The following is a 72,089-nucleotide window of genomic DNA, read 5'->3' as shown; positions in this document are numbered from 1 at the left end:
CCACTGTGCCCTGCCTTTGGCCTAATTTTTAATCACTTTTTTCACACTCAAGTTGTGTGAGTTTCTTATATATTGTGAATATTAACTGCTTATCAGATGTATGGTTTGCACATATTTCCTTCAAATACATAGGTTCTCTCTTCACTCTGCCGATTGCTCTGCTGTGTAGAAGTTTTTTAACTGGATGCAATTCATTTGCCTATTAGCCACCATGCCCAGCCTTGATTTCTTTTTTAAATAATTGTTAGTGTATAGGGATACTATTGATTTTTTAATGGTGATGTTGCTACTATAACTTTACTGAATTCCTTTATAATTTCTAATCATTTTTTGATGGAGCTTTTAGGGTTTTCTATATGTATAAGATCATGTCATCTGCAAACAGGAACAGTTTAACTTCTTCCCTTTCTATTTGATTGGCTTTTATTTGTTTTCTTTTTTTTTTTTTTTTTTTTTTTTTTGAGATGGAGTCTCACTCTGTCACCCAGGCTGGAGTGCAGCAGGGCGCAGTCTCAGCTTACTGCAACCTCCGCCTCCTGGGGTCAAGCAATTCTTCTGCCTCAGCCTCCGAAGTAGCTGGGATTATGGCACACACTGCTATACCCAGCTAATTTTTGCATTTTTAGTAGAGATGGGGTTTTGTCATGTTGGCCAGGCTGGTCTCAAACTCCTGACCTTAAGTGATCCACCCATCTCAGCCTCCCAAAGTGTTGGGATTACAGGCGTGAGTCACTGCACCCAGCCGATTTTCTTTCTTTTCTTGCCTAATTGCTCTGCCTAAGGCTTCTAGTACTATATTGATTAGACGTGGTAAGAGTGGGAATCCTTGTCTTGTTCCTGATCTTTCAACTTTCCACCATTGATTATGATGTTAGTTAAGTGCTTGTGTTATATCACCTTTATTATATTGAGGTACATTTCTCTATACCAAATCTCTTGAGAGTTTATATTAGGAAACACTTTTGAATTTTGTCAGATGCTTTTTCTACATCTATTGTGATGATCATGTGGATTTTACTATTCATTCTGTTAATGTGCTATATCACATTTATAGATTTGTATATGTTGAACTATACTCGCATTCCTGGGATAAATCCCACTTGATCATGGTGAATGATCCTTTTTATATGCTGCTGAGTTCATTTTGCTAGTATTTTGCTGAGGAGGATTGTTGCTTTTATGTCCATCAAAGGCATTGGCTGCTAATTTTTCTTGTCTTCCAGTGTCCTTGTTGGGTTTGGTCATGCTGGTCTTATAAAATGAGGTTGGAGATAGTCCCTTCTCTTGAATTTTCTGAAAGAGTTTGAGAAGCATTGTATTAGGTTTTTGAATGTTTGGTAGAATTCAGCAGTGAGGGCATCAGGTCCTGGTCTTTCATGGGAGAGATTTGCTTATTCAACCTCCTTACCTGTTGTGGGTGTGTTCAGATTTTGTATTTCATCATGATTCAGTCTTGGTAGATTGTATATTACCAGGAATTAGTTCAATTCTTCTACATTATTCAATTTTTTTGGCATATAAATTTTCATAGTAGTCACTTTTGACCCTCTGTTTTACTGTAGTATGGATTGTAATGTCTCTTATTTCCAATTTTTTAGTTTGAATATTCTCTCATTCTTTCATTGTTAGTCTAGTTAAATGTTTGTGAATTGTTTATATTTTAAAAAAACAAACTCTTAGTTGCATTGATGTTTTTCGATTGTTGTTCTTATCTTTTATTTATTTCTGCTTTTACCTTAATTATTAACTTTGTTCTACTACTTTAGGCTTAGTTTATTCTTTTGTTAGTTCCTTTTGGTGTGATGTTAGGTTGTTTGGGGGCTTTCTCTTTTAAGGTAGATGTTTACTGCTTTAAACTTCCCTATTAGAATTGCTTTTGCCTCATTTCATAAGTATTGCCAAGACATAGTGAAAGGATCTTCACAATCAGGGAGGTGACATTTGCTTCAGTCGCTCTGTTTTTCCAATATTAGGCTTAGTGTCAGTTTCTTTCTGTGCTGTAACAAACCATCAGATTTAGTAGTTTAAAACTTCATCAGAAGTCAAGTAGATCTCATAAGTCTAAAACTGATATGTAAAGGCTATGTTCCTTTTTGGAGACTTTAGGAGCCTTTCTGTTTCCTTCCTTTCCTGGCTTCTAGAGGCTGGCATTCCTTGGGTCCCCCAACTCTGCGTCATCAAAGCCAGCACAGACAACTCATTCTCACATCACCTCTCTTTGTCTCTGCCCCTGTCATTGCCTATTTCTCTTCTTCTGACCCCCCTCATCTACTTCTAATGACTCTGTGACTACAGTGTGCTCACTGGCACAATTCAGGATACTCTCCCTGTCTTAAGGGTAGCTGATTAGCAACTTAAGTTCATCTACAACTGAAACTTCCCTTGCCATGCAACACCACATATGCCCGCATTCATGAATTAGGGTATGGACATTTTTGAGATACACCTATTTTGCTTTCCACAAGCCTATCCATTCAAACATTTGTTAATAACTACAGGGTACCAGCACCTTCATAACTCTGATTTCTTTTACCTTGAGTAATTTTTTTTAAATTTATTTTTAATTTAATTTTTTGGAGCTGAAGTGTCACTGTTGCCCAGACTGCAGTGCAGTGGCACCATCTTGGCTCACTGCACCCTCTACCTCTTAGGTTCAAGTCATTTCCTGCCTCAGCCTCCTGGGTAGCTGGAACTTCAGGTGCATGCCACCGTGTCCGGCTAATTTTTGTATTTTTAGTAGAGATGGGTTTTCACCATATTGGTCAGGCTGGTCTCAATCTCATGACCTCAGGCGATCCATCCACCTTGGCCTCCCAAAGTGCTGGGATTACAGGCATAAGCCACTGTGCCCAGCCCAAGTAATAATTTTTTTACATTTAGGACTTCCTTAAGTTATATTTCTTTTATTTATTTATTTTTTTGTTTCTTTGTTTTTGTTTTTTATTTTTTTTCCCAGATCCCTGTTTTTTATATTTCTTATAATGCAATTTATGCAGGCCTGCTATAAAAAAATTAGTTCCCATAAGAGCTCATAAAGAAGAAACTCAAAATTACTCCCAATTGTACCATCCAGAGATACTTACTGTTAACATTTTCTATCTATGTGTCCTGTCTCCCACTCCCGACTAAACATGTGTGTGTTTGTTTCTGGAGCATTAAATCCTGCTAATTGATCATGTAAATGAGTTAAAGACTCTTTATTTTTATTTATTTATTTATTTATTTATTTTACCCAAAACTCCTGAGAATATACCAAGTAAGAGTTAAAGACTCTTTAAGTCATAGTGTGTAAAAGAAATACCACCCAGCCATGGGTCACATTACATTTGTGCACACGTGGAGAGGAGAGAGGCATGCCAGTTATCTTTCTCCTGCTTTGAAAAACCTTGTGTGTTTACATCTTACAGGATTAGAGATATGCCATTTCAAACTAATGACTGCAAATGAACAAGAAAGAGAGGCTTTCAGAATTAGATTTTCTATGATTTTAATGTTTCTTTGACAGAAAATGATAATCAGTGATGTCTGATGCCTTACAAATATATACTATACAAGTAACATTTCCATGATTACATGTATAAATAACAAACCCAAGATATGAAATCCAAATATATGAAATAGGACTAAGATGGCAATAATTTGAAATAATTACATAAATCTTCCATATCACATAGAACACATGATTCATTCTCTTGCTAATATTCTCAGTTTGGTATCTCTTTTTAGATTAGAGTCTTTAAACTTGATTTCTGATGCAGAATCATGCCTCTATTTCCCTGGTTGCTGGTAGAGAGGGAACGTTTTCTTATGTGTCTTAGAATCATTTTTGGTAATTTTGCTGATTAAAATAAATTCATGCTTAACATCAGGCATGGAAAGCTATTTTTAGCTGGCATTCATGATATTGATAGCTGACTGAGAAGCACATATTTTAGCATAAGAAAAAAACAACAGCCTTGTGTTTCTTTTCTAAAAATGGATTAATCGGCACGTAATGTCATTGATCTTTAATAATAACAGCTAACACATAAAGCAATTGCTATGTATCATTATCTTTTATGTAGATTATCTTACTTGATAATTGAGATAGCCACTTCTTGTAGTATTTATATTCCAGTTTCACCAGTGGAATCTGAATTCCACTCTGAGGTTAGTAACTGTCAGAGTTTAGATTCACACCCTGAAAGTTGTACCACAGAGTCTGTGTTCTTAATTTCACCAAAGTACCTCTGCTCAAATTATATGTACCTTTTTAAACCTACCTTCTTCACTTGGTAATTCATCATAAATGCTTTCTCAATTATATGGAACAGTATCATTAGTAAATGTATTTTATGTCATGATATAGCAGATCATTATTTATTTAATCTGTCCTCTACTCTGAGTTTTTTTTTTTTTTTTGGAGACAGAGTCTTGCTCTGTCACCCAGGCTGGAGTGCAGTGGCATAATCTCAGCCTACTGCAGCCTCCGCCTCCTGGGTTTGAGCGATTCTACTGCCTTAGCCTCCCAAGTAGCTGGGACTACAGGCGCCTGCCACCATGCCTGGATGATTTTTTTGTATTTTTAGTAGAGACGGAGTTGCACCATGTTGGCCAGGCTGGTGTCGAACTCCTGACCTCAGATGATCTGTCTGCCTTGGCCTCTCAAAGTGCTGGGATTACAGGCATGACCCACCATGCCCAGCCTATCTTTTTGATTTTTTTTTTTGAGACAGTCTCACTTTGTTGCCAGGTGCCAGGCTGGAGTGCAGTGGCATGAGCTTGGCTCACTGCAACCTCCGCCTCCCGGGTTCAAGCAATTCTGCTTCAGCCTCCCAAGTAGCTGGAACTACAGGCACACACCACCACCCCTAGCTAATTTTTGTATTTTTTAGTAGAGATGGGGTTTCACCATGTTGACCAGGATGGTCTCAATCTCTTGACCTGGTGATCTGCCCACCTTGGCCTCCCAAAGTGCTTGGGTTACACGTGTGAGCCACCATGCCTGGCCTCTTTTTGATTTTTTAAAAAGTATTCTCTGGAGATGTAGAATAATATCAATTGATTGCATTGACGACAGTGTTCTAGTTGTGGTATTACACTGTGGTTCAACCATCATTGGTGTAAATTAGGTGAAAGGTAAACAGGATCTCTCTCACTGTATTGTTTCTTACAGCTACATATGAATCTTCATCTCCATTCTAAAGAAAATTCACAGAGAAAAAAAATTCCCTGAATATTCTTGCACAAACATTTGTGTATGACTATAGCTGTATACTTTGGATAAATTTTGAAAACCAGGATTTTGAGTCAAAATCAGACTTAAGTATCTGCAGTACACCAAACTCTGTGATATTAGCACTAAGAATGAGAAAATAACTAAAAGGACACAGCTGCTACCTGTACATTGTTTATAACCCAACAAGAAGAGCAAACTGAATAGAAGCAGCTCAGGGTAGCCTGTGATCAAGGACTGTCGAGAATTCCAGGTGATGTCCCCTGAGAGGTGCTAGGAAGGAACATCATTCTGACAGCACCCACTGTGTTACGTCATTCTTGCATTGTTATAAAGAAATACCTGAAGGTGTTTGTTTATTGGCTCGTGGTTCTGAAGGCTGAAAAGGAAGCATGGCATCGACATCTGACATCCACTTGGCTTCTAGGGAGGTCTTGAGCTTTTACTCCACTTTACTTGGAAGGTGAAGGGGGAGCAGGCACATCACATGGCAGAAGGAGGGGTAAGGTTGGGACGCAGTGGTGGTTGGGGTTATGGACAGCACCAAGCCATGAGGGATCCACCTCCGTGACCCAAACACTTCCAACCAGGCCTCACCTCCAGCATTAGGGAGGACAATTCAACTTGAGATTTAGATGGGGCAAATATCCAAGCCATATATCCTATTAACACTGAGTTATACCAAAGAATTCTGATTTCACAGGCTCCATGTGTAGACAAATGGAATTTGTTTTATAACTTGTATTTTTCTAATAATGTTTGATGCAAAGGAAAGACCAGCAGGGTAAGGTGAATTAACACTTGCTTGCTGGGCCATCATGGCTTGAAGGACAAGATCAGAAGTAAAATTCACAATCCTGTCAGGGCATAAAAGGAAGCAGCCTCAAGACAACTGTCAGTATTTACAGGGCCTCACTTGGCATTTCAGTCATTTTTGCCAGTCAGTGCTCCCACACACTTAGAAATATATGTCTGTGTGTGCGTGTGCATTGGCATCAGCAGGGGTAACCGGGGCCTCACATGTGAATAGAGGATGCATTTGCATGGGTTTCATGTGCCGGCTCTGTCCTCATAATTGTGACAGGTGTGCGAGTATCCTGGGGGCAATGGGGCCCATGCAGGGTGACCATCCATATAGAGGGAGGATACCTACGCAGTCTACAACCCCAGTTAATACACTGTAGACCCCAGGAATTTCTCAAACACTCTGATCCCAGTGCCCTCTTATTTCTGCTTGTTATAGAAATGGCCTGAGGGCAGATGTGCCTTATGAGGTATTTTCTAATGTAGGCTGTGCACCTGGAAAGACCCTAGCTTCTCATTCTTAGCCTCCTTTTTCCCCTAAACCAACATCCTTCTGAAAATGCATCCCTTGAGAGGAAGAATCATTTACCCATCTTAAAATTAAGGTTCAGGTGAGTTACCTTTTATTCATTAAATGATTAGCGTTTATGAGACAGGACTGTTTACTTTCCTTGCCCCAAAATATTCTCACTATAACAACTTATCCCATTCTTTCCAAGGAGGTATGAGAGGGTTCATACAGGTACATCCCTCAATGTACTCCCCATTGCCCAAGTCTTCTCTTCTGAATGTTATACATGTACCTGTTTGGCAAATTGTGTAGCTCTTTCTGTGTGCTCTGCTCTTCTAAGAATCTGATGGTATAGAAAAATATCTCCTGGAGGCTGGGCATGGTAGCTCACACCTGTAATCCCAGCACTTTGGGAGGCCAAGGTAGACAGATCACCTGAGGTCAGGAGTTCAAGACCAGCCTGACCAACTTGGAGAAACCCTGTCTCTACTAAAAATACAAAATTAGCCAGGTGTGGTGGTGCATGACTGTAATCCCAGCTACTCAGGAGGCTGAGGCAGGAGAATCACTTGAAACCAAGAGGCAGAGGTTGCGGTGAACTGAGATTGCACCATTGCACTCCAGCCTGGGCAACAAGAACAAAACTCCGTCACAAAAAAGAAAAATACCTCCTGGAGCTTAACATTAGTGCTTTATATTACAGTGTGGTTTGGTGAGGAAAGGATTCATTTTTAAGTGGAACCCAATACCACCTGTCTTTAGTCTTTTCCCTAGGCCTGATTTTCATATCACAGCAAGAAAGTATATGGCTTGATGATGTGACAAGGTTGTCAGCTTTGTGAGGCTTTCAAGAGTGGAGTTTGAGCAAACTTCTGTGTCATCAAAGGTGTAAATGTTTTCCAAGTAATCAATAAATTGAAATCTGTTCTGTTTACTATGTTTTCTTTGAAGCTGACAGCTTTAGGGTTTGTTTTTCCACTTTGCTTCATGTGCACTGTGAGAAGCAATGTGGTTTGATTTTAAATGAAGTTCTGGATCTATGACAGAGGTTGGCAAATTTTTTCGTAAAAGGTTCAGTAAATATTGTGATTTATAGGCTACATACAGTTTGGTATTTTTCTTCTTTTTATTAATTTATTTATTTGGATTGTTGGTTTTATTTATTAAAATGACATCCTTTATTTTGTTGACCAGGCTGGAGTTGAACTCCTGAACTCAAGTGATCTGCCCTCCTTGCCCTCCCAAAGTGCTGGGATTACTGGCATGAGCCACTGAGCCCGGCCTCAAAATCTTAATAATATCAAAATTATATTTAGATATCAAACTCTTAAACTGTTCCTAAATAAATGGAATTGACATAGAAATGTGTCACCATTATTCATAATAAAAATAAGCTGCTTAAAAATTTTTTTATTTCATCAAATTGCAGATAGCATCGAGTGCAAGACTGACCATTAGCAGGGCATGGTGGCTTGCAGGGAAGAGATCCCATAATCCCCGAGGCAGGAGCCAGAAACCTCAGCCTATTTCCATATAAATAATGAAGAAGAAAGTAACTAGAAATATACACATAGTAGTTACTATTTATTCATAGGTGATCTTAGTTATTCGTAGGTGATCCTAATTCTTTCACTAATGCCTCTCAGGTTGGAAGTGTGAACCTGGGGTGACCTTGTGAAAGAAATGACCCTAAGGCAAGATGCTTTAAGCTCTCTGTCACTCCCAGGTGATTAATTCCTAGAAACACACAACCTACCAAGACTGAATCATGAAGAAACAGAAAAATCCAAACACATCAGTAATGAATGAAAAGACAATAAAGAATACAAAATCTTTGATCAAAGAACAGCCCAGGACTTGATGACAGCTTCATTGCTGTATTCTACCAAATATTCACAAAATACCACTTCTGAAACTCTTCCAAAAAGTTATAGAGGAAGGAATACTTCCAAGTTACTGCAGTATCACTCACAATACCCAAGTGTTAACCAGTAGAGGAATGGATAAAGAAAATGTGGTATGTATCACAATGAAATACTACTCAGCCTTAAAAAAGAAAATCCAGTCATTTGTGATAACATGGGTGAAACTAAAGGATATTATATTAAGTGAAATAAGCCAGGCATAGAAAGTTAAACTTGCATTATCTCAACTATTTGTGGAGTGTCAAAAAGCTGAAGTAATAGAAGCAAAGAGTGGAATGCTGGTTACCAGCGGCTGGGACAGGAGTGGGAACAGGGACATGAACAGCTATAAAGGTTTAGTTGGAATGGAGGAATAAATTCTCTATATCTGTTTTACAACCTGGTGACTAGAATGAATAACAATGTATATTTGAAAGTAGACTGTTGGGCCATCATTAACTAATTGGGAACGATAGCATCATGGAAGCACAGAATGACAACAGCATTCAGTGTTTGCTACCTTGTAATAAAGTAATGATGCTGTTCACTTGTTAACAAATATTTACTGAACACCCACGATGTGACACACACCATTTTAGGTTCTGGGGCTATACCAGTGGAAAAAGCAAAGCTTCCTGCGCTCATGGAGTTTATGTTCCAGTGGAGGGAGATAGACAGTAAGTAGAAAAGACAACCAAATACATCAGTTTTTTAGTACTTTAGGTCATAAGTAAAAAGGAAAAAGAAAGAAAAAAGTATATAGGAGAAAAGGAATTGGGAGTGCCATGAAGTGGGAGTGGGGCTTGTAGTATTAAATATTAATATGTTTGTGAAGGATATTATACTCAAAATTTCTTGCCAATATATCTTCTGTAATATTAACATTTATTCCAAGTCATGCAAAGCATCAAAGAATTAGAGTATGTATTATATATATTGATACTATATACATATGCATTACTGTCACATAAAAATTCAATAGACATGTGAATTTTTATTATTCAGAGAGGATGGAGAGAAACTGGACAATCTAAAATTGTAAAGTTTCTATCAAGTAGCGGTTTTAATAAACATTTTCAGTAAGATCTATGGGAATCCATGCCGGATCACAGCATTATTGAGGAAACTGATCTAAGATAACAAATGTGAGATCTAGGAAGTGTAGATCGGAAAGTGAGGTTGTAACCTCCTGCCTCTGGTCTGGTCGAGTCTCACTAGGGCCAAGGCAACCTGCAGTGCTTTCCCTCCTAGGTTCCCCTCATTGAGGGTGATGACAAGAGACATCTGGGGGCTGTGCACTCAGAGTCTTGGTGTGGAATGTCACTCTTGCAATCTTTGAGGCAGGATAAGTATTTTTACGTATTTTAAGGGTGCAGGAGGAAGGAGGGAACAAGACCAGGAAATACTCACTTCCTTCCACCCTCAACAGGACGCAGTGGGGGTGAAGCTTGCAGATTTTTTTTTTTTTTTTTAAGATGGGGTTTCACCATGTTGGTCAGGCTGGTCTTGAACTCCCAACCTCAGGTGATCCGCCCACCTTAGATTCCAAAGTGCTTGGATTACAGGCATGAGCCACCACGCCCAGCCACTTGCAGAATTTTTATTGCCCCTTCTCCCTTCTTATGTTTGGGAAGTTTTATGTGGTGTAATAAACCCTAGGCGAGTTACTGGAAGATGTTGATTCTAGTTCTGATTGTGTCACTCACTGGCTTTGAGTGACATATCGTTTTTATTTTCTAGGCCTGATTTCTCACATTAAAAAAGTAGAATTTAGATGAGTGATCTCGAAGTTTGAAGGTAATTCCAACTCTCACAGTTTTTGAGTTTGTGGCTCTTGAAAACCCTGGTCCTGATGCTCCCTGTACAGGCAGCCAGGAGAGAAGCCAACCAGGCTGCACCAGCAGAACATTTGCCACTCTGCACCGGGTGTGTGAAGCTCCAGCAGAGGCCAGAGGGAGGGCTTGGGCTCCTGGGCTAGGTGTGGGGCGGGGCTGGCACAGTCACAGTGTCCACAGCGCCCCGCACAGGGAGGGCCAGGAGTGCCAAGTCACTGGACATGAATTCAGCACCCAGGTCAAGCCCCCACCTCCCGCTTGAAGCCCCCCTCCCAACTGCTTGGGGGCTTGGGACAGAAGACACCCACATAGACAGATGTAAGAGGGGCCGAGGGCTTGACCAGAGTTCTCTTAAGCCTCCTCATGCTCTCAGAGCAGGGAACGGTGGGGGAAAATGTTTACACTCGGTCCACGATCTGTGCTTCCAGTCCCTCACCCTATGTGGCCCAAAAGCTGCCTGGATTTTACATTTCCTTTTTTTCTGCCTTCTTCCTCCACCCCCACTGACGTCTCTCCCCTCCCTTTGATTGGACTTGAGCTTCTGGGGCCTGGGCCCCGGGTGGCTACCAACAGCTGCTCCCTGTTTCCATGTCCTCTCTCCAGCTTTGCTGTTTCTCTGCTACCTAATCTCAGTGACTGTGAAAGGACATTTTGTCTGAGCCATGGCTGGCCACTGGCCGGCCCCCTGACCTGCCCCTTTCTGTTGTTTAGATGGCCATCTCCTGCCTGGTCTGTGTACTGTTAGGTTTTTGGTGGGAGGCTGTGATAAGTTCCAATGAGCTGCCACTTCCCTGGATTTGTCAAGGTGTTGATGGCAACGAGGCCATTTCTGGCAGAGACCAGGCCCCCAACTCAGCCCCAGTCACCCTGTTTTACACATGTGGGTCGAGCACTGGGTGCTCAGAGGGTAAGGCCCTGGCACTCACCTCCCTGCCGCATTCATCATGACCCCTGAAGCTTCCTTTGCCTTGCTTTCTAGTGCATCCCTGGTGCAGGGGCAACCCTGAGAGTTCCCCATGGGCTTGACAGCCAAGGAGCTGCCCTGTCTCCCGAGGCCAATGCCAGCATGTGCATGGTTCACAGAAGAGGACCCTGGGCTCAGAATCTTGAGAATTGCCTGCTCCTAACATTTCTGCCAGTCAGGGGGTTCCTCTCAGTAAGTTCCCAAATCCTTACTTATTTAAAAAAAGACTAGCCCCTCTCTAAAGAGTGTTCCATTTTAACACACCCTGATTCTGCATCCGTGGGTTTGTGAGAGAGAGCTAGCTGGCGGTGAAAGCCTGGAGGAATGAGGGAAGTGGCACCTCACTAGCATTTATCACTTTTTTCCTTCTCTTTTTTTAAAATAAAACCAGACTCTGTTCTGAAAATAAAAAACTTGAGACTTGTGACAAGCTTCCTGTGTGGTTTGTTTTAAGATCTTTTCTGTCTTGGTTTCCTTATTAAGTTTTTAAATGTCACTGTGACATTCACCATTATTTTATAGGTTTGTGTTAACATTATGGGAACACCTTGGCCCTTTCCTTCTAGGCAGTGGCATGTGGCTCATGGGGCCAATGAGGCTGTGGCCTGGAGCAGGTGAGTATATGACAGGCTTTGTCGGCACAGCCAGCTCAGCTTTAACGGAGTCGGCCTGAGAGCCATTTTTCCCATCACCCTGGGCTCTCTCTCCCACTTTTCTTTTTCTTTCCTTCTTTCTTTCTTTCTTTCTTTCTTTTCTTTCTTTTTCTTTCTTTCTTTCTTTCCTTCTTTCTTTTTCTTTCTTTCTGAGCTAGGGTCTCTGTCACCCAGGCTGGAGTGCAGTGGCGCCATCATAGTTCACTGCAGCCTCTAACTTCTGGGCTCAAGCAATCCTCCTGCCTCAGCCTCCCAAGTAGCTGGGACTACAGGTGTGTGCCACCATGCCCGGCTCCCCATTTCTTTCTAAGAGTAGCTTTCTAAAGGGGAACATCTTGAGAAACTGATTTTTAAATACTGTGCCTTCCTCTGTCACTCCTGCCCCATCCAGAAGCACAGATTCTTATGTATGAATAAGAAGAACAAGGCCATGGGTTTTTTTTTGGTTTTATTTTAACATGAAGGATAGTATTAAGTCTAAAGAAAAACATCCGGTCTGCATCAAAATAAACACATAGTGTTTTTCTTTCTTTTTTTTCTTTTTTTTTAAAGTTGGGGTTTCACCATGATGGCCAGGCTGGTCTTGAACTCCTGACCTCAGGTGATCCACCCACCTCAGCCTCCCAAAGTGTTAGGATTACAGGTGTGAGCCACTGTGCCCAGCCCACATAGTGGTTTTCTTAGTACACAGGCAGCCAGTATTATACAGCCCTCTCTGTTTTGTGACCCTAGCTTGCTGCTTCTGGCTGTGCCAAAGGCGTTGCAGGGGGTTGACTCAGGAGAGCCTGGGAGGCAAGATCCGAAAGTAGATGCACATGGGAGCCTGAGCTGTGGCTTTGCCCATCATCTGGCCTCCTGGAATTTCATTATTTATAAAACAGGAGCAACCACAGAAGACACATGAGAAATGGTCCTTTCCCCTATGACATGTATAACTGCAACAAGGAACAGAATGTACGTACAAAATCATTACAGAACAACATAGGAACATGTCTTCATTTCTCTCTGGAGCGGGTGTAAAATAAGGTGATTGCTTTGACCAAGCATGTTATGAATATTTAGAAACATCTTCTAGGGAAGCAAGCCAGCCCTGACCGATTTTGGTTTGCCAGGTGTATCAGAAGTCGATTTGTGACAGGTGGAGAAGGGACGCAGAGTGATTTGTTCACGTGTAGGGAAGGCCTACCCCACACCTGGGCCCTGCTGAGTCAGGCTTTGCAGTGGCCCTAAGGAATAATAAGAGAACACAGTCCATGGTTGACTGTGGGGCCCTCTGCACATCAGCCCCGTCCCTCCTCACAGCCACCTTCAGGGCTGCTTTCTATTTTCCTGAGGCCCTGAGAGAGGAGGTAGCTTGCACAATGTGGCACTGCAGTCAGGAGGAGCCAGTGCGCACTCCCACATCTGTGCCGCTCCAGGCAGCCTGCAGTGATCAGTGGCTGCTTGGGTCCAGCTTCCTTTCCATGAAAGCTCAGCCATTCTAGCAAAAAAATGGGCTAGTTTCACCTTCTGTGAAGATTCCATGGAACTGGTGCCAGAGGCAGCCAGTGGAACACCCATGCCAGGGAGCAGGCAAGCGCAGGGGCCAGTCACCTGCACCCCTCCTTTCCATTTCCTCTCCTCCTGCTACCCATCGCTGTATACCTTCTTCCTGTCTCATCAGAGAGGAAGGATCCAGTGAGCAAACCTATCCTACAGTCAATGACCTAAGGGGTTATTCCTCCCAGGAAGGACTCCAGGGGGAGGTGGGCTGGGCCAGGCTCCCTGGCACCCTTGATACCACGAGACAGGTGACTGTGTATTCCTCTCACAGGCAAGGCTGGCTCACCCGGGTGAGTGCCCACCTTCATCAACCTAAATGCACAGGGCGAGAGTGTCGACCCAGTGCTAGGATCTGGGAGAGGCAATGGGGCATGGAGAGCCGTGCAGAGGCGGAGGGCAAGATGGACCAGGAGGCCATTTCGGAGTGAGGGAGGCTCAGCAGGGAATGCGTCGGGGCACAGAATTAACCTTAACAGCTCACACCACGGGTTGAAGGGTAGTTGCTTTTCTTCATAGTCTTTTACAAAATATAACCCATGGAATCCATATTGTGGCCGTTTTTCCACAATGCACATTGCTCACTTAGGCAGACACTTCCTGAGCTCCTTAGAGATGCCCAGTATGGGAACACTTATTACTTTTAGAGTCTGAAAAAGCAAACACAGGAGGGAGAGAGCAATACCTAACAGCAGGGAAAGAGGCTCAATGGTGCCTCAGGGGCACAAACTGCTCTGCCCCAGAAGCAGGCTGGTGCCTCTCAGGGACACTGCAGGCCTCCTGGGACCCCATGAAGTGAGAACTCCTGCCCTGCCCACTTTACAGATGGGCAAGCCACCTGGGGCGAATGAGCAGCTGGCCAGTCCTCAACCCTGCTGCCTCTTCTGTGTGAGGACTGTGTGTCTGACACACCTGACTTGTGGGATGAGGGCCTGGATGCTGAGTGGCAGCCTCCATCTCACTCTGCCCTCAAGTGCCCCTGGCCTTGCTGGAGTCCCAGCTGTGGCAGGGCACTAAAGCAGAAGAGGGCCCTGCACATCCCTCGTTTATTCAGGAAGGAGAGCACCAACCGCAGAGCCCAAAGGCTATAGAATTAAAACTGCCCACTGCATTGTAAGCTTCTTCTTCTTTCTTATGCCCTATTTAATTTTCAAAGATAAACAAACAGTAAAGGCCAGGCATGGTGGGCTCATGCCTGTAATCCCAGCACTTTGGGAGGCCGAGGTGGGCAGAGGGCTTGAGCCCAGGAGTTCATGACTAGTCTGAAAAACATGGTGGAACCCCATTTCTACAAAAAATATGCACGCACAAATTAGCCGGGCATGGTGGTACGTGCCTGTAGTTCCAGCTACTGGGCAGGCTGAGGTGGATGGATTGCTTGAGCCTGGGACAGAGAGAGATCCTGACTTTAAAACAAACAAAAAACCAAGACACAAAGCAAGAAGGAAGTGACTCCACTGCACCCTTGCATTCAGAGACCCAGCTCAGATGTTTCAGGGACGGAACACAACCCTCTTTAGACCCTCAATACCTTCAAGAATCTTCCTACACAGAAAAGAGAAACTGGTTTTGAATCCAGGTAATTATTCATTTAAAGAAAAAAAAAAACAAAACCAGGATCAAGATAGTAGGCAGGAAAAGTCACAAAACTCTGTGCGGGAACTGGGAGCTTGCTTGGTGGCCATGTGCACAATTGCCCTGGACAGTCACGGTTACATGCTCCACTGCAGGTTTTGGGCACATGCAGACTGCTGAAGAGGTGGGAGGGGCACAGCATTGAGGGCATCTGTTCTTAGACATTTCTGGGTGAAGCAGAATTTATTAGCCATGGTTCAGAATAATACAAAAATAAAGGCATGGCTTTATACACACTCTTGAAGCTCTTGACATTCGGCTGACAGCGGACACCATACTCAGAGTTATGGAATTCCTAGCATTTAGGATAAGCAAGGACAGGTGTGAGACTGGGCCCAGGAAATGGGGAGGGAATGTGAGGAGAAATGGATTGACACTAAAGAAGAAATGGAGGTGGCTGGGCGTGGTGGCTCATGCCTATAATCCAAGCACTTTGGAGGCCAAGGTGGGTGGATCACCTGAGGTCGGGAGTTCAAGACCAGCTTGACCAACATGGTGAAACCCCATTGTAAAAAAAAAGAAGAAGAAATGGAGGTGCCTTGGAGAATTTATGACTCCTTTCCATGTCACATCCAGAAGAGGCAAGTCTACAGAGATCAAAGTAGCCAAGGGGTGCCTAGGGATGGGGAGGGTGGGGTGGGGCCTAAGGGGGCTGGATTTCTTTTGGGGGTAATAAACTGTTCTAAGATTGTGCTGATGGTTGCTGAACTGTAACTACGCTAAACGCATTGAATTGTGCAGGGTCAATTGTGGGTTGTATGGTGTGTGGACTGTATTCCAATAAAGCTGTTAAGAGAACAAAGGAAGTTCCCCCGGAGACAGCGGGCACTTCCCATTGGGGACATTTATTGGCATGGGCTCAAAGGCCAGCAGAGCTAGAATTCAAGGCTTGTGAGGAACGGGACAAGATAGGAACATGTGCTCTATCCAGGGAATAGTGCACCGTGGTAGCCTGTACTCTGGAGGTTGAACAGATATTTACTGGAAGCTAGGGAAAGGTCACAGAAAGCCTGGTAGCTGTCCAGGCCCAATGAAGCCCCTCTCCAGGACTACTGGAGGAGAGACAGAGGCCAAAAGGCCAGTGACTGGTAGGCCTCAGCTCCTGTTCTCCCTTGCCCGGTCCTTTGCTGCTGTTGGGTGAAGTATGGGCCATGCACTGTTTGGGACACAGACCTTGGTGGCCCTGCTACCACTAGGCAAACTCCAACTGCAAGAAAAAACTCTACAACTAGGAACTTCTTGACCTACAATATGTGATTCAAAACAACTGTTAGAAACTCTTACCAGATTAACAATTTACGCATTCTTTTATTAATAACCTTTCAGTTACATATATGCGTGTACACACACAGACACATACTGTCCTATTTGCTCTGCTGTCACATTTCCAAATCCTTTCCTCACTGGAGCTTGGAAATACAGTGAAGCGATCAGGTGTAGGAATAAAGGGCACCCTATTCCAGCATCTGACAGCACCTCAATGTGTTCTTCAGGACCCTGGAGCCAGAAGCCACCAGCCTACCCCTAGGAGGTAGTTCAGGAACAGATTCTTCAAACACGGGCTTCAGAGCATCTCTTCAAATGCTGCTTTTGGACCTCAGACCTTGAAGTCACAGCAGCACCCCTTCCTCTACCCACACAAGGTCTGCCCAGGTCTTCACTGCTCCCCCTACCCCTCATTTCCTTGCCCTTGCACCCCACAGCTTCCCAAGCTCAGGGGAGCTCCAGCCCAGCTGCTCCAAAGAATCCTGCACACTAACAGCTCCCCACTGAAGGCCAACAGCTCGCCACTGATGGCCAGCCAGGATGCGGGTGCAGGTTCAAACTCACCTTCCTACAGGATTACTTTCGTTTCACCTCCACATTTCTCTCTGCCTATAAATGAGCTCAGGTGACATCCAGCTGTGTTTGGCCCTCAGCTTCTCGTCATGCAGACAGATAGCTCATCAGACAAAAGGGGCCCCAGGCCTTGGGGCTGATGCCCCCACCCTGATCTCTCTGGCTGCGCCCTTCCTCCCAGTCCAGGCTCCACCAGCAGCTCCCTGACATGAGCACTCCACTCCCTCCCAGCACTCGTCCACAGGCTGCTTCCTTCCCCCATCCACAATCCTTCAGCTTAGGCATCTCCGGGACCTCCCCCTCGCCTGGTGCCTTTCCTGTACATGCTCACAGGCCTGGGCAGGCTTCAACTCAACCTTTCTATTTTTTATTATTTTTTTGAGACAAGGTCTCACTCTGTTGCCCAGGCTGGAGGACAATGGTACCATTATAGCTTACTGCAGCCTCCACCTCCTGGGCTCAAGTAAGTGATCATCTTACCTCATCCTCCCAAGTAGCTAGGACTACAGGCATGTGCCACCATGATTGGCTAATTAAAAAAAAATAGGTAGAGATGAGTTCTCATTATGTTGCCCAGGCTGGTCTTGAGCTCCTGAGCTCAAGCAATCCACCTGCTTAGGCCTCCCAAAGTGCTGGGATTACAAGCATGAGCCACCGCACCTGGCCCATTCAGCTTTTACATCGCATGTGACCATCCTTTTTTTTTTTTTGAGACAGAGTCTCCCTCTGTCGCCCAGGCTAGAGTGTAGTGGCACAATCTCGGCTCACTGCAACCTCCGCCTCCCAGGTTCAAGCAATTCTGCCTCAGCCTTCTAAGTAGCTGGAACTACAGGCATGTGTAACCATGCCCAACTAATTTTTGTATGTTGGCCAGGCTGGTCTCAACTCCTGACCTCAAGTGATCAGCCCACCTTGGCCTCCCAAAGTGCTGGGATTACAGGCCTGAGTCACTGTGCCTGGCCCATTCTGTTTGTTAATGTGTCCTTAGCACTAAATGTTAAGCTCCTTGGTGGCTGGGGCCATGCCACATGTAACTTATCTTGGTATCTCAAATGCCTGGCACATATTAGGTGCACAATAAATGCTTGATGAATGAATGATGGTGAATCAAGGACACTCTGCCATTAGCTCCTTGGAGTAGGCTGTGTGGATTCCCCTGGGGATGGAAAATAACCAGACGGCTGCATAAAGAATTCAGGGGGATGCCTGGGATGAAAATCCAGACACCTACATTTTAAAGCCTACACTTCACACATGAACAAATACACATACAGATATGTACACACAGACGAACACGTGTGCACCCACGTGCACACACACTCCTTCAAGGCTGGGATCTGGGTGGTCCCTGGGGAGCTGCCCTCAGGCCCGGGGCCTCTCTGACTCTGACCCCACCGTGTCCCAGTCCGAGTTCTCCTGCAGCTGGCGGAAGAGCAGCTGCCGTTGGAGGCTCCTCAGGCTCTCCATGTCCTCGGGAGAGAGTGGCGAGGCGGGCTTCCCTGGGTCCTGCTCTTCTTCCCCCTCCATTTCCGTGAGTCTGTCGGGGGGCTGCGGGGAGCTCCTGGAGATGTAGCCCTCATCAGACTGTACCGACTGCCGCTGCTCCTCCTCGCAGGGTGTGTGCGGGTCTTTGAGGACCACGGCGGGTCTGCCGCAGCCCCCCTGGGCCTGGCAGCTCAGACTCTGCTGGAAGACCAAGAGCATCAAGCCTTCCAGCTGCTCCCTCAAGTCCTCTGGAAGGAGGTCAGGAGACGCCATGGGGGTCCACAGGGAGGAAGAGGAAGCTATTTCACCCAGTGCCCAGGCCACCCAGCAGCAGGCACGCCTCGTCCTCCCCGGCCAGCAGAACCGTCAGCCAGGGGCCCGGGCTCCACTGCGGCCGCCGGGGTGCCCTCCTCTGTGAGGAGCACCAGGGTGTGGAGGGGCTGCGTCGCTGGCTGACCCCGGGACTGCACGTGAGGCTCCAGCTTCGCCACTGCTGCTCCTCCTTCCTCCCCGACCAGGGGGTCTACTGCCAGGCAGGCCTGGGACCCAGGTTCACGGACCAGGGGCACCCACTTCACAATGCCAGTTCCTGAAGGCAGCAGCGGCTCCTCGAATATGTCTTCGTCCAGGGATGGGGCATCCTGGTCATCGGCCGGGCAGAGGCTCTCGCGCTCGAATCAGTCGGGGCAGTCAGGGCAGTGGGCCTGCCAGTCCCAGAACCTGTCCAGGGTGGCACAGAGCTGCCTTCCGCCCGGGCTGCGCAGGTAGTTGTCCCCCGACAGCTCCCCAACGCGGTGCATGCGGCCCGGCTGGAACATCTCCAGGTCCTGGATGCAGAAGTACACCTCCTCGAACCTGTCCATGAGCGCGTACCGCGGCGCCGCACCGAACAGGTCGGGGACGTCGCCCTAGCTGCTGACCTCGCGGAAGTAGCAGACCACGTAGGTGCCGAAGCAGGCTGGCCTCTTCAAGTCCAGGGGGATCATGTTCATGGCTGCTGTGAACAGGTCCCCCGCGGGCTTCCTGTGGTCGCGGCGCAGCCGCACAGGCGCCCCCTGGCCCAGGAGCGCCTGGCACTTGGCGCGTGTGCTGTGGGAGCACAGGATGATGATCTTGGAGTTGCTCTCCACCATCTCCTGCTTCTGGCGGCCCACCCAGGTCATGACTCCCACCTCCGAGATGGCCTGCTCTTCCAGCAGGTCCAGGGTCACTTCCGTGCTGCAGGCAGTGAGCAGGAAGTAGGCGAATTTCAGGACCACGTCCACGTAGAGGGGGTGGTCGGCTGAGTAGATGATCCAAACCTTCCTGGGCTTCAGCTATGGCGGCGTCAGGTTAGCAGCAGGCAGGCCATCTAAGGAAACAAGACCACACGTGCTGACCCTCACCCCAGGGCCCAGGCCCTCTGTGCCTGCCAGCCCTGAAGGGGCCTGGACCAGGACACAGCCTGCCTCTCTCCCTAGCCTGAGAAAGCAACTGAGGCCTGCTGGAAAAATGCAGGTTTGGTATTCCACCTTTGGCTGCCTAAAGAAAATCAGTCTGCTGCCTTATGGGAAAAAGAACCTCTCACGTTCCTATTTGGTCTTTAGCCTGCGCTTTTATTAAAAAAAGAAAAAGAGCGGCCAGCCCGGTTGGTCTGCTTCCTACAGGGAGGACCTCTTTTCACAAAATACCGTGCACTTACCTTTCCTCGTCTGATTCAATAAATGGCACCCAGGCCTTGTTATTAGGGGCCCTTCAGAGTGGGGTCCTGGAAGGGGGGGTCCTAAGGTAGGGTCTCCTGAAGGGGCTTGGGAGTTAGAAGACAGGAGGCAACCCACCCACTTATCCCAGGAGAACCCTCCACTGCTTTAAAAACAAGCAAACACGCAAACCAGGAAATACTGACCGGCATGTTTGGTGTCATTACTGTGTTTTTCACTTGCAGGCCCTGGAAATGAAAAGAAAGACACTGGAGTGGTTCTTTGGGAAGAGAAATAGAAACCTGCTCACAGAACATGTGCCTTACCCTGACAAAGGGTGAAGGGTAAGGGGGCAGCCCTGAGCTGGGAGGCCGTGCTAGGTGCCCGCACAGCCGTGAATCCTGGGTCTGCCACTACAAGCACATGACCGGAGCAGTTACTGGTGCCTCTGAAATGCAGCTTCTTCCTCTGAGCAGTGGGTCTGTGTTTGCTCTGTGTAATGGGTATTAAATGAGCGTGTGTATGTAAAGTCCTGGCACGTTGCACATAATCAGTTGGGGTCATAGTTGTTATTTTATAGCACTGACCCAGCTGGGACCCCCAGAACAGTGCTGGAGGGTCCACCCTGGCTCCTCACTATGGTCTTGGTCTGCCCCGTGTCCCTGAAATTTGGCCACCCCAAACTGACTCCACCTGAGGGAAAGCTCTTCCCCAGAAGCATCCTGCAGAAGGCACGCATCTTACACTTCTTTCCAGAAGCAGCCCCACTGGGCTGCTTGAAACATTTCTTCCTGGTGTTTTTGGGGTGAGGAAGGGGAACCCACATACTTAAGCAATTGTTCCCCTTAGAGATGTGATGAAAAAACTGCTCTGTGGGAGTTAACTCCTTGGTGACAGCTGGGATGATCAAGACCCACAGATGACTGAGCAAGTGACTCAGAACCTTAATCTCAATCCTCACCCTTTCAGCTCTTCCCTAGACCCATCAAAGACAGTGAAATAACCAGTGAGGCTTCTCCTTGTCTTCACCCCGGGATGTGGCACATTTTGGGAAACAGAAACAGCAGAAACTAAATGAAAAGCACCCCCCACACCTTTAGAGAGCCGCACAGCCAACAGAGCACCAGCCGAGAAGCTATCAGATGTTATCAGAACCCCCAAAGGCCCTCTCATGCCAGCAGAGGGCTGCAGGTAGGAGAGACTGGTATGTACTAATGCCCCCCAGCAAGCACCTTCCTAAGCTACTCATTTAACCTTTATCACAGCCCGGACAGGGAAGCATTATCAGCACATTTTATAGAAAAGTGACTCCATGGTGTGTTAAGTAACTGGCCCAAGACTACAAGGCTAATGAGGTGGGGCTGGGGTCCACCCCGATGGCTCAGGGCGGCTGGGGACTTCTCTATCACTCAACGCTGGCCCTCGCTATTCTCCCTGACCCCAGATGTACACATTTGGGGGCTGCAGGATGGGGTGGTTCAGGCTGCTCTGCCTGCCTAGCTGGTAATTCCTGACACAAAAAAAACTTCATTCCAGTTCCTTCCAACCTGTTGAGTTTAAAAATATTTCATTTAATAACAACAAATATAATGGTAGCTAACAGACACTGTGCAAACAGCACATGCCAGGTTCTGTGCTAAGAATTCATGTGCCTTATTTCACTCAGCAGCACAGTGACATGGTTATCACTGTGATTTCCATTTTCCAAGTGAGAACCTGAGGCTCAGAGAATAAAGCAATTTGCCCTGCTAGTGAGTGGCAGTGCTAGGCATGGCCAGAGTCCCAGCCCTTACGGGGTAGCCTCCAGGTCATGCAGGTGATAAGCAGGATGACAGAGCCCACTAGCAGGATGGAGACACCTGTGATTAACCAGTACACCCACAGGGGCATGTAGTCTGTGATGAGTAGAACAGCGTGAGTGCTGCCCAGGCCTGCCCTGCTGGCCCTGAGAGCCCTAGCCCCAGGCTGTGTCCTCTCTGGCGGCCCCTCCCCACCACCCAGGCTGACAAACCATGGTCTCACCCACCCTCCAGGCTGACAAACTGTGGGCTCACACCCCACCCCACTCCTTCAGGCTTGTCTGCCTGGCTCAGGCAGGGACTTCTCATGTGGGCCCTGGGGAATGGCCCCTGAGGGGTTCAGCGCTGCAGAGATCGAAGCTTACCCACAATTGGTTCTGCAATGCGAACAAAGGGAAAGAGTATTCTTAACCCTTCCCAGTCATCACAAAAACCACCACTGACATCCCTTAAGGCCCTTCATGACCTTGGCCCTGCACCAGGCACTTTAGATCCAGGCTGAACTTAATGAAACCACCTACAAGAGACAAGGACTTGAGCTGCTGGTCTAAGGAGAGATGCCTTGCCTCCTCCTTGGGAGTCTGGGTCTCCTTCCAGGCTGGCCCCATGTCTCAGCCTTCTTGTGAGCCTGTGGCCACAGCCTCCCATGTGTTAGGGCATGCGACTTCTGAACAGTGTCCCTGGTGTGTGATCTTGGACAAGTTATTCAATATCGCTGTGTCTTAGTTTCCTCATCCATGAACATGGGGTTTGGGGTGGGGGAATCCTCTACTTCACAGTATGATGACTCACAACGAGTGAGCATCAAACATGGACAGCACATTGGAGCAGTGCGCTCTGTGCATGGTGCAGAACTAGGCCTATAGGATAAAAACCACCCTGTTTTCCAGTCAAGAAAGTTGAGGGTCAGAAAGCTTAAGGATTTTGCCTGAGGATACATCACTAATGAAAGGCAGCCAGGAGTCCAACCCCAGGGAGTGACACTCTGAAGCCCACTCCACACTTCAGGCCTGAAGAACTCCAAATTAAACTTAACTCTCCCCGCAAACCACCTCCAAGAACCAGGTCAGGCCTCAGCCCAGGCTGGTGGCCGTCAGCCACCTGCACTCCCAGTGTGGCCCTGGACAGTGGCATGTCTCCTACCTGGAGTGTCTGGTGTTTCTGGGCAGGAAACAGTCACGGAGTGTCTGAAGCAGTCATTGAGGAAGCTACTGAAGAAGGGCTGGATCTGTGGGCAGAGAGGGCAAGTTAAGGGCTCCAGGACCATAGAGTGCCCACGGCATCCAGCCAGCAGAGGCAATGTGAGAGTAGGGGACTGTGGCTGGCTATTCCACGATCTCTAGGTGGCCATTGTCTCCAGGCTATTCCATGACCTCTAGGGGCCCTCTGACTCCCCTCCAGCAACAGTGGGGAGTCAGAGGGCCTCTGCCCAGATGAGGCTGATAGAATCAGAAAGGAGAAAGGCAGGGGCAGTGTCTCAATGGGCAAGGAATTCTCACTGCCAGCAGTGCTTACAGCCAGAGAGAGCACAAGCCTTCCCTGTACACCAGCAGCAACAACAGACTATGCATGCTCCCCTCTCCTTCCACACAACATTCTAAACCATTGCACGTTCCCCTCTCCATCCACACCATGCTCTCCACCTGTGCACACTCCTCACTCCCATCCACACCACTCTCCACCTGTACACACTCCTCACTCCCATCCACACCACTCTCCACCTGTGCACACTCCTCACTCCCATCCACACCACTCTCCACCTGTGCACACTCCTCACTCCTACCACACCACACTCTCCACCTGTGCACACTCCTCACTCCTACACACCACTCTCTACCTGTGCACACTCCTCACTCCCATCCACACCACACACCCCACCTGTGCACACTCCTCACTCCCACACACCACTCTCCACCTGTGCACACTCCTCACTCCCACACCACTCTCCACCTGTGCACACTCCTCACTCCCATCCACATCACACTCTCCACCTGTGCACACTCTGCACTACCACACACCACTCTCCACCTGTGCACACTCCTCACTCTCATCCACACCACTCTCCACCTGTGCACACTCCTCACTCCAATCTACATCACACTCCCCACCTGTGCACATTTCTCACTCCCATCCACAGCACACTCTCCACCTGTGCACACTCCTCACTCCCATCCACACCACACTCTCCACCTGTGCACACTCCTCACTTCCATCCACCCCATACTCTCTGTCCATTTTGCTCCCTGCACCTGTCTACACTACACTCGCCTGCACTCAGTGGTGACAGCATCATCTAAGGCTGCATAGAGTCACTGTGACATTGGATCGCTGATGGAAGTCCTCTGGTCTAGGCTGAGGAGAGAGGCAGGGATGGGTAAGGCTAGTTGGGTAAGGAGCTGCTTAGCTCTGCCACGGAGAAGCTGTCCAGGTCACCCCTTGGGAAAGCCAGGGGACAAATGCTTTTCAGGTTTGTGTTCCAGAAAAAACTCCATTTTTGCATGGAAGCTGGTTTGCTGTAAATTCGTTAGTATATTTCTTAACTGGTAAGTCTCTCTTTGCTTTGGCTACTGGGAATTGGGACTACAAATCTGTGTTCATTCACACCAGTTGTACAGAGCCACACAGCACACTTTTCTTGCCCAGCCTCCCAGGTAGCTGGGATTACAGGCATGTGCCAGTGCACCTGGCTTACTTTTGTACTATCAGTACAGATGGGGTTTCAGCATATTGGCCAGGCTGATCTTGAACTCCTGACCTCAAGTGATCCGCCTGCCTTGGCCTCCCAAAGTGCTGGGATTATAGGCATGAACCACCATGTCTGGCCTATTTTATTTCATTAACTTTTTTTTTTTTTTACTCTGTTGCCTGGGGTGGAGTACAGAAGCACAATCTGAGCTCACTGAAACCTCTGCCTCCCAGGTTCAAGCAACTCTTCTGCTTCAGCCTCCTGAGTAGCTGGGATTACAGGCATGTATCTCCACACCCAGCTAATTTTGGTATTTTTAGTCATGATGAGGTTTCACCAACTTGGCCAGGCTGGTCTTGAACTCCTGACCTTGTGATCCACCCACCTTGGCCTCCCAAAGTGCTGGGATTATAGGCATGAGCCACCGCACCCAGCCTCCTTTTTGTTTTTAAGAGCTGGTGTCTTGCTCTGTCCCCCCGATTGGTGTAGTGGTGCCATCAAGGCTCACTGCAGCTCCAACTCCAACTTCAAGCCTGCTGTGGCCTCCCAAAGTATTGGGATTACAGGTGTGGGGCACTTATTTCCTTTAGTTCCACTTTATCTCTGTTTCCACATTTCTTTTTTTAAATCCTCAAATCCTTTTTGTAATAAACACAGCAAAACAAAAAGAGAACAAGGGAGCCTATGGAGGAGGGAAGAATGAAAAGGACTGAGTCATGGGCAGGATGGAGTCAACTGCCTTTCTATCAACCATCAGATCACCAGGGATGAAAAAGGCAAGGCACCATGATCACTTTGGAGTAAGCACAGCATGAGCTCCAAGCTCTGGCAACACAATTCTGTCAGACTAGCAGAGAAGAGACTTGGGGCTTGGAGGGGTGGTTCTGAGCTATGCTAGAAAGGTCAAAAATAGCAGAGTTACCGCAGGCATGTGGTATATGTGCTCAAAGCAACTGTGGAAAGCTGGTCAACAGGATCTGGTAATGGGTAGATTCATTCCACAGGGTGAAGCTCATGTGCAGATGGTGGGCCTCCAGGTTCTCCACAGTGATGTCGGGGTCCCACAGGCTGCCTGCCAAGGTTATACACACAGGCTGGGAGTGAGGAGGGGCGTGGGAGTGGGTGTGTGCATGTACGTGTGCAGGTCTCCTGGGCGGCCCATTACCTGCGCTCACGTACGGCGTGGTTCCTTTCATCCTGGTGTCCTTGCAGCCTACCGATGCAGAGAAAAGGGAACTCATGAAGCCTCCACCTTAGGAAACCTGTTCTTCCAGACTCCTGACACCAGAACAGCTATCTTTTCTCCCCTGGGAGCCTGTCCATTGGTGGTCCCTTCAGAGTGAGCTCCGGGGTTGCACCCACCTTGACATGGGTGCCAGCCTGCTTGCCTGATCATCTTCTTTCAGGGAACCCTCCCAATTCAAGTGCATTCCTCCTGAGCTTGCTGTGGGTGACCAAGCAATCCTGGTCCCCTCCAGTTCTTGTCCCGGGCTGCCTGTCTTTGCCCAGGCTGAGAAGACACTTGACAGGTGTGAATCAGCATGGAGGGGCAGGGACTGAGTCAGTCACTTCAGGAACAGGAGAGAGAACTGAGGAGACTGACTCCTTCAACAAATACCGATGGGCCCCAACCATGCACCAGGCCATGTTCTTGGCACTGCAGGTAAGTGGTAAACAGGACAAAGCCCTGCCCCCTGGAGACTTCAAGTCAGTAGGAAAGACCAATAAAAGCAAACACACAGCCGGGCACAGTGGCTCACGCCTGTAATCCCAGCACTTTGGGAGGCCAAGGCGGGTGGATCATGAGGTCAAGAGATCGAGACCATCCTGGTCAACATGGTGAAACCCCATCTCTACTAAAAATACAAAAACTTAGCTGGGCATGGTGGCGCGTGCCTGTAATCCCAGCTACTCAGGAGGCTGAGGCAGGAGAATTGCCCAAACCAAGGAGGCGGATGTTGTGGTGAGCTGAGATCGTGCCATTGCACTCCAGTCTGGGTAACAAGAGCGAAACTCCATCTCAAAAAAAAAAAAAAAAAAAAAGCAAACACACAGCATGCAACACCATGCCAGGGAGTGATGAGCCTCATACAGCAACACACAGCAGGGTAACCCGAGAGTGTGTGTGCACGCATGTGTGCAGGGTGTCCCCAGGATGAAGAAGGTCAACACCATCCTTAACAAGCATTTCCAGACCACCTGCTAGATGCAAGGAAGTTTGTGAGACTCTGGAGTTGATACAAGTGGGCAGAAGACCCAGACTTTGTTATCAAGTGGCTTCCTGACACAACTGGCTATGAACAGTGAGAATTATAGGGAGGCTGAGGCAGAAGAATCGCTTGAGCCCAGGAGTTCCAGGCTGCAGTGAGCTAGGATACAACACTGCACTATAGCCTGGGTGACAAAGTGAGACTGCCTCTATTAAAATCAAAAAGAGAAAGGCAGGTAACAGCTGAGCCTCTGGGGAGGATGGGGAAGTAGAAGGTGCATGTACATCAAAGGATGCCTGAGAAGAAAAGCCTGGCAGTAACCGCAGGCAGGGTGGATGGTGTGGGAAGGAGAGCACCATGCCTGGGATGACTGTTGTGTGATGCAGGCAGAATGCAAAGTGGGAGGAGGAGAGCAAGCCATGGAGGCTGGCACCAGGCTGTGGGCAGAGGCTGCAACTTCTCCACCAGTGGTCTGAGGCTTTGCCTTTATGCTATTTTCTGGGCAGGATGGGTGCTTCTCTAGGTAGAGAGAGGGACTCCGGTTCTCACAAAACTGGTGGGATCTTGGGCCAATGTCCACTGCTGTGCCAGAAGAGAATGGCTCTGCCTCAGGGAATGGAGGCTACAGCACATGCCAAAGAACTCCCAGTCCTGGCCTCTGTTCATGGGTCCCAGGTGCTGGCAATGCCAGCCACTGCCTTGCTGAGTGAGGGGGCTGGCATCTGTGCCACTTGCTGCTTCCTTCTCATAGAGCCCAGGGGAGAGGGAATGCCTTGAGAGGATACTCTTACCAGGCATGAGGAAATTCTTGGACTAGTGGTTTGGGTCTCCATCAGGGATGGGCTTGGGCAGATGGTCAACGGTCACCTCATACTCCACGAAGTGGCTGCAGGTAAAATGCCACTGAAGAGAAGGCAGGAAGGGAAGGTGGATGGGTTACACACACCTCTCTATGCCCAAAGTTCCCCGTTCCCACCCACTCCCAAACATTCAGCCAAAAATAAGAATAAAGCAACAACCACAGCAAAACCCAAAGTCAGGGAAATCAGTATCTTTGTCCTGTTTGCTCTGGTCTTTTCTGCCTGTTAAGAAAAAGAGTAGCAACACGGATCTGGCCTCCTGAGCAGACAGTGAATATGGGAAAGCAGTCCTGCCCCCCCACCAGCCTTCTCAAATTCTAGAACAATGGGTGTGAGTCGGCTGGGCCAGAGGACTTGGGGCTGTGGCGATCTGGCACACAGGCAGGTAAAAACTTTGTCACATGATTCTTCCTCCTTAAATGGAAAAGCCAGAGATCTCTTGAGAATGTTCTGGGGTAAAAAAGTGCAGAGGACAAGCTAGAGAGGCCCACTCACCCTGGGCCAGCAGGCATCGCAGTTGCAGAGATATTTGAATTTGTGCCGAGTTATTTTCTGGGTGGTAGAGATTACAGATATCAACTCCAACCCCCATTCTAGTTACCCCGGAGGAGAGGCCAGGGGTCCTTCACTTCTAAGTGGATAGAGAAACCTGATTCTCACCATCACACAGCAGCCAAGTTTGGGGGTCCTAATTTAACATTGGAGAGGCGTTCTGTGTTTGCCTCTGTGTCTGTGGGAGATCTAACTTGTTTTAAGTGGCTGTTTGCAGATTTAAACCAGTAGTCTTTAGACTAAGTCTTGTATCATAATTACTTGAGGGGCAGTTAGGCAACAGTTGCTGGACCCCACCCTAAGAATTTATGGCCTGGGAAGTCTGGGGTGGGGCCGTAGAACACATATTCCTTTTCTTCTTCTTTTGTTTGATACAGAGTCTCACTCTGTCACCAGGCTGGAGTGCAGTGACGCAATCTCGGCTCACTGCAACCTGTCTCCTGGATTCAAGCAATTCTCCTGCCTCAGCCTCCTGAGTAGCTGGGACTACAGGTGGGTGCCACCATGCCCAGCTGATTTTTGTATTTTTAGTAGAGGCAGGGTTTCACCATGTTGGCCAGGATGGTCTCCATCTCTTAACCTCATGATCCACCTGCCTTGGCCTCCCCAAGTGCTGGGATTACAGGCGTGAGCCACCATGCCCAGCCAGAACACACATTTCTAACAAGTTCCCAGGTGAGGTTGAGGCTGCTGATCTAGGGAGCACACTTTGGGACCCACTGTTTTAAACAAACATAAACAAGAATCAATATTTCATGCTGTGGCTGTGTGCAGCAGTGTGAGACTGAGCTGTGGAGTGCTCATTTGCCCACCTGCAGCAGCTCTTTGGTCTGGGCAGCTTTTTCTTCCTCAGGGTAAGCCCCAGCTTAATCCAAGTTACACAGAAAAGATATCATACAAAGTTACACAAAGATGCCAGGAGGCAGGGCTGTGGAAGTTGTCTTCCAATTCACCTTTCTTTCAGAATGAATAGCTCAGTAAAGTGGGAAGAAAGACCAGGGGTATGTCAGGAAAGCTTTCAAAATACACTCTGTCCCTCACTAGTGCTCATGATGGCCACACCACTTCTCTTTTGACTTCTGCCCATCTGAGGCTGCCGTTTGGAATTCCTCAGACTTTCTCAGTGCCTCTGAGTCTTCACTGCTCTAAATCAGGGTCTGAATTTGGGGACAAGTCTGTACTGGTGTCATCAGCAGACCATGATCCACTCAGGAGCTGTTTTCTTACCCGCTTATGGTGATGCCTCAGTTTGGACAGAAACTCGAACCTGATGCACAAATGTTCATTGGTGTTTAGCTGCAGGACAGATAACTCTGTGCTCTTGAGGTACAGGATGCTGGCTGGAGGTCAGAGGTGGAGAGGAGGCAAACAGATACAGGTCAGCCACGACAAGTGCTGGGTGTGTCACCTCCGTCTGCTGTGGTTGTTCACTCTTGAAAGAAAATCTGCCCTGTCTAACCCAGCTCTCCACTTCCTGTCCCTTTCAGCTCACTGTGTACTTCCTTGCAGACAGTTATTTCCAGCTGGGCAAGGAAAAATGACACTTTACACAAGGCTAGAAGCAAAGGCTTTGCAAATTTGTGGTGAGGGCTTTGACAGCCTGGCATGGGTGTCAAACACAGCCGCACCATCATCCTCACGAGGCTGTGGCAGTCAGCAGGAGCACTGATACCGGGGACTTCCAAAGAGAACTCCCCCAGGCCCTGGTCACAAATCTGGGGCTAGTGCTTATTCGCCCCAGTCACCCCAGTTCTGTAACATAAACTCTCCATTCCTGAATAGGCTCCGGGAATGTTTTAAAAGTGGTCCCTAAATTAAAGGAACAAACAGGCTGGCAAATGTATTGCCATTTTCTACTTCATTTTTGGTACTGCAGTCACAAAATTAACCACTTGCTTTTTTATCCCCAGGGTGCTAAAAATGTTAGGCGGAAGGACGTCCTTTCGTGAGGAATGGAGTGATGGGAAGGCATCACTGCGGGTTAATATCCAAAACACTGAACAAGCATTAACGCTTGAAATGATGGATCCTTACGACACTAAATTTGAGCCCTCATGTCTGAGCATAGGACTGGGAGCCCAATCCTGAGCTGACTGGGAGAGCTGACAGGTGGGTCTGTGGACTCACTTGGAGGCAGGGAGACTCCCCCAGCATCCTGCTGGCAGGCCCACTCACCATCTGTCTGCAGCGTCCATTCAATGTGAGCCGCAGGGAACAGGTCTCCTTGCTGGGTGCAGGCAAAGCAGAGCTCAATCTGCAGCTCTTTCAGGGAGGAGGGGTCAGGTTTTGAGGGTGGATCCAGCTGTCATCCAGGCAGGTACCTGGCAGCCAGGGAAGAGCAGCACTCAGAGACTTACAGCGGAGATGGATGCCCCAGCAGTGGGTACAGGCAGCTAAACAGCAAAGAGCTCAGGGGCCTGTGACCCTTGGCTGCATCCTCAGCTTCACTGCCCTGCTCCCTCTTTTCTAACGTGTACTAGGGTCACTACAAATCTCTCAAGTCTAAAGGGAATTTTAGGAGGGAAGACAAAGTGCGCAATTTGATTTTGAGATGAAGCTGTGATTGGGCATGAGGGCACAGGTGGGATGGGGCTGTAGTAAGAGCTGCTTTATTTTTATATGTCAGGGGTCCGTAATTGGCTCAGACACTTGAATATGTGCCTCCTCTTTGAATTAAAACAAAACAAAATCTACACCACAGATGTCTCTCACTTTACAGTGACAAGCCGTGGCAAATCAAATTACATTATAGATACAGTAGGACAGCACCCCAGGTAATATTTTCACAATCCGAATGACCGTTCTGTTTCTCCTTTCCTGACTTTTGCATAATGAATGCTCTTGATAGGAAGTGCAGGTGCATGCATTCATGATTCTCCGGGATCCCTCCTGCTGATGGCTGTAGCTCACAGCCTGAACCTGGAGTGGCATGGCAGGGCTTCTGCCAGAAATTGGCACCAGGCCGTCACTTGATTAACAAGGCAATGAGAAGAACAGAAATAGATGACTTACTATTCTTAACCGTGCAGTTTAGCCCCTGTGGAAAGAAGAGGGTGGTTATTACAGCTGGGAAAGGGCTTGAATTCACATGCTGGGGGGCCAGATGCCCTCCCCTGGCTAGGAATGCCATGACACAGCCCACCTTTCTCACTTTTTGGGGAATATGATGAGGAGTGAGTCCAGTGGATGGCAAAGGGAACTGGCATTTTATGAGGAACTGCTACAAAGTGGGATCTTGACAACTTTAAAAGACATTGAGAGAGTTTTCTTGGGGTATGCTGAGAAAAGGGCCCCTATATCTCATCTTCTGAAGTTTCCAAGCTTCCTGGAAGACACTGCTGCAAGAGATATGGAAGGGATAAGGGGCAGTATTTAGTTTCTGTGACAGATCTGTCAGGGAACATTCACTAAGTTCCTACAAAGTCTCTAGGAAACATGTGCCAGGACTTGTTCTGGGTGATTGTGTTGAGGTATTATCCTCGGCCCATTTTGTAGATGAGGAAGCTGAGGCACTCATATCACATTAAATTGCCTCCCACCTGGGCAGTATGTGTTAACTTTCCAACCCTGAAGAGATCCTGATGGCCAAATTTAGAAGCCCGAGTGACAAATGCTACCAGGGAAATGTAACCATTAGGCTTATGTGCTGCTGGCTGACCTACTTTGCAACACACACACACACACACACACTCAGACACACATACACAGACACACAACTGGAACCTGGGGTGGAGTCCCCTCCCCAAGCCTCAATTTCTTCAACTATAAAATCAGAATAATCATAACACCAACTCTGTAGCATTGTTGAGCACCACGTGACAGAAACAGAAATGCACACCTTGGGAGTGGGGGTGGGCTGGGGCTGAGGGTGTGCCTGTGGGGAGTCGCTCACTTCTCCCTTTGAGTAGGTCTGCATGATAAACCTTTCAAACAATGGGAATGTAGTCATGGACTACACAATGGAATGAGTCTGTGTACTGCATCAGTGCCAGACAGGCAGCTCCCTAGAAGCACCGGAGAATCACTATGCCCAGAACCATCTCACTACCTGTGAAACAGGCAAACTGTGCCCCATGTCTGGCACAAAAGGGCTGCTCTGTGACTAAGGGCCTCCTCCTCCAGAGTCTGGCATAGAGTAAGAGCTTAATAAATGGAAGCTACTCTTAGGGTCGAGGCCCCCACTCATTCAGACCTGGCGGTGTAGCCACGGCAGGCCCCATGAAATGCTCAGGCTCAGGTGTCTCCAGTTCTCTAACTGCCAAAACAGACCAAATGCATCCCGGGGTGGAAAGTCAGATGCTGAGGTGGACCGGAAATCTCAAGGCCAACAGTGACTGGTGTGAGTAGGGTGCTGGGGCTGGTACCCTCCTCTCTCTGGAGAGGGAGCAGAGAAGACCCCGTGCCACCAGGGTTCATTCACAGTGTGGATGCAGGATGACATCCACACATGCCCAGGATTGGCTCTGAACAAGCTACTGCACCTGGATCCTCCCTCTCTGGGACCCCAGTTCCTAAGTGCTCCCGACCCTGTTCAGCTCCTGTGATTAATTCTCCCCACAGGTCCTGAGCTAGCACCATGGGCCCACCAGGCACTCCTCACATGTTCCCAGCAAAATCCATCTGACTGCCTAGGCCGGCACTAATAAATACCACTCTTTCCTGAATGGTGAGGAGATTAACTCCCCTGAAGTCTCTCATTTCTCCTCTCTTACAATTCCTAGGATGTGGAGCATAAGAAAGTAGTTCTTTCACCTTGAGATGGGGAGCTTTTCTAGAGAAGGCAAACAGATATACCATTTAGAGTAACCTCCTACCAGCCACTGGGAATTACTTCAAAAACACTGCAGGGGCTCGGTGCAGGGGTTCATGCCTGTAATCCCAGCACTATGGGAAGCCAAGGCAGGTGGATCACGAGGTCAAGAGATTGAGACCATCCTGGCCAACATGGTGAAAACCCATGCCTACTAAAAATACAAAAATTAGCTGGGTGTGGTGGTTCATGCCTGTGGTTCCAGCTGCCTGGGAGGCTGAGGCAGGAGAATCGCTTGAACCCAGGAAGCAGACATTGCAGTGAGCCGAGATCGCACCATTAAACTCCAGCCTGGTGACTGGGACTTTGTCTCAAACAAAACAAAACAAAACAAAACAAAACAAAGAACCCAGAAACACTGCAGGGTGATGCCCATGATGAAAAGCTCTTGTCTTCATAAAGACCAAGAGGGGAGTGGAAGGGTTTGAGAACACAGTCAGCTGATTCCCAGTGCCACAGGCAGGTGTCCTCCTCTCATTCCTGAGATAGAGGGAAATAGTTTGGCATGCCCCATGGAATACTGGGTTTGGTCTTGGTTTCTGATAGTTGTGGTTGCATGTAAGTCTTTTCCTTCAGTTACTATTATGTTTATAGTTTTCATTCAAAACAGCCCTGAACCTTATCATAGATCTCTCCTCTCCAGCACGGATTAACAAACTAGGTTAATGCACCATGAGGTCACTCTTTCGATACTCTGCTAGATTACATTTGATAATATTTTATTTAGAATTGCATGGTTTTATATTCATAAATGAGATTGAGTCATAGTTTTTCTGTGTAAGATTTATCAAGTTTTAGAATTAAGTTTATGCAAGCTTTAAAAAAATGGATAGCTTTCCCTCTTTTTCTATGGTACTGAATGGTCATCAAGAGAGAATGGCTGAATAAGGTGAGATCTAGTTTAAATCTAAATGTCTATCAAACTAGAAATGGTTGAAGAGATGACTGCTATCTACCATGGAATATTATGCAAATATTAAAGAGAATGAGAATTAGTTGCATAGACCCATCTGTTGGCCTGCAGATGGCCAGAATGTGTTGATGAGTGAGGAAAATAAGTTGCAAACAACTTTTTATAGTATGATTCCATTTTCTTTCTTTTTCTTTTTTTCTTTTCCTTTTTTTTTTTTTTTGAGACAGAGTCTTGTCACTAGGCACCAGGCTAGAGTGCAGTGGCGTGATCTTGGCTCACTGCAACGTCCGCCTCCCAGGTTCAAGCAATTCTCCTGCCTCAGCCTCCTGAGTAGCTGGGACTACAGGTGTGCACCACACACAGCCAGTATGATTCAATTTTCTATGGAAATAAGTTATGAAAAAGACCTCCCTGAATATATATATGAGTATGACTGAATGAGAATAGAAAGGTGAACAGGTATATATCAGGTGTTAATACAATTTGCTGGGGGCAAAGGGGACAGAAGCAAAGGGGATGGCATGAGAGACGATAAGGGGATAAAGATTTAAGCAAAACTGAAAAATATACATGTAAGTGAAACACAGAACAAAAATTCTGTTAGAGTTAATAGTGCATTGACCATGTACATATATTTTCTCCCTCTCTCCAAACAATATAACATTTATGAAAAGAAATTTTTTTGTGTGTGTAAATTCTTAAGGATCAAAAGCAAAACTCAGTGGAGAAGAGATATAAACAAATTTTTTAAAGCCCTTTCGAACTTTGGCCCAGCAGCACAGCTCCTGTAAAGAAGGGTGCTGGGGCTGGGCACGGTGGCTCATGCCTGTAATCCCAGCACTTTGGGAGGCTGAGGGGGTGTGGATCACGAGGTTAGGAGATTGAGACCATCCTGGCTACATGGTGAAACTTAGTCTCTACTAAAAATACAAAAAATTATTAGCCAGGTGTAGTGCCATGCACCTGTAGTCCCAACTGCTTGGGAGGCTGAGGTAGGAGAATCGCTTGAACCCGGGAAGTGAAGGTTGCAGTGAGCCGAGATTGCACCACTGCACTCCAGCCTGGGTGACAGAGTGAGACTCTGTCTCAAAAAAAAAAAGGGGGGGGGGTTGTTAGCCAGATGCAGTGGCTCATGCCTGTAATCCCAGCACTTTGGGAGGCTGAAGTGGGTGGATCATTTCAAGTCAGAAGTTCAAGAGCAGCCTGTCCAAGAGATGGTGAAACCCTGTCTCTACTAAAAATACAAAAATTAGCTGGGCCTGGTGGCATGTGCTGTAGTCCCAGCTATTTGGAAGGCTGAGGTGGGAGAATTGCTTGAACCCGGTAGGCAGAGGCTGCAGAGAGCTGAGATTGTGCCACCGTACTCTATCCTGGGTGACAGAGCAAGACTCTGTCTAAAAAAGAAAAAAAGGGATATTCTGCCACCTGCCACCAATAAGGTGGTGACACCAGAATATGACATCTGCATTCACAGGCACACCCATGGAGTGGACTTCAAGCAGCATGCCCCTTCAGCCTTGGGCACTCAAAGAGACCCAGAACTTTGCCATGAAGGAGATGGGGACTCCAGACATGCTAACACTAGGCTCAACAAAGCTGTCTGGGCCAAAGGAATAAGGAACATTCCATACCATATCCATGTGCAACTGTCCAGAAAGCATAATGAGGATGAAGATTCACCAAACAAACTGTGTATTTTCATTACCTGTGTGCCTACTGCCACTTTCAGAAACTGGCAGTCAGTCATTGTGGATGAGAAAAAACTGTTGATTGTCAAATAAAATTATAAAACCACAAAAATGAACAAATGAATGAATGAATAAATAATGTCCAAGTGGCAGTAGCATGGGCAGCTGGCTCGTTCTGAGTGGAGGAACTTCTGTCTGAATGCTACAAAAGGGAGTTACAGATAAGAGGCCAGGGGCCCCTCAGGACCTTACAACCCTCAGGGATTGGGGCAAGGAGAATTAAGTGAAGGTCTACACATGGAGTGTTGTAAACCTTATGCTCTCTTTCCCTGCCCTGATCTCAGAATCCTGGCATCCAGGCCCAAACAAAAGATCTCCAGATTTCAGCATTTAGAGGTCACCCAATAGGCCAGCTTCACCATCAGCCTGACCTCCTATAAAGTCCAATGTTCAATAAACTTTAACTACACAGAACATTTAATTAGTTTTTAGGACTTCATTCTTAAAATATCCTCAGACAGGCTGGGCACAGTGACTCATGCCTGTAATCCCAGCACTTTGGGAGGTCAAGGTGGGCATCACGAGTTCAGGAGATCAAGACCATCCTGGCTAACACAGTGAAACCCCGTCTCTACTAAAAATACAAAAGATTAGCAGGGAGTGGTGGCACGTGCCTGTAGTTCCAGCTACTTGGAAGGCTGATTCAGGAGAATTGCTTGAATCCAGGAGGTGAAAGTTGCAGTAAGCTGAGATAGCACCACTGCACTCCAGCCTGGGAGACCGAGTGAGGCTCTGTCATTAAAAAAAAAAAAAAATTCTCAGATAGCCAAGGATGTTTGGGATGGGATTTCGGTATGAAAAAACAGATCAAAACAAACAATTAAAAAATGCTCCTGGAAAAAACGGAAACAGCAGTGCTGTTAACACGGTTAAAACAAACAAGCAGTCCCTTCATGAGAATCCCCCGGTTGCTTGCTGTCTGAGCGGTGCCTCCTCATCACTGCCACCTCCTCCTCACCACCACTGCCATGCTCAGAGGTCTGTTTGTTGGGGACGTGGCTCCCAACTTTGAGGCCAATATCACCGTCAGCTGCATCTGTTTCCATGATCGTTCTGGGAGACTCACGGGACGTTCTCTTTCCCACCCTCAGGACTTTACCCCAGTGTGCACCACAGAGCTTGGCAGAGCTGCAAAGCTGGCACCAGAATTTGCCAAGAGGAGTGTCAAGCTGATTCCCCTTTCAATAGACCGTGTTGAGAAAGGCCTTGCCTGGAGCAAGGTCACAAATGCTTACAATGGTGAAGAGCCCACAGAGAAGTCACGTTTTCCCATCATTGATATAAGAATTGGGACCTTGCCATCCTGTTGGGCATGCTGGATCCAGCAGAGAAGGATGAAAAGGGCATGCCTGTGACAACTCATGTGGTGGTGTTTGTTTTCGGTCCTGATATGAAGCTGAAACTCTCTATCCTCTACCCAGCTACTACTGGCAGGAACTTTGATGAGATTCTCCAGCTGACAGCAGAAAAGAGGGTTGGCACCCCAGTTGACTGGAATGATAGGAATAGCGTGATGGTCCTTCCAACCATCCCTGAAGAGGAAGCCAAAAGACTTCTCACAAAAGGAGTCTTCACCAAAGAGCTCACATCTGGCAAGAAATACATCTGCTTCACACCCCAGCCTTAAGTCTCTTGGAGAAGTTGGTGTTGAGAGCCAGAGAATGTCAGCTGCCAATCATGTTTTCCTGCAGCAGTTCCATAAAAACATCCTGATGTCATCACAACCAAGGTTTTTAGGTTGCTATACTACTTGCTTATTAAATGAAAATGTCACTAAAAGTTTCTTGGGATTCTTTACTCTCTGCTTTCACCAGCACTCAATTCTGTTCATACATCAGCACTCTCTACTGATTCTCTTTGAAATATGTTCTGTATTTAAAACTCAACTCTTGTCAGATCTCTGCAGGGCTTGTGACCAATGAGGTCATATTGGTTGATGGTTGAAAAAGCTTGCTTCACTCCATCAGAGAATGACTATCAAATTTTTAAAATTGTCCTATCACATCCTCTCTTCTGTCACCCATTTTGAAGAGCTGCAGAACTCAAGGTGCAACTTCCTCTATAAATATCCAAGTATGAAACCCAGGAACTTAGAGTAACCCAGATGCTCTTTAGTATTCTGTGTTTTGATCACAGCTGGGAAAAAAGCTTTTTAATTCTGTACCTGAAGTAGGTAACTGAAATGAAGAGCAGGGGAAGACACCTTTAAATATTTTGCTATAAAAAAATTGTGAAAAGTTTCTATCAAAATGGAGAGACTGCAGAAAAGTCTTCCCTTGGCTTCCAAGGAGGTGTAGCAAGTGTGAGCAATACTAGTGCCATGTGCTTTTCACACAGGGTTTGCATGTATCAGTCTGTTTTCTGATGATGTGTACATGGAAGAGTACACCATGTGAAGAGAAGAGAGAATGACTGAAAATGTTTTATTAGAGAACTCTTCTTGCAGTGGGTTGCTATTTTCTGGATTCTACTTTTTAGCAACAAATAAAATCCTTTGTTAAAACTGGAAAACAAACAAACAAAAAAACCAAACAAGTAAAATGATTATAGCCCCAAAGAGATATGACACTGCATCTGTAAGATGGGGCAGGACACTGTGGACAAACAAGCAGGCAGAGAATGAAAACTGAACCTTGAAACTCAATAGAAGTTCTACTGAATAAAAATTCAATAGAAGGGTTCGTCTATGAAATTGAGGACACTTCTCTGAAAGTAGAGCCAATAGAAATAGGAGAAAATATGTGATTATTAGAAACTCAATTTGGGAAACTAAATGATTGACTAGATTTCTAGAAGGAGATTAACAAAAAAACAGAAGGAAGAAATTATTTTTTAAAAAGGGAAAGAAAGAAAGAAAACATTCTGGAAGTGAAGGACACATATTCCCTGAGAATGTAGAGAAACTCCCTTGCCCTCACATCACCACAAGATTCAACACAGAAGACTTCCGTGACTACATGTTGGTGGGGGTGGTTTCTTCCCACCACCAAGCTAGCAATCAATTCTGCAGCAGGCACCAGCTGGGTGTTCTCCAATTTAATTCTGACACTATTTAGAGATAGCATCAGATCTCAAAGGTTGAATGCTCAGTCCCCAAGACTACCCACCCTCTAGACACCAGTCTTAAGTCCAGGCCTCCAGAACATCTAAGACCAACTGGCTTCAATTTGAGGTTCTCATGCTTTTCTCTTTCAGTTCAATTAATTTGCTAGAGCTGCTCAGAGAACTCAGGGAAAAATATTTACCAGTTTATTTTAAGGATATCACAAATAATACAGAAGAAAAAATGCAGAGGATGAGGTATAGAAGGAGTACACAGCTTCCATGCCCTCCCCAGGTGCATACTCCTCCCCAGGTGCACCCTCCTCCCCACATGCACCCTCCTTCCCACGTGCACACTCCTCCCCACATGCACACTCCCCCCCACGTGCACCCTCCTTCCCACATGCACACTCCTCCCCACGTGCACCCTCCTCCTGGAACCTCCATATGTTCCACTACCTGGAAGCTCTCTGAACCAGGTTCTTTTGAGTTTTTATGGAGGCTTCACATGAGCATGACTGATTAAGTCACTGGCTATTGGTGATCAACTTAACCTTCAGTCCCCTCTCCCCTTCCCAGATGTGAGGAGGAAAGGAGTGGGGCTGAACATCCCAGCCCTCTAATCCTACCTTGGTCCTTCCTGTGACCAGCCCCCATCCTGAAGCTGCCTAGAGGCTGCCAGCCATCAGTGAGTCATTAGTATATAAAAGTTACCATTTTGGAGATTCTAAGGATTTGAGGAGTTCTATGCCAGAAAAAGGGGTTGAAGACCAAATACATATTTCACAGTATCACATTAAAAAGGTTACTAAATGGCCTGCACAAAAACAGTAACGAAGACCCCAAATTCTGAAACTGTTGTAATATCAGCAATAAAAAGAAGACACAAACCCTGTGTGAAAGGCACATGGCACTAGTATTGTTCACACCTGCTACACCTCCTTGGAAGCCAAGGGATATTTAAAGGTCTCTTCCCCTCCTCTTCACTTCAGTTATCTACTAAAAAGGTACAGAATCAAAAATGAGCAGGCAGAGCAGACCAAGGCTCCAAATTTTGAAACTGTTGTAATATCAGGAATAAAAAAAAGTTCCTAAAAGTTTCCAGAGAGAAAGAAATAAGTGTCATAAAAACAGATAAGAAACATAACATTGACTTTCTTAGCATCTGTACCGTTTTCCAGAAGGCAATGCTTTGAAAATTCTGAGGGAAAATTATCCTTAACACAGACATTTCATACCCAGCCAAATTATCAAAAAAAGGTATGAGGGTAGAATAAAAATATTTGACACGAAAAGACTTAACATGTATGTTCCTGATATATATGTAGATATATATATGTAGATCAGGAACATACATGATATATATATGTGTGTGTGTGTCTATATCCATCCTCATACATATTCTTAGAAAATTACAGGAGGATATGCTCCAGCAAAGTGAGGGAGTAACCCATGAGGAAGAAGACACAAGATCTAAGACATGAGAGATTTGACCATGACAGGATGTCTGTTCTGGTCTAGACATAGGTCTAGAGAGTACAAACCTGGTTGGAGCTGGAGAACAGAGGGCTCTAGGAGGATGTTCTCTGGGGAAAGGGAGGATAGAATTGATGGAATACCTGATGATTTGGCAGGGCAAATGATAATGACAAGTGTGATAGAAAACAACTAAGACTAACTACACAAAAAATTATACAAGTGAAAAATTAAAACAATTATTATCTCTGGGGCAGGAGGGGAGGGGTTTGCATCAGAAAAAATATATAATCAAAGTACATTGCCGGCTGGGTGTGGTGGCTCATGCCTGTAATCCCAGCACTTTGGGAGGCCAAGATGGGTGGATCATGAGGTCAGGAGTTTGAGAACAGTCTGGTCAACATAGTGAAATCCCGTCTCTACCTAAAATGCAAAAAATTAGCCAAGTGTGGTGGTGGGCACCTGTAATCCCACTTGGGAGGCAATTGTGTGAAAGGCAGGAGAATTGCATGAATCCAGGAGGTGGAGGTTTTAGTGAGCTGAGATCACGCCACTGCACTTCAGCCTGGGTGACAGAGCAAGTCCGTCTCAAAAAAAAAAAGAGCCAGGGTGTGGTTTGCCACATTCTCTTTTCCCTCTTCCAGGAGCAGAGAGAGCATGGAGTGAAGAGAGCAAGGAGCAGTCTCAGCCGACCCAGGTGGGATGCATAACATGGCAGAGAAATCCACCCTATGCTGCTGAGAGACACTGTGCCATGGGTTCAAATGTCACCTAACTGACAGCCTGGGCTGACTGATGCCTGTGTGTGACTGGAGGTAGAGGTTGCAGTGAGCTGAGATCACCCCATTGCACTCCAGCCTGGGCAACAGTGAGAGACTCCATCTCAAAAAACAAAAAAGTACACTTACTTGCCTCGGCAGTGGGGATCACCTACTTGTTATAATAATATAATGCTGACTATCAATTTAACTAACATCATGATTTACCTATAATAAAAGAAGTGGTGGCAGAAAGACAATGTAATTTTCATTTATTGGAATATATAATATCTGAAATTAACAAATCGTGAATTAACAGTATCAGTGTGTTTAGAAATATGGAGGTAAATGTCAGAAGAATTAAAGGAATCATATTTGGGGAGCAGATTTGGGGTGGCGCAGGGATCTGCTGTTTTTTTTTAAACATCTTAGTACCATTTTAAAAGGAGGATCACCATACATAATTTGATAAAAATTAATTCAAAAATAGAAGGTTGCCAAACAAATGAAAGGATTGAAAAGTAAGACAAATGAATGAAAACGTTAATTTGTTTAGGGGAAGAAAGAGTAGACATTTTTTCCTTATACTTTAGTTTCAATATAAAATTATACAACATTTTAAATAAAGCAAAAAAAAGTGTTTGGAGTCTTCTTTGGCTATCACTAAGACATATCTTGACTAACAAATTCCTTTCCAACAGTCGTCCCTAATTTCAAATCCCCCATTCTTTTTTTTTTTTTTCAGACAGGATTTCACTCTGTTGTGCAGTGGCATGCTTAGGACTCAGTGCAGTGTTAATCTCTTGGGCTCAAGAGATCCTCTCACCTCAGCCTCCCCAGTAGCTGGGACTAGAGGCATGCACCACCACACCTGGCTGTTTTGTAATTTTTTGTAGAGAAAGGGTTTTTCCATGTTGCCCAGGTTAGTTTTGAACTCCTGGGCTTAAGTGATTTGCCTCCCTCAGCCTCCCAAAGTGCTAGGATTACAGGCTTGGAGCCACTGCCCATTCTTTAAAAACAGCAGGATCAGGGCTGGGCATGGTGGCTCACACCTGTAATCCCATCACTTTGGGAGGCTGAGGTGGGTGGATCACGAGATCAAGAGATGGAGACCATCCTGGCCAACGTGGTGAAACCCTGTCTCTACTAAAGAACACTATCTGTGAGCTACCTGCTTGTGAATGGCATTACGTGAGGCATCCTGCAGAAAGTGGAGGGGGATTGTCATGACTGATGATGCAGGTGACAACAACTGATGTTTACTGAACTCCTCTTTTGTGCAGGCATCATGGTAAGCACTTTTTGCACATATCTCATTTGATCTTGACAACAATCCTATGAGCTAAGCACCCTTATCCCAACTGTACTGCTGAAAAAATGAAGAACCAGTGAGGTTGGGTAAGTGGCCCAAGGTCTCACAGAGCTGGCACTTGCACAACAAAGTTTTGCTCCAGAATTCAAGATCTTAATCACTTCTGTCTTGTCTCTTTAAATAAAAAAAAGACAAGGGTGCAGTGGCTCATGCCTGTAATCCCAGCATTTTGGGAGGCCGAGGTGGGCAGATCAGGAGTTCAAGACCAGCCTGGCCAACATGGTGAAACCCCATCTCTACAAAAATAAAAAATTAAAAAATTGGCCTGGCGCAGTGGCTCATGCTTGTAATGCCAGCACTTTGGGAGGTCGAGGTGGGTGGATCATTTGAGGTGAGAAATTCACAATCAGCCTGGCCAACATGGTGAAACCCTGTCTCTACTAAAAATACAAAAATTAGCTGGGCATGGTGGTGCATGCCTGTAATCCCAGCTACTTGAGAGGCTGAGGCAGGAGCATTCCTTGAGCCTGGGAAGTAGAGGTTGCAGTGAGCTAAGGTCACACCACTGCACTCCAATGTGGGCAAAAGAGTGAGACCCTGTCTCAAAAAAAATAAATGAATAAAATAAATTGGCTGGGCATCTTGGCTCACACCTGTAATCCCAGCACTTAGGGAGGTTGAGGCAGGCATATCACCTGAGGTCAGGAGTTCCAGATCAGCCAGGCCAACATGGTGAAATCCCATTTCTACTAAAAATAACAAAAATCAGCTTGGTGTCATGGTGCATGCCTGTAGTCCCAGCTCCTTAGGAGGCTGAGGCAGGAGAATCGCTTGAACCTGGGAGGTTGCAGTGAGCCGAGATCACGCCACTGCACTCCAGCCTGGGCAACAGTGACTCTCCATCTCAAAAGAAAGAAAGAAAAAAGCCCATAAATTAGCTGGTTGTGGTGTTGGGTACCTGTAGTCCCAGTGATTCTGGTGCCCGAGACACAAGAATTGCTTGAACTTGGTAGGTGGAGTTTGCAGTGAGCCAAGATCATGCCACAGCAGTCCAGCCTGGGCAACGGAGTGAAGCTCTGTCTCAATCAATCAATCAATCAATCAATAAGAGACACCTCCAATAGGTCACTATTCTCTACCCAGAAAGTGAAGGTTAAGAGGAAGAAATGAAAGATTCTATTCAATTCAGTGCATTCAGTGAACACTACTGAGTGCCTGAGACAGAAAGTCGGCTTTGAACTTACAAGCATAGCCTGCTCTCATTCTCAGCTTAGCACTCACTAGCTGTGCGACATTGGGCCAATGACCCAGCCTCTAAAAAGCAGGTTCATCCTGCCAAACTTGTAAGCTGTTGTGAGCATGGGATGAAGGTTGAGTGAGAGTCCACCATGCCAGGAAGGAAGGAGGGCTTGGGAAAGGCCTGGAGGCATCAAAAAATTTGGGCTGTTCTCAAATGCAAGAGGCCTAGTGTCTGCAGAAAGGAGGCAGAGGCAGTGGATGAGGGAAGCAGGGCCTGGTGGCAAAGAGCTGTGATTGCCAGATGAGGAAATCTGGTTTTATTCTGTAGCAACAGGGAGAACTGCCCCACGGCATTCATGTTCGTTACTCCTGAATTTCATTTCCTCTTGAAGAGTTCCTTTTAAAATACATGGTGGCTCACACGTGTAATCCCAGCACTTTGGGAACCCAAGTTGAGAGAGGACAGGCTCCAGCTCGAGTGGAAGACAGAAGCATGGCCTTAGATAGGGGCATGGACTGTCCATCCATTTTAACAGGAGGGAGCTCTGATTCTGTGTGTACAGACATGGGATTAGGCAAGTTAGGCTGGACATGAAGAGAAGAAGTTGCTTCACTAGACTTCCAGGCACTCATGGACACCTCTGCCTAGAAATTTCATTGCTCATGGGGAGCACTTCTCTCCCTGACCTCTGGCTTTACTCCTCTTATACAGGCATCTATATCCTCCCAGTCACCAAGGATCCAAACCACAGCTCTCCCTGGCTTCTCTCCCCACTGCCCCTTCACTCAGCGGCAGCATCCTACAGCTGTGTCCCTTCTCTCTATCCCCTGTTCTTCATCCCCATGGGACGATGTCCCTTAGATCCTCACCGTCTCTTATTTGGATTGCTGCAATACCTTCCAACATTGCCCTGGCTTTCTGTCCCTCCTGGCCACCGCTCTTTCCTTTCTACCACTGATGAGCCTCTCTGAAGTCTTTTTCTGATTGCTTCACTCCCTGGCTCAAAAACCTCCTTGCCTTGACTTTCTGCAATCCTCTCACTTTCTCTGACTCAATATTCATGCTTTAGCCTCCTTTTCTGTATCTTTTTCATCCTTTCTCATGCTCGCTCAAAGCCTATTTTTTTTTTCTTGCTTCTCCTATAAATCTCTTCTGATTATTTCTTCCACAGTGATCACATTCATCTCATCATTCAACCAACCCCCTGGCTTTTTCTCAGTGTCTCCTGCATATCAAACAGGGCAGGGTAAGATGAGGGATGTATGGGAAGCAAGTGCCAGGATCAGAGGCCACATCAGAATTCTCTGAGCTCAGTCCCTTCTTTCCTCTTCTCAGTCCCCAATCCATGTCATCCCCAAATGCTGCTCATTTTTCCTCTTATTTTCTCCAACCAATTGCTGTTTCTCTACTCCATCTAGCATCTTTATGTTCTCAATATCTCATAGGCTGTGATGGCATGCACCTGTAGTCCCAGCTACTTGGGAGACTGAGTCAGGATAATTGCTTGAACCCAGGAGGCAGAGGTTGCAGTGAGCCATGATTGCACCACTGCACTCCAGCCTGGATGATAGAGCAAAACTCACTCCCCCCAGCCCCCCAAAAAAAATCTCTCAGGCAACACATTGAAAAGCCCCCAGATTGGTCTTTCTGCCTCTAATTCTGGTTCCTCCAGTATAGTCAGAGAGATTTTTCTGGAATACACATATGACCTGGACACTTCCCAAGTAAATCCTCCAGTGGCAACGTGTTACCTAGAGATAGAGTTGAGGCTCCTTAGCAGCATATCCAAGGTCTCCATGAGTTGGTCATACTCTTCCATTAGCCTAGTTGCCCACCACATCCTACCTGGCACTCCAGGTTCAGTGACATTGACATGTCAATAATGGCCTGTGCACACCTTGCTCTTCCTCATTTCCCAAGGCTGTTCCTCAGGCTGAGTACTCCTCCCCACTGAGCCATTATCTGTGCATCCTTCAAAACTCAGCATAGGCTTTCTCTTTGGGGAAGGCATCTCTGACCCTTCCCTGGAGGGTTGTGTGACTTCATGATGGTGTCTTATTTACCTAGGCTTCCTCAGCGTCCCCCACAGAGCTGGTACATGGAGGGCTATGCATATGAGTACAGCTTGAGTAAGATGGTCCCAGGGCACAGGCTGTACCCAGGAGAGGTGAGGGCACTCAAATTGAGAATTAAGAATATAGATTTGTGGTTGGGTGCAGTGGCTCACACCTGTAATCCCAGTACTTTTGGAGGCCAAGGTGTGTGGATCACTTGAGATCAGGAGTTCAAGACCAGCCCTGGCCAACATGGTGAAACTGTGTTTCTACTAAAAATACAAAAATTAGCCAGGCATGATGGCAAGCACCTGTAATTCCAGCTGAGGCAGGAGAATCACTTGAACCTGGAAGGCAGAGGTTGGAGTGAGCTGGGATGGCGCCACTACACTCCAGCCTGGGTGACAAGAACAAGAGTCTGTCTTCAAAAAAAAAAAAGAACACAGACTTAAGTCAGATCTGTATTTGAATCCTGCCTCTGCCACACTTACTTGTTGGGTGACATTGTGGAAAATGCTTATCATCCTGTGTCTGTTTTTTACGTGTAAAAAGGGATGAGTTAATACAGACTCGGGATGAGGATTAGATGAGATGATACAGGTGAAGTGCTCAGCACAGGGCTAAACACAGTGTAAGTGTTCTATACATGTCAATATTTTACTAAATTAAAAGAATTTCCTATTCAGTCTGTGTGCTAAATATTGGTCTAACACTGGTCTATATTCCTAATACAGTTTATTTTCCTCAGTTTAAACAAAAAAGGAAATCTCTGCCTGATCATTTCCAAATAATTTATCAATTTTGAAAGAATTCAGAATAGAATATCTGAGCCAGGTGCAGAGACTCACGTCTATAATCCCAGCTACTCGGAGGCTGAGGTGGGAGGATTACTTGAACCCAGGAGTTCAAGACCAGCCTGAGGAACATAGCAAAACCCCATCTCTAAAAAATAGAATAATAATACTTTTTAAAAAGAAGAAAATGCCCAGCTCCTTCCTGCCCTAGGCCCTTTGCATTTACTGATCCTCCCTGATGAGGGGGCTCCCCCACAACCCCCAGGCACCACCATGAGTGTATCACATGCCAGCTGCTTCCCCTCACTTGGGCCTTAGTGCTTGACCACTTGCTCCAAGAGTCTTCCCTGGCCACCATATGGAGAGCAATCCTCCCTCCAATCCTCTCTGCCTTATTCTCTTCATAGCACTTATGCTTTTGAATTTATCGCTTTACTTTTAAATTTCTGTTTCCCTCTGTTACAATGTGAACTTTGTAGCAGACCAGGCCCTTTGATTATGTTCTTATTGCTTCATCCCAAGCACAGAGTGGACAGAATGGTACTCGATTAGTACCAGTTGAATTAATTTTTCTCAGTTGCTGAAGAGGAACAGCAGTAAACTGTTACAAATGGAATTAAATGTTCCTAGTCTCTCAAGAACCCAGGCACTAAAATACTTCCCAGTTTGCCAGTTGTCTGGATTGTTTCTTCCAAAAATCTCAGCAAGTTTTAAAAACAACCAAATATAGTGTATACACACACACCCACACACATGCACACACACACATACACACACACTATCCAATGTATTTCTTAATTCATCTTTTAGCTGGTATTATGAAAATACAATAGCTAGATGTCCATGTCTTAGTTAATTTTCTTTAGACATGAAGAACTTTATGAAGTACTATAGAGCTTAAGAAATTTGTTCCTTGGAGAATATAATCTTTTTTTTTCTGCCATCTTGCTAAAATTGATCACAGATGGTACAAAGGTCACTTGCAGAGCAGGCTGTCCCTAAAGTCCCCAAATGGCAAATTAATGAGACTTTACAAAATAACAATACGAAAGAAAATCTACAATTAATCAGAAGTGATTATTTTTTTCTGGTGTAAATTGGGACTTTAAAATTTATATCTATGTTAGCAAAGATGTGGGGCAATAAACACTCCAGTTCACTGTTGGAAGCAATATGCATTGGTATGATCTTTTGGGAAAGTAATTTGGTAGTATCTATTAAAGTTTTAAATATGCATGTTCTAAGTCAGCCATTGTACTTGTACAAGTGTATCCTTCAGAATATTGGCCATTTGTAAAAAGAATGATATTACTGAGCACTATTTGCAATAGAAAAATTAGCAATAACTTCTACGTTCACCACTAGGGGTAGGGCTAATAAATACTGGTGTCTTCAAACAAATACAGACTGGGAAGCTGTAAAAGAAATGAGGTTGCTCCTCTATCATGTTAGAGAGATGCCCTTGATCTACACTACAGTTAAAAATAGCAAAAATAGCACATAGCACTATTCAAATTGTATTGATATTTTTTATTTTGTTAAAACAGGTTCTTGGTCTGCCACCCAGGCTGCAGTACAGTGACACAAACATAGCTCACTGCAGCCTCGAACTCCTGGGCTCAAATGATCCTCCCACCTTAGATTCCCAAGTAGCTGGGACTACAGGTGCTACCAACCAACATAGTGAGACCCTGTCTCTACAAAAAATACATTTTTTGTAGAGACAGGATCTCACTATATTGCCCAAACTAGTATTGAACTTCTGGCCTGAAGGGATTCTCCCACCTTGGCTTCCCAAAGTGCTGGGATTACAGATGTGAGACACTGCATCCAGCCTATTTTTTTTTTAATGTGTTTATTCATACATAAACTTACAGTCTATTTTCAACACAATAGCCAAAGTTATCTTTTGAAACCACATCAGTTACTCTTCTGCTCAAAGTCCTCCAGATTCCAGGCCAGGGTCCTCACTGGTTTCAAGTTCCCTCTGCTGCTGCTCTGCCTTTGCTCTCCCTCCCTTCCTCTCTCAGCTCTCATCCTTCTGGCCTTCCTTCCAGTACCTTGGGGTTTTCCTATTTGTTGTTCTCTTTGCCTAAAATTCTCTTCCCCCAGATATCTCCACAGCTTGCTTCCTCCTGTCCTTTGCATCTCTGCCCAAAAGACCCTTTGCAATGAGGCCTTCCCTGATCACAGTCCACACTTTGGGGGAGTATGCTCCTCACCCCTCACCCCTCACCTTGCCCTGGCACTTTCCTATCCACTTCCCTGGAGGCCTGCTCTCCATATCCCCATTGCCCTCTGCTACATGATAGTAATATCTTTCCTTGTTTATTGGTTAGTTTTCTACCTTCTTCCTCTAAAATTGTAAACTGTGTGAGGGCTGAGATGTTTGCTTGTTTCTTCATTGCTAGATTCCTGGTATCTAGAATAGCACCTGGCACATAAGGTGCTCAATAAATGTTTACTGAATGAATATATAAAATTTCCTTTTTATATGTGCATAGAAACAGTTGTGGAAAAATAACACAGCAAACTATAACAGTGATTACTGCTGGGGAATGGGATTAGGGAGCTGTGGAGAGAACTTCCATCTTTGCTATATACATTTCTGTGCCATTTGAAATATGCACTGCTTTTGTAATTGAAAACTAAATTTAAAATATTTAAAAAGATAAACATAAAACATTAACATAATGTTAATCATTATGTTAATGGTTTATGTTTACCTTTTTCATCTTCCAGGAGAGATGGAAGTGACTCAATTTTTTGGAGCTTTTTTCTGCAGATACTGAAAATAATTTCTAAAAAGAACATCCTAGGCTTGTCTCCGCCATCTGTACCATCCAGAGCTCAGAAAACATCAGGAAGCCTGGTTGTTATGAAGTCCTAACATCATCAAATAGACCAGGAATAGAAGACACACACACACACACACACACACACACACACACACAGAGCCTTTCCCCTGCCACATGCTGCCTGCTGGATAAAAAGCCTTTCTAATTAACACATCTGATGCTTCTTTATACCCACTTCCTCCCTCAGCAGCAAGAAGGAGTGTCACGGGTAACTCCTTGAGCTATTTTCTCTACATGGTAAAATCTTCAACATTGCTGTCAGACCTGGACCAGATTTGATGCCATGAGGGCTACAAAATTCATCCAGCATTAAAGGGAGCTCTTGAGACAAGACACATCACCTCCCCTAGAAACAAATCAAATCTAATTTAGTATGACAAGCATCTCACAGACACATTCCCACACCACAACAGCTACCCAAACCCTCTACTGAGTGTCTTTCATAGGCTGTCATGGTCATGCAGCCTCATTAAGTAACTCCTGCTCCTTATCCTTGGGTCTTTACTCCCCAGGAACATACCCTGGTAGTATTAGTGATACCCTCACTGGGAGCCAGTCCATGGGGCCCTTGACACTAAGTTTTCCTGACTTATTAACTGGCCACAAAGACTCCCTGGCCAGTCCACAAGGCCTCACCTTAACAGGATAGCAGATGGGGGAGGGGTGAAGTGTAACCCTGAGAGGCCAGGATGGCCTTGACAGTTTCTGCAACTCATCCTGGAAAGTAGGGCAGCAACAGCCAACTCTCACCACTATTTTAGTATGGGAACCGGAACTCAGAATTTTAAATGAGAACAGATCAACCAGCTGGGCTGTTTTTACTTTTTTCTCCCTTTGCTTCTTTTTAAGAGAGAATCAGCTGGAGTTAAAGTCAAGACTATCTGGAAACCAGCCCCCTGTAGACAGTTACACTTGGTTTTGCACTTGATTTTCACTAAGTTTTGGCAAAGCAACAAATTTGAGCTGTGGGCTGACAATTCTCCGTAACAAGTGCCCCTGGATTCAGCTTTGCTTACTTAGAAACACAAATTCTTACTCCTTAGCTAAGCTTCATTGCTTAGGCCCCATGATTCTACTGATACTTTGGAAAAAGACATCAGTTTATCCTGGATAATTCTAGTTGCTGAAATTCACTCTACTTGGGACCAGAGCACAGGCTTTGGAATCAAACCATCAATGTGATCTTGAGCAAGAGAACTTAGCCCTCTGAGCTTCAGTTGTTAAATGGAAGGAATAATACCTACCTGGGAAGGTTACTGTTAGGATTAAATGAGATAATGCAGACATGAGGCTTAGTGTTATGTTTGTGACAGATAAGAACTTAATAAGTCACTATTATTATTACTATAAAGTGAGACCCCAATTTTCCCCATCTAAGACTTTTCAGGTAAAGTCTCCCATAATGACCCAGAAGAGTCTCTTGTGACAAATAAATCTCTAAACTGACCATCCTAGAATCTTGTGTCCTGGATCCTCTTGCTAGCTTTATCAGAGAGACAGAGTTGATACTACTCAAGTGCCAGGTCTCAAATTTAATTCTGAAACACATACCACCAACACAACCCATACAATGGACTGACACTATTAGGAGCCCTGGGCTGAGGCTCTGGGGTCTTACAGGGCAGCCAAGCAGCCCCCTAGCTTTGCCTCTGCACAAAACTATGGACAGGAGTTTGTTCATTACCATCATTGGTCAAGCCAGAGGGAGGCCATAAGAGAAGCTGTGATGACAGAGTGTGGTGAAGGCTCCAGGATGCCTTACCCCTGCAGTCTGGCCCCAGCCGGGGAAGAACACCATACCTCAAACCTGTAAAGGGCAACGTCTCCTCACCTTGCCATTTCTCTCCTGTTCCTCAAGCCAGCAAACATTTTAGTGCCCACCACAAGCCAGATATTATGCCAGGCACTGAGGACAGAGGTGAACAAAATCAGTCTCTCCCCAGGGAGCTCTGGGCTTAGCAGGGACAACAGACACAAACACCATAGTTACTAAAGAGAAGGGCTGCCCAGAGTGTCCTCTAAAGTGAGCACTGAGAAGGGAGGATGGGCCAGACTTGCTTTCAGGTACCCTGAGTATTTATGGAGCCCAAGGCTGTGCTGTTAGCAAGAATGTCCCAGGCCACTCACCACATTGATTTTCTATGTGACCCTGGCCCACTCCACAGGACTCTGCCTGGCATTCAGATGTTCTGGGAGGCTTTTTAGCCACGTCGAGGTTCATGCCTGAGAGCTGGAGGTGAAACTGCTCTGTGGGTGGCCTTTCTGAGCGTGCCAATGGCCTTCCGGAGCCGCTTCTTGGTTTGCTTTATGATGCAGCTCAGTTCACAAGAAGCTACAGAAACAGGAAGGACAGCAGTGCAGGAGGAGGTCAGGCTGCAGTGTGCAATAACGGCCAGATCAACTGCAGGCCCTTCCAACACCATGAGCTCCCTGTGGACCAAATAGGGAGAAACCTGGAGGGGGTTACCTAGCAGGCTGGGCAGCATTTGATTCAAACAGAAATTTGTGGATCAAAATGATAGCTTTGGGTTTTTATGAAGCAGAGAAAATCATCACGTTCCAAACCAATTCAATTTAGTTTCAGGGTAAAAAAAAAAAAAAAAGAAGAAGAGATACTTCAGTGTTTGCATTATTTTTTTCCCCAAGAATGGTAAGTAAAAGGCAAAGAAATAAGGAGTAAGCTGTGAGAAGCCTGGCAACGTAGACTGTTTTCAAACCAACCTGTCACCTCCTTTTGGTTAGTTTCAAGCTCTAATTCAACAGTGATAAACATTTCCTTAGGGGTGCTTGGTCGGCCAGGGGCTCGTGGGACTTGCTTGCCAGAGCTGCATGTAAGGTTTACATAGCAGAAGCTCTCTTTTACTTAGCTGTGCTTCTCTGTATGAAGAAACAAAATTATCGGAATCCAAATCCTGGCAGAGCACTCAGCTGAACATTTGCTAGAGCTCAGTAAACATTTCATTAAAACAACTCTCAAGGGACTAAGTGATTATCTCCAGATGCCAAGACACTGCAAGCGGGAGCTGAGGTGGAAGGATTGCTGGAGACCTGCCTGGGAAACAAAGCAAGACTCCATTATACAAAAAATAAAATAATTAACCAGGTGTGGTGGCATATGCCTGTAGTCCCAGCTACTCAGGAGGCTGAGGTAGGAGGATTAAGTCCTGGAGTTTGAGGCTGCAGTGAGCTGTGATTGCACCACTGCATTGAAGCTTAAGTGACAGAGCAAGACCCTATCTTTAAAAAGAAAGAAAGAGGCCTTATATTTTATAGATAGAATGATGTGGTGTCTGGGATTTGTGTCAACATGATCTAATGTGTGTGTCTGGGGTAGTAGGTGGGGGACAGAGAAACAAGATTTGCTATGAGTTAGCTGGTAACTGTTGAATCTGGGTGATGGGCATGTGAGGGTTCATTACACTACATACTACTTTTGTATAAATTTGAATTTTCCACAATCAAACATTTTCCAGAATGAAAAAAGGAATGGCCTCTGTAAAAAGCCTCTGGACAAAGCCAGGTTTAAAAACTTGTGGAAGCCTGATAAAAAGGTTCATGTGTAATCCCAAATGACTCATTGCAAAGTTAACTTGATACTGTGGTTGGCTTCAAAAAGTAGAAATTAGAGTTGGAGAAGCAGGTCAAGTGGAAAGAAAATCTCCACGTTCTCCTTCATTATCCAGCAAAGCTTTAACTTTTAGGGATTTTGCATAAGCCTGAGTGTAGACTCCCAATTCTGTGCATGCCAGGGTAGGTGCCAGGTGCCCCCCTCCTGACTGGAATGGAGCTAAAAGGAACCTCAAAATGTCACATGTCACAGAAAGCAACTCTCTGTCACACAAAGCAGTGCCAGAACTGAGGCCTTTTCTGTGCCTAGTAACTTGGTCAGAGATATGATTAGAGGACACTGCTGTTCAATTAATAACAAGAGCAGGAGAAAGCATGATGGGGCTAGCTACCAGGTGCAGCCAAGGCTTCCAATGCTCAAACCACAGGATGGGAGAAGAGGAGGTTCTCCTTCAAGGAGGATCTAGAAAGGGCTGAAAACCAAGAGACCTGAATTCTAGTTCTCTCCTCAGATGGAAACGTAAATTAACTCCCACTGATCTTGCTGGGGCAGGGTAAGTATCAGCAGTTTCCAACAGCTGCATTAGGATCATCTGGGAGTGTTTTACAAATTCTAAAACCCAGGCTGAATCTCAGACTAATTACATCAGAATCTCAGGGGACTGAGAATCAGATGTCAATATTTTTGTGGGTATTTTTTTGTTTTAAATTTATCAGAACTCTTGAGACAAGATGTCAATATTTTTTAAAAGGAAGACACAGATCTTTGAGATGATAAAACAACAGGCTGCCCATTATTGTGTGTTTAGATAAGAATAAATCTGGAGGATATATATAAAAACATTGTGATTGAAGAGAAGCTTCTTTCTACCTATACTTATTTTGAATATCGTCATAATTAAATTGTATCCTGGTTCATTTGTTTGCAAAATCCCCCTTAGGACATTCTAATTTTAAAGATGTTTTTAAAAGTGTAATCTTCCATTGTATGCAACCTTTAATGCTAAGGCTACCTTGCCTCTAAACATTTGTTTTAAGAATTATATTTGTGTGAATTCATTTCTTACATAAAGTTAAGTTTACTCAGCTAAAATCTGTAAAGTATATATTCACACTGTGGTGATTCTATGTGGCCTCACTGACTTTATTCTGTAACTCTCCCATGCCACCCCATTACCCAAAAGCTTGACTTCTGTGTATTAGTTACAAAGCATCAAGACATGTTTGTGCTTTCTGCCTAAGGCCTGTCTGTAATACATTTTGTGACTCTAACAAATTTATTTCTTAAAAGTAAGAAATGTTAAGTTTTTCTTCATTATCCAGCAAAGCTTTTTAACTTCATATGAGTCATATCAGGACACTGAATTTTCCAACAGAAACTGAAGACCAGTATTAATTCACTTACAAGCCCATTACGAATTTTCCTAGAGATGTCTGAGGAATCATCAGATGCTCCCGTGCATCTGTCTTTGACAGAGTCACCAAGAAATGATCTGTGGGAGGAAGGTTTTTCAAAAGGGGAACACCTGAGGCTGGAACTGGTGGCTCACACCTGTGAACACTTTGGGAAGCTGAGGTGGGCAGATCCCTTGAGGTCAGTTTTGAGACCAGCCTGATCAACATGGTGAAAACCCTTCTCTACTAAAAATACAAAGATTAGCTGGGTGTGGTTGCATGTGCCTTTAATCCCAGCTACTCAGGTGGCTGAGGAAGGAGAATCACTTCAGCCCAGGAGGTGGAGGTTGCAGTGAGCCAAGATCGTGCCACTACACTATAGCCTGGGCAACAGAGCAAGAATTCACCTCAAAAAAATAGGGGGAACACCTAAGCAAATTTTGGCCCATTCTTACAATTTATTTGTTGAATTCATGCTACATAAAATCACATTCATGAAAATATGTATGTGAGATAGTACAAGTTTTTTCTGCAACTGATTAAGACTTTGCATCCAGTATATATGTTTATAAACCAAATTTGGCAGTGAATTTGAAAGATTATGGTAGGCATGGGTCAAGGGTCAGCCCACATATGGAGAAGTTCAGAAGGTACCAGAAGGGGCTGATGAGTACCAGAAAGGCCTCACAGGCCTCTTGGGGCACCCACCCCAGTCCAGGCTCAGACATTATATCTTTTTGTGTCCCAAAGATGATTAGGTTCAGTGACACTGTCTAATGCTAACCCAGATCATGAAGGCTGATGCATAAACCTGAAGGCCAATTTATTTAATTTACAATGAGATTTACAATAGTTATAGGAGTTAGTTACACTCATCCTCTAGCCTTTGCATTCTCTCCGTATGGGCACATATACAGGATAAGCCAAATTATCACCAAAAAATTGCTGAATATAGAATCAGAATGAGTTAATCATTAGCTAAGTTATTCCAGGGTTTTTAGACTCAGGATGAGAGGCCTGGAATCTTTCATATCTACAGATGAGATATGCCTGGGACTGGGACCAGATAGATGAGGCCTTCTATCTTAGATTGTTCTGTAATGAACCCCACTTCCTCCCATGGTTGACTGACTACCTCTGAATGAAAGTCTTTCCTTTTGCTGGCCTAGGAACCTCTGCTGAGGACCTTTGGTGATGCAGTGCAGTTTGGGCATTACAGGAGAACCACTCCTTCCCAGACAGTGTTGAACTGCAGTGGCACAGCTAGTGGTGATGGGAGAGAGGTGTGGCATTCCAGGGAGCTCTTGTGAACAGAATGGGGGTGGCCTCTGCTCCCAAGCTCATGCATTTGGTAAAGGGTCCATCCTCCTGCACATCATGTCCTTACATTCAGAGTTGAAGGGGAGCTCACAGTTAAGTGAATGCTATCAGACAAAGTTACTGGCAAATTCTGAACAGGCTCCTTCAGAGAGAGAGGCTTCTGAAGCCAAAATCTCTCTGAGGGCCACCTGACTGTGTATGCAGAAGTCCCTGTAATTGTCCTATGGGACTGTCATCTACAGACTTGTCTGCCTCCCTCAGAGTCTGCTGGTACCTCCTTTCAGTGGCTCCCAGGAGAGGCCTTCTCCTCACCTAGGCCCTCTCCTCACCTCTGCTATTCTGGGCCAAGCTCAAAGCCCACCTCTCCCATGACAATGTCTTCCCAAGGGGCCCAGTTGAGGAGACCTCTCCTTCCTCTGACTCTCATTACATGTTTTTTTAAATCATTTATCACAGAACACTTCCTAATCACTACAACAGCTAAAGCTTACTGAGTACTTTCTATGTGCCAGGCACTATGCTAAGCACTTAACATGTATTATCTCATTTAATCCTTAAATCTATCTCATGAGGTACATCTGTGACTATTCTCATTGTACAGGTGATGAGACTGAGATCCTTACAGGATAAGGAGCCTGCCCAAGGTCATGTAGCTTATAAGAGACAGGGTTTGAAGGGACGTCTTTAGACTATATAGCCTGTGTTCCCACCACTTTGTCTCTGTACATCCACCTAGGTTTTAGTTACCTGTGTGTATAAGCATATGCCTGCTTTATACCAGATTGGGGTTGAAATATGCCTCATAGGCTCCAAGCACCCCACAGCCTGTTTTTGTTGGCAAGCTAGCTAAACATGGTTTCTATATATTTAAAGAGTTGTAAAGAAGGAGAAAGAGGCCGGGCACAGTGGCTCATGCCTGTAATCCCAGCACTTTGGGAGGCTGAGGTGGGTGGATCACGAGGTCAAGAGATCGAGACCATCCTGGTCAAAATGGTGAAACCCCGTCTCTACTAAAAATACAAAAAATCAGCTGGACACGGTGGTGCATGCCTGTAAGCCCAGCTACTCAGGAGGCTGAGGCAGGAGAATTGCCTGAACCCAGGAGGTGGAGGTTGTGGTGAGCCGAGATCGTGTCATTGCACTCCAGCCTGGGTAACAAGAGCGAAACTCCGTCTCAAAAAAAAAAGAAGGAGAAAGAAAAGGCAGAGGAGACAAAGGAGCAGAGAAAGGGAGAAAAAGGAAGAGGAGAAAAAGAGTGGGAGAGAGGAGGGAAAATAAAAGGGCAGGGAAAGAGATCATTTGTGCACAAAAAGCCTAAAATATTTTCTGTCTGGCCCTTAACAGAACACATTTACTGATACCTGTACTAGATCATAAGCATTTGAAGAACAGCTTCAGGCCGAGCATGGTGGCTCACACCTGTAATCCCAGCACTTTGGGAGGCCAAGGCAGGTGGATCGCGAGGTCAGGAGTTCAAGACAAGCCTGGCCAAGACAGTGAAACCCTGTCTCTACTAAAAATACAAAAAAAATTAGCTGGGTGTGGTGGTGGGCACCTGTAATCACAGCTACTCAGGAGGCTGAAGGAGAGAATTGCTTGAACCTGGGAGGCGGAGGTTGCAGTGAGCTAGGATTGTGACACTGCGCTCCAGCCTGGGCAACAGAGTGAGACTCCGTCTCAAAAAAAAAAAAAAAAAGAAAACAGATTCATAATTTACTCATTTTAATTCTCCCGCAGGACCTAACACAACATCTTCTCAACTGTTTTTGAAATGAAAGAAGAGAGGTGTGGGTAAAACAACCTTTCCAAAGTTCTCCTAGACTCAGAGGCTAGAGCTTCCACCTTTCCACTGCTCTAGGGATTGATGTAGTGCTGCAGTGACATCGGCAGATCTCCATGGACAAAGATAGGGAGTGGTCTCTCTCTTCTCCAAGAGGAGGATGAGTTTGTAAAATCGCACTACCTATACTCTCATAGGCAACTTGAAGAATTCTGAAAGTTCTGGTGGGTATTAGAGGCAGAACCATGGCCAAAGGATTGCTTACATTAAGGAAGTTCATTACTATCAATGTATGAAAGACATATTTGGGGTGTCTGCTCTGCCTGTATTCCATGGGGATGTGCTCTCCAGGATGTAGCAAGGCCTCCCCATACCTCCTCAGTCCTCTGAGCTGGGTCCCAGTGATAGAACAATCAAAGTTGGACAGATCAGATTCTCCATGAAGAATTTGGAATTGGGATTGGGAGACAGCCACCTGCTGTGGGATGGTCCCTCGAGTAGGGTGAATGTAAACATGGAAGCTTAGGATTGGCCACAGGCAGGGAGAAGCAGAAGAAGCTGGTTGCAAAGAAGATGCCCTAAGAGAAGCAGAGACCAGAAGCAGAGAGAGAGAGAGAGAGAGGACAAGCCAGCTTCCCAGGCCCAGCCCTTGAGAGATCATGCCCCTGGGGACCATGAAGTCACTCCAGTGTCCCAGTGATGCTCCCTCCATTTGTAAGAGTTAGCCTGAGTGGGCTTCTGAAACTGGCATTTCTCTCCCCTTGGGCATTGCACACAGGTCCCAAGAGCTCACTTAAGATTAGGTTATGGGAGCCAGAGGTCGACATGCTGGGTGGGGGCTCTTGACTCTAGCATAAAGTACTGTTGCTGGCTGGAGGCAGTGGCTCACACCTGTAATCCTGGCACTTTAGGAGGCTGAGGTGGGTGGAGCACCTGTGGTCAGGAGTTTGAGACCAGTCTGACCAACATGGTGAGACCCTGTCTCTATCAAAAATACAAAAATTAGCCAGTGTGGTGGCAGGTACCTGTAATCCCAGCAACTCAGGAGGCTGAGGCAGGAGAATCACTTGAACTCAGGAAATGGAGGTTGCAGTGAGCTGAGATCACACCACTGCACTCCAGGATGGGCAACTGAGTGGGACCCTATCTCAAAACAGAAAGTACTGTTGCCAAAGGATTTTTAGGCAGGACTCTTCCATTGGCACCTCTGGAGTCTGACAAAAAAATCCCTAAAAGCACACACAAAAAGTGTTGAAAATAGATAAATATGAATCTTTCATGAAGCTCGGTGATGGGGACCATTCTCTCTACTTTTGATGTTTAAAAGTTTTCATAATAAAAAGTTTAAATATATACTTGTGTATATAAATATATATATATGACTAGGTAAATCAAGTAGGGGTTTTGACATGAAGGTGGTTAATGGTGGAGTTATTCCCCTCCTGACAGCTGCAACTGAGCGAGCTATCCAGGGATGACTTGGGTGGGGGAGGTATTTGCTCCTGCAGACCACCTCCAAGGGTTCTAAGGAGCTGCCAGCCAGTTTTGCCCTATCTGGGAAGAGCTCCCTGAGTGCTCAAGCCCCTGCCATCTCTCGCCACTTAATTAGCCTTCCAATCACACTCACTGACCAACTAATCTGATCGTTCTATCCTGGGTCAACCATGTGATGGCCTTTAATTACTGCCTGGCTGTCCCCATGAGTGTGAACTTGTGCTTCCCCAGTCCAACTGCAGGACTTTGATGGTCTCTCATGCAGCCCCACCCTGGGCTGTGCTAACTGTAAGTTATCCTAAGTCCCTGAGGGATGAAAACCCCTAGCATAGCCCCCATTCTGTGTTTACACTGCCAGTCATGAGAGCACTGGTTGGAACCCAGGGCCTCTGAGGCTTCAGGGAGCCTTTTATCTGGGGCTTGATCCAGGTTCTGATTCATATAAAAATCCCTTTTCCTACTTGGCCAACATAAGCCTCAAGTATCAGTGTTGGACTAGTGTTGAGAGAGAGAAGGACCAAGTTAGATACTGTACATAAAAGCAGCTTGATAAAGACAAAGAGTATCATTATTCAGAATGGTAGATCAGCAGAAGGTGGAAGTCAAACAACCTTAACAACCTTCATCTGACCACAAATTTCCATGTGTGACTCCACTGCAATAAAACAGGAGAGTGATGGCTTCTAGGCCTGAGCTGCTTGGCTGGCTCATGTATACCAGCCATCCACAGCTCCTACAATTGCTTTTCCACCCCACCTGTCTCCTCAAACCAGAGACCGGCCTGGAATTCTCTCAACTCCCTGCTAGGAGCCTCTCCACCTGCGCCCAGGGCCACCTTGCTCCATCCAGCAGCCTCCTTGAACTGCTTTTCCCTTTAAATCATTCTCTTTCCCCGGCCCCTTTTTGTAAGCCTACAGTATGTTCTGATTTTGCTGACCTTCAAAAACAAAAGGATCTCCCTTGGCCTATGTTTCCCTTAAGAGGCTTCTTTCACTCCTGTCATTCACAGACAAGCATCTTGGAACAACTGCCAAGTGAACCCAGTTTTTTACTTTTGACTCTTCTCAACTTACTGCCTTCTAGCTTCTACCCTACCCCTCCCCAGACTGTGATGCCCATCCTGCAGAAGCGGGTCCATCTTGACTATCTCTCTGCCCTTTGTTTCCAGAATGAAGCCCTCCTTCCATTCCCCTCCTAACCTCCTGGTTGCCCCTTCTGAGTCTCCTCTGTGGGTTCCTCTTCCTCTGCCCATCCTGTAAACACTGAAGCTCCTGGGGACTCTGTCTGGGCTCTCTTCTCACTTCACAGACCCAAAGGCAACTTTATCCTTTTCTGTGGGCTTGATTTCCATGTAGATTCTGATGCCTCACAAATTTATGCTTCTCTACTGAACTCCAGACATGGTGGCTGCATGATGGCCTCTGGACATCTCCACTTGGAGTTTCTCCTCAAATAGAACGTATCCAAAGTGGAATTCATTATCAACTACCCCCAACACAAAACAAAAAATACCCAAATGTAACAAAACTACTACTACATTTGTGTTTCCTAAGCTGCTACCATGAGGCATCCACTAGCTCAGGCTGGAAATCTGGGAGTCTCCCTGACTATCTGCCCCCACATGTCATCTGTTATCAAGTCCTATCAATTCTACCTTTTACATTTTGTCTCAAGTCCACCCTTCTCTTTATTGCCAATGCCAGCATCTCTCCCTTGGACCAGCCTCCTAACTGGCCATGTCTTGCCCGCTTTTATCCATTCTCCACACCAAACCCAGATGATCTCTCTCAAGCATACACATGATTCTGTCCTTTTCCCACCTAGAACCCTTCAGTGGTCCTCTGAAGCTCTCAGCACCAAGTTCAAACACTACAACATGGCTGGCATAGAACCTGCATCACCAGCCCTGCCATTCCCAGCCTCTTGGTCTATAGTCCAGCCACAGAGAACTTATGCCTCTTCCTCTATGTGTCTGTTTGCCCTGCTCCAGGGACTTCTTTCCATTTCCCTACCCTCTCCTGGCTAACTCTGACCCATGCTTCAGGTCTCAATATGAACATCTCTTCCTCCTGGAAGCCTTCCTGGACCCCTCCTGTCTGGATTAGATGCCCCTATGCTCTGCTTTCACAGTGCCCCCATTACCAAATGCCCCCTTATTTGCCTCTGTGTCCAATGAGACTGAGAGCCCAAGAGAGCAGGGGCAGCATTTGCCATGTTCCATTTTTATATCTCTAGCAGGCTCAGGGCTTGCAGATAATAAATGTTAATTGAATGAATGAACAAACTTTGTTGATTTCTGCACTGGGAGCTCTCAGCTTCCTACTCCCCTTTAAATTAAGCAGGCAGCTCTGGCTCCAGCAAAAGCTTGATTCCAGATGGGTGTGAGACAAAGGGCTGGGGATGCCTACTGCCACACATTAAGATGGGAAATGATGCTAAGAGGACATTATATAGGCTTTTTTTTAAAGACAGAGTTTCACTCTTGTTGCTCAGGCTGGAGTGCAATGGCGCTATCTTGGCTCACTCCAACCTCTGCCTCCCAGGTTCAAGCAATTCTCCTGCCTCAGCCTCCTGAGTAGCTGGGATTACGGGCACCTGCCACCATGCCCAGCTAATTTTTTTGTATTTTTAATACAGACAGGGTTTCACCATATTGGCCAGGTTGGTCTTGAACTCCTGACCTCCGATGATCCATCCACCTTGGCCTCCCAAAATGCTGGGATTACAAGCATGAGCCACTGCACCTGGTCTATACAGGATCTCAATGAGGGTGAGTTCAGGGTTGACACAGAAAGTTCAGCTTTCTCCATCCTGTATGGAGTGAGAAAGCATCCCTGCCTATGTGCATAGAACTATTCTGGGCTTTCAAAAATGTACTGATCTGGTTTGACCCAACAAACTGACCCACTTCTCCTGCCCCACTTCCTGCCCCTTCCTGGTCATTGCAAGAATGTTCTCAAAGCATGTATCTCTTAAGAATCTTCTGGCAAGTTTGTGTTTGTGGTCTGCTCTGAGACCCAAAGCAGCTTGGATTTGGAATTTGCTTTCACAGTTCTTGGGAGGCGCTAAGCTCTGGTTATTTCTGAGTAACCAGAAGGAGCCCTCCATACTTGGGTAGGTTCCAAGCCAGGTCATTCTCCTTCCCACCTCTCCACTTGCAGTCAGGCAGAGTTGGGCATGAGAGAGGATGGAATTCTGGGTAAATAGTTTGCTCACAGTCAGATGGTCGCCCCCACCCAACCTGATCTAGCCCTCCCTTCAGGCAAGGTCATTATCAGCAAACAGCCAGCTGCATTTCCCTCATGGGAATGTCAGAGACAGAGTTAATAAAAATCTATCTTATTAACAGCCTGACCTACCAGCATTGATCACATTAGAAATGATGCCGCACACACAGTCCCCATTATGTGCATGGTGCAAGGCTCAGCAGAGCTCAAAAAGCCATTTAAATCCCTCCAGGAGTGACTCCTACAAGGGCCTGAAACATCCCCCAAACTAATAACTCCCGACAAAGCACCGACTGGAAAAATTCCTTGTGGATTTGAGATTTTCACTCTGTTACTCTCCTAACTCAATAAAGTAAACACTCCCTGCAGCAAATTAAATACTTTTATTAAAGGGTTCCCTCCTTGATTCCCTTTGACATGGGTATTGCGGGACCCATAATGCTCTCGGAGCTTGAGTGTCTGTGTTAGGGGCTGTATCCTACTCCCCATCATTTTCTCCTGTTATTCCAAGGAGGCCCAGAACCTTTTATGATTTGCTGATTCTTAGATTCCTCTAAATGTCTGAGATCTCTTGCTTCCCTGAGTGGAACCACTAGCCTGTCAACTGAGGAAATTGGTTTCTGGGTTTTTTGTGGGAGTGACAGGCCTCAAATGGCTCTGACCCAAGCACCTCTAAACTTGCAGTTTGCCTGGAGAAGGACCCAGCAAAACTGTCCAGGCCATGGTGGGCTTCTTGGCCAATGGTCAGACCCCTCTTCTGACTTCACTAGGGGCTTGCTGGTCATACCTTGGACAGTTATCTGGAAATCAGATGAGGTTAGCTATAGAGAGTAGAAGAGGGTAGAGCAGAAGTCAGGAAATCTCTCCTCCCACATTTTCCTGTCCCCAAACTGGCCTTCAAGCTACTCCTCTCTGGGATCTGCCTAGAATTGGGTTCAGCCACTTTCCTAACTTCTAGTCATTGCTTTCTTCTCACTGCTGGTTGCAGCCATGTTATCCTAAGGTCCTGATGGCCTTTCTTCCAGGACCTCCTCAGATGCCATCTTCAGAAAGTCTGCTTTGCAGGGAAACCCACCACGTTGCAGACGGTAACTGCTAGACACTACCACCAAACACTACAACATGGCTGGCATAGAACCCACATCATCATCAGCCCTGCCATTCCCAGCCTCTTGGTCTATAGTCCAGTCACAAGGAACTTGTGCCGGTTCCTCATTTATATTTTAGGAGAAGCCTCCTTCTAGAAACATCCTCATCTACAGTTTCTCAGTTCCATCACAGGGTCTGTAGTGCAGAGGTCTTTGTGGATCCACATGCTAAGAGAATAGAGACAGAGACAATGTGTTTTGCCTTTGGTGACAGTCAGGTCTCTGGAGGCCATAAAGCTTTCTTGGCAAGGGCTCCACAGGTGTGTGTGATAGGCCCTCGTGGAGGGTCTGGTCCTAGCAACCACTGGTAGGGGTCCTGGATGTAGACCCTGTCCAGGGTGTGGAGAAGACACCCTCTCCCTTCTGGGCCTCTGAGAAGGCCCTGCCCAGCTTTCCTCCTGTCTATTTGCCTACCCTGGGCAGGTGAGGCCCTCATTCAGGGTAGGCAGTGGCTTCAGGCCCTGGCCCCTCAGAGGTGTTAAGACATAATAACCCAGGGTGGGTCCTTGTCATTTGAAATGTCCTCCTTCCCCGTCAATCTTGGATAGGCATCCTGGGCTCTGCAGTTATCCCCATGTATCTCCGACCCTAACAGAATTGCATCCAGACCTATGTCCTCCCCTAGAAGTCAAAATAGTCACTGGCAGTTAGAGACTGAAAGAGAAAAGGCTGAGAAAATGAGGAAGGGAAGACAAAGTCCATTAGCCCACAAGTGGGGAGTCAGACAGGCCTGAACTGTAATCCAGATTCAGCCACCCACATGCTTTGACCCCTGGCAAGCTACTTGCTCCCCTTCACCTCAGTTTCCTCTCTATAAAACAGGGATAATGAAAGTTCTGCCCACTCAGGGTCACTGTGCAACTTGCAGGGGGCAAGCCTGTGGAACGATCAGCACAGTAAGCATTCAAAGAATGGGCTCATAGGAAAAGATTCAATGACTTCCACACAGGGACCGAACCCAGCTGTAGGGCTGGGAATTCGGTCCTCCCTGAGGCCTACAGGGATTTATTTGCTAGTTCACCCACTGGCCTTTCTTCCAGATACCCCTGCAGGATACATGGAGTGGGGAAAACCTGGGGGTGTCCAAACCTGTGCCTTCTGGCTCTGCACAGCACTACCCAGGCTCGTTAGGGGAGGTGAGTGAGGGAAGAGCCTAGGCCATGGTTGGGGCAGCTGTCAGGCTCAGGGTGTCATGGTGACCACCATGCAGAGACAGACCTGGGCAAAGTTGAGTCCATGCACTCTCAATTTGGGCATAATTGGTTCTTGGGGGAGTGAAAATATTTTAGATATTACAATGGTTTGTGGTACTCTACAGCTACACCAGACCTAACAAATCTTATTCCTTTATTTTTTGAGACAGAGTCTCACTCTGCTGCCCAGGTTGGAGTGCAACGGCACAATTATGGTTCACTGCAGCCTAAACTTTCCCTGGCTCAGGTGATCCTCCCACCTCAGCTTTTCCAGTAGCTGAGACTACAGGTGTGCACCACCACACCTAGTTAATTTTTTTAAAAAATTTTTTGTAGAGACAAAGTTCTTCTATGTTGCCCAGACTGGTCTTGAACTCCTGGGCTCAAGCAATCTGCCTGCCTTGGCCTCTCAAAGTGTTGGGATTGCAGGTATGAGCCACTGTGCCTGGCCCTTGTTCCTTATTTCTCTCTTTTTTTTTTTTTTTGAGACGGAGTTTAGCTCTTGTTACCCAGGCTGGAGTGCAATGGCAGGATCTCGGCTCACCGCAACCTCCGCCTCCTGGGTTCAAGCAATTATCCTGCCTCAGCCTCCCAAGTAGCTGGGACTACAGGTGCGTGCCACCATGCCCAGCTAATTTTTGTATTTTTTAGTAGAGACAGGGTTTCACCTTGCTGACCAGGATGGTCTCGATCTCTTGACCTCATGATCCACCCGCCTCGGCCTCCCAAAGTGCTGGGATTATAGGTGTGAGCCACCGTGCCCGGCCTTATTCCTTACTTCTAATGAAAGAGATTAAATTTTAATTTAATAAAATTGATTTAAATAAGATTAAATTTTTTCTCCTGGGGGCAGAGTGGCATCATGTAAAGAAGGTAGGGAAACATTGGCATAGTCTGTCTTACTGTCCGAAGGTCCCTCCTGCTGCCTCTTACCACAGCCTTCCTTCCCCTTGGGCTTTTGGGAGCATTGGGCAATGCTGAACAATTCAATTCAGTCCCAAGGCCCCTCTGTCCCAGGCATTAGGGATATGAGCAGTGCCAACCACTCTTACCCTGCCCCTCCCTTGGCTCCTGTGACTTCTCTGTGCGGTTCCCCTCCAGCTTCTGCTCTCCCTATATATGGAGCACTCTCTGCTCCCCATGCTTTCCTCCATGGCTCCAACTCTGCAGCCCCAAACTCTGCCAGATCCCTTTTCTTTGGTGGCCCACTAGCCCTCACCATCTGGATTTTTCCCACCGTTCAGACTCAATATGTCTGGCGCACCTTCTCCTTCCTCCAGAAAGCCCTCACTGTCTACCCCAGCCTGCTTCGTACTTCCCTTCTACAGCATTTAGCTTAAACCACTTCATATTAAAGAACATCCTGGGTAACAAAGTGAGACTTCATCACTACAAAAAATAAAAATAATTAGTTGGATGCAGTGGTATGTTGGGGGCAGCTGTCAGGCTCAGGGTGTCATGGTGGCCCCCATGCAGAGACAGACCTGGGCAAAGTTGCTCCCCTTCACCTTGGTTTGCTATCCAAGTAGCTTGCCTGAAGTCCAAGCTACTTGGGAGGTTGAAGTGGGAGGATTGCTTGAGCCCAGGAGTTCGAGCCTGTGTGCAATGAGCTATGATTACCCTACTGCACTGAAGCCTGGGTGACAGAATGAGACCCTGTTTCTGGCAAAACAGCAACAGTAACAACAACAAGAATGCAGTTGACCCCTGAACAACATGGGTTTTGAACTGCATGGGTCTACTTATACACAGATGTTTTTCAACAAATGGGGTAAAAAATACAGTATTTATGGGATGCAAAACCTGCATATATGGGCCAAGTTTTCATATGGACAGTTCCACAGGGCCTACTGGGAGACTTGAATATGTATGAACTTTGCCATTAGCAGGGGCTCCTGGAACCAATGCCCTGTGGATACGGAGGGACAATGGTATATGCCCTTGTATTACTCTCAGAGTTTCATGGGTGACTATTCTATCTTCCCACTTGAACTTTAATTTTTTTGAGGATAAAGACAAAGTCATAAGGTTCTGTTTGCTCCTTAATTCTGGACACTAAGAAAGGCAGGTGGGAGGGTCTTTGTGGACTAGGAAGCTCTCAAGGTACAAGGTATAGCTTCCCACCAGGAGGATCAGGCCAGCCCAAGCTGTGCAAGACTGAACTGCCCGCCTCCCTTGTGGGTCCCCGCCTCACCTGGCTGACTCCTTCCACTCCATCTGGTTTCCGTCATGCTGCAGAGTGTCCATCTCTGTGAAGAGGGTGGGGTTGGGAGCCTCATCTTCCTCCCCCAGGATGTCCTGGAGCTGCTGAGCAGCTGGGGACCCTGCAAAAGAAGGACAGCATGGTCTGCTGAGTGTCCTGTGCAAGGCAGGAGGGCCACAAGGCCAACAGAAATGGAGTAGGAACCAAGCACAAGGGGAAAGTATTTTCTAATTCAGTAAACCTAAGTCCAGCTCCTGGGTGAAGCTGGACTCCTGTCACCATCAATCAGAGGTGGGTGAGACACTCTTTAAGATAAAAGAGATGAAAAGATTTAGTCTGCATTCAGATCCAGGGTCTTGTATCTGGCAGTGAAGAATGATGTGAAATGGTCAAAGCCAGGGCAGCAGCAAGAACCAGGAAGAGAATTGAAGGAGAAGTGAGGAGCACGCTGACCCAACTTCAGCTTACCACCCGAAGGGTTCTTCTTCCCATGGGGCCCCAAAACCAGCTGACTCCCAACACTGGTCTTGAAGAGGCAGTCAGCCATGCAAAAGGACAGCTTGCACCCTTGTACCATGTGGGCCCGCTTTCTTCCTGGGAAACGTGGCAGTCCATTTCCTGAGCCCTCAGCCGGCTTTCCAACTTCCCATTGGAAGTCACCTCCTGAGTGTCTTCCAGGCACCTCAAAACTCAGCATCCCTCTCCCAAACACACATCACCTGTGTTCTTTCTCTTTTTCTTTCTTTTCTTCCTTCCTTTTCTTCATTTATCTCTCTCTTTCTCTCTTGAGTGAATGCCTACTGTATGCCAAGCATTATTCTAGGTATTGGAAAATAAAGCTATGAAAAAGACCTATATGTCCTTGCTCTCTTGAGCATATGCTCTAGGGACAAAAGACAAATAATAAACAAGTCAACAAATCCATAAATTACCATTTCAATAAGTTGTCTATAATAAACAAAATGACCAGGGGAGCTATAGTAGATGGCATGGTCACAAAAGGACTCTCTGAGGAGGGGACACTGGAGCTGTGACTTGAATATGAGAATGAGCCACTTCTGCAGATCTGGAGGAAGAGTGCTCTGCATGTTCTAGACAACCTGTGGTGGAAACATGCTGGTGAGTGTGGTCCAGCACAGTGAGCAAGGGACAGAGAGATGGCATGACATCAAAGTGGTAACTAATGTTGTGACTGAAGGCATCCCTGCCCACTCCACTGCACAGGCTAGACACCCTGGAATCATCCTTATCTCACCTCCCTTTCCCTCATCTTCACACTCATATTGAAAATTTTCAGGAATGTAGTCCTTCCTCACCAACCCCACTGCCCTGCCCTGATGCAATCTCTCATTCACTATCTCCTAGGCCTCATCAGGTCTTCTCTTCCTCCAGCCTGTTTCCTCAGTTCATCATTCCTCTGTCCTAACTTATTGCTTCATGGATCTCCAATCCTTTCTTCATCACATCCTCCATTCTTTCCCCTTGACTTACCAATCAAACTAGCCAGGAAATGCCCAGACAAGAATTCACTGGCCCAAACTCCTCTGCAGTTGCATCTGAGGCCTCAGGGTTCTGGGGTGGGGACAGCAGCACGGAGTGGTGGTGTGGTGGAATCAAATGGACTTCCAATCCAGCTAGAAAAGGATGTGACTCTCGAGGCTGCCACTTATTCATGAGTGAACTCAGTTGAGTGAGCATGATTGCTGGGAGGAATACATCAGGTAAGAGAATGAAATGCCTGACACAGGGCTTGGAAGGTAACAGGTGCTTAACCCCTCACACCAACACCCATACCCAGGCCCATGAGCTGCACTGTAAGGGTTTCCCCTCAGCAGGTCCCAAGTGTAGCAACCTTCCATGCATCCTTGTCAGCACCCTTCCTGTGTCCCTCGAGGCTGTCCCTAACCTTTGCTCCTCTCTTCAAGATTCTTGATTCATCTCCTACCCCACTTCACCAAGAAAGTAAAGGCCTCCAGGCACAAAATTCATCAACATCCTTTCTTCCAACCCCTTGACTCCTTCAGATCCTTATTTCATCAACTAGTCTTTCTTCACCAAGATCTTCAACTTCCCTCTCTCCACCCTCTTTCTCTCAGCCTAGAAACAGCTCTTCCTACCCAAGACACCCTCCCTGACCTTGTCTGCCTCCTTAGTTCTCCTGCTTGCCTTCTCCTTTCTTTTACCCACCCTTCCTAAAGAAGTGATCTATGCTCATGGTCTTCATTTCCTCATTGCCCAATCACTTCCTGGCCTGCTGCCACTGGCTCAGCCCCCACCATGCTAAGGACATTGACAAAGGCAGAGATTTCAAACTGGCAGTTCAGAGACGTGTTTATTTTATTTTTCTTTGAGACAGAGTCTTGCTCTGTCACCAGGCACCAGGCTGGAGTGCAGTGGTGCAACCTTGGCTCACTGCAATCTCCACCTCCTGGGTTCAAGCAATTCTCCCACCTCAGCCTCCTGAGTAGCTGGGACTACAGGTGCACACTACCACACCCAGCTAATTTTTGTATTTTTTAGTAAAGATGGGGCTTCACCATGTTGGCCAGGATGGTCTCGATCTCTTGACCTTATGATCCGCCCATCTCAGCCTCCCAAAGTGCTGGGATTACAGGCGTAAGCCACCGTGCCCAAAGATGTGTTTAATTCAGACCTCGCAGAGTATGAAAGTTTTTGAAAATATTGCTAAGATAAAGAATTGTAAGATTTCATATGAAAATCCAGATCTCTGACTTTTCTTGAAAATTCAGATGTTCTGATCACTGTGCCCATGTTCCTGCTTGGCAACAGTCAATGAGAGTTGATGATGGTGCCTTCTTAGGTAAACATGCTTTTTAGCTTGTCACAGTCCCCTATACTTCTTACTACTGCCCCGTTAATCTCATTTATTGCCATGCACCCAAGTTCACAATTCCTGCCCTCAGATCCCTCTTGTTATCTTATTGTCAAACTAATAAGCTAATAAAATCAATCAAATCAACAGTACTGAAAAGCTATAGTCTGGCTTGTCTCTCTGGAACTTCAGAGGTGATCGTTGCCCCCTCTGAACTGAAATGTGACTTGTGGCTCTTACAACATGGCAGCTTATTGATATTTTCTCTCTCTTTGAAGATTCTCTCTCAATATCCTTCCCTAGTTCCTCTTGCCTCGCTAACACTTAAATCTTGATCTTCCCCAGGATTCCTGCTTCATCTTGTTCTCTCCTCTCTTTCCTCACTCTTTCTGGACTAGCTAATGTCCTTTGTGGTATCATCCTTTAAATGAGGTCACCCTTGTGTCCAGGCAATACACCCATGTGTATTGAACATTCCAACCAACAACCAGACTGCTCCTTCTGGGAGCTCAGCAGCCTTCTCAAGTCACCCTCAACATATTCAAAACAGCTCTGTAACCCTTCTTCCACCAACCCAGCCCTGCTCTCCTCTGATTAATAGCACCTCTAGCTACCTACCCATCTAGACAATGCTGGACTCATTCCTGAAGCTCCTTCTTTCTCACCATCCATGCCCAACTGGACACTAACATCTTTCATTTGCTTCCTAAACATTTTTTAGCTCACTCCTTTTTTTCCCATCCATCTTGGTTCTGGCTCTCATCATCTGCTTCTATCACTGCAATAGCCACCTACTGCTGCCATTGCCTTTGGTTATCCCAATTAACCCCATTTCCTATGCAGCAGTAGAATTTGCTTTTAAAACATTTCAAACATGTTCATGTGATGGGCTCCTGGGAGTCATGTGCTCTTTGAATAGCACCATAAAATATTGTACACATGAGTTAGAAATCATTTTACTAGCAGAACACATTAGTAATTTATCTGTACAGAGCTCAGATTAAATGAATTCATTTATTTACATGAATTTTTAATTTCTAAATTTTTCTATTACTTTTTTTTTTTTTGAGACAGAGTCTCACTCTTTTGTTTAGGCTGGAGTGCAGTGGCACGATCCTGGCTTGCTGCAACCTCCACTACCTGGGTTCAAGTGATCCTCCCACTTCAGCCTCTGGAGTAGCTGGGAATACTAGCTCATGTCTCCATATCTGGCTAATATTTGTATTTTCTGTAAAGTAAAGGTTTTACCATGTTGCCCAGGCTGGTCTCAAACTCCTAAGCTCAAAAAATCCACTGACCTTGGCCTCCTAAAGAGCAAGGATTAAAGGTATGAGACACTGGGCCCAGACTATTGCTTTTAACCTACATCCTTTCCATTGTCTTACTGATTGCTGGCACTTGCTAGCAGATACCAAGTATTTAAATAAATTTTATAGAAGAAAAACCAACAATTGGGAAAATAACCTTATTTTTTCTTCAAATAGAGAAAACTGTGACTGCTTGATTCTGAGGGGCCACACCAATTCTCCCTGGGATCAGAAATCAGTAATTACTCTTTTAAAATGTAGTTTTGATGCATCTTGGAGGATAAAAAAATAAAATAAAATGTAGACTTGATTATGTTATTCACCAGTTGAAAAACTTTCAATGTCTCTCTATTACCTAAGCCTAGAAGTGAGTGACATGGCTCAAACCATCCCTTGTAATCTAGTCCTAACTTGCCTTTCTAGGTTCTAGCATGTCCCTCACACAGCCACCCCAATCCCAGCCATGGCAGACCATATACAGTTCTCTGAAGAGGAGGGCATGCCAATTCCTGGGCCCCTGTGCCTGCCATTCCATAAGTCTGGAATCCCCTTTCCCCTTCAAGGCCAGGCAAGAAGGCAAATAAATGGACGGGTCATAGAAAGAGGAGACAGGCAAAGAGCAGGATATGAACCAGCTCTGCCTGGGGCATTACCTGCTCCCTGGAATAGCTGAGTGCTGGGGTCTCCGACTGTCGGCGCTGCCTCTGGCCCCAGCCTGCTTCCGCTGCCACCTCCCTGGTTGTTCCTTCAACAGGTCCTCTTCTTCACAAAACAAACTCACTTTTGTTTCCAGTTAAGCACCAGGGGAGCATAGGGAGAGAAGAAGGGGGGTTTGGGGGAGAAAAAGAGAGAGAGAAAATGAATGTGTGGAGGTGGAGAGATCAGCTCTATGTAGAGAGAATATAGACATAGTACGTATAAGCGTGAGAAATATTATGAAAAATTGTTTGAGAGAGAAACACTATACTGAGAGTTAAAGATTCCAGAGAGAGAGAGAGAGAAACAGAGACAGAGAGAGAGAGAGAGAGAAACAGAGACAGAGAGAGAGAGAGAGAGAGAGAGGTGAGAGAGTGAGAGAGAAATCTCAGGTGCACTGGAGAGAAAAAGGCTCAGTGGCTGCAGCAGAGGCTCGAGCAGGAAGCCAGGTCTCCACAGCAGCAGGGGTGGTGGCAGCTGAGGACCTGTGAGAAGACTGGCAAAACTGCCCCTTTATCCCCTTCCCCATGATTGCTTCCCATGTGCCTGGGGGCTCTAGGAAAGTCCAGGCTTCTCTCCACAGGTCCCTTAACAAAGGCAGGGGTAGGTTTTGCCGCAAAACTCCCTAGGGCCTCCTTACTAGCCTTGGCGGCAGGTGAGCTGACTAGAAAGAAAACTGGCAGGGCCCTTCCTCTCCATCACACAGCCCTGCATGCCCCTTATGAGTTGGGTGGAGGAACTTCATTTCATG

At 46.2% G+C, this 72,089-nt stretch overlaps 2 pseudogenes; one reads left to right on the top strand and one right to left on the bottom strand.

The window, feature by feature from the left end:
- Positions 1 to 15,996: 15,996 nt before the first annotated feature.
- On the bottom strand, positions 15,997 to 67,079 carry LOC105707580 (interleukin-17 receptor A-like; annotated as a pseudogene).
- Positions 36,610 to 37,268, top strand: LOC105707584 (peroxiredoxin-6-like; annotated as a pseudogene).
- Positions 67,080 to 72,089: the final 5,010 nt, after the last annotated feature.

The sequence above is a fragment of the Aotus nancymaae genome, unplaced genomic scaffold (assembly GCF_030222135.1).
Source record: "Aotus nancymaae isolate 86718 unplaced genomic scaffold, 86718_ANA_hifiasm-v0.15.2.pri h1tg000008l, whole genome shotgun sequence".
Lineage (NCBI taxonomy): Eukaryota > Metazoa > Chordata > Mammalia > Primates > Aotidae > Aotus > Aotus nancymaae.
This window is presented reverse-complemented; position numbering and strand designations above follow the sequence as displayed.